Genomic DNA, 72,089 nt, shown 5'->3' with positions numbered 1-72,089 from the left:
GTGTATCAAACTGTATTCCTGTTTACTTTTCGAGATGTCTCTAAAAATCACTTGCTGGAGAAGTCAAAAAAATATCAAATTTACAAAGGGAGCTAAAGATGATCAATGTACACCCTACAATTTCACCATGTTAGACATAGCATACTGACAATTTTTCAGACTATTAACCAAGTATAAGCGTTGGTTGCGCGAAACGAAATATATCGTTGAATGTGGCAACAAGAAGTCCGTACCTTTGGTGATGACACAATCGAGGTACGAATACACGAATTAGCTCCGTGTACCTTTAATAACGTTTTAACGAATGTGTACATTTCTAACTGCCCGAGTGGGTACCCGCGTACCCGCAAATTGAAAAACTCGTAAGCAATTTTAGCAACAGCAACATAGTTTGATTTGAACAGTTGGATGTATACAATTCCTCTAATCAAGATTTAAATAAGTAAGTTAAGAAAGACCTGTCAGTAATACTAGCCCTGGGGCCCGCCACGGCTCTCGACGGCCCTGCATGGCCCCTTAGACGATAATCTCCGAAGTACTGTGCTCGCGAAAAGTGATATCAAACAATTTCCACTAAAAGAGATGCAATCATCAATTATAGCGATTTGCTCTCTTTGTAGTTTGTAAGTTAGTTTTGAGATCCATTTAGCTTCTTGTTCCTTGTTCACAAGTAAGTAATTGTAATCCTATTAAACAGTGCCCCTTCCAATAATTTACTATTGGAATGGTGGGTACAATTCATATAGTGCATTTTACTCTCACTATTGAGCCCTACAAAACACAGCTGCAATAATCACATTGAACTTGTTTTATCTGGCTAATCCGCGCTATATTAGAGTTTCATGTTGTTCCATACAAAGAGGTAAATTGTATATCAAAACAAAACAATATTGTCAATCATCTACTCGAACACATTACCCTTCACAAACCTGTTCGTTCTCTCGAAAGCCCAAAATGTTAATATTGGCCTATTATCATACAAAAGATCTTGAAAGCAAAGAAAAGAACCGACCGTTCAATCGTTACCATTTCGAATCCAATCACGTCTACGAGCGCGAACATCTATTCAACGTTTGTTTGTCGTATCCACGTGGTTCGATTCGAGTGGGCAGAGCAAAATGTTGCGCGACAACGCTTTTGACCAGAGAGGAGCTTCATCGTATCTATTCCCAGCTGTGCGGTTATACTCAAAATAAATGCTACCTTTAACAATCTACTGCCGAGGATCATCTTCTGTGGCTCTCTCTCTCTATCTGTCTTTCTCGCAGAACGATTCTCTCCGAAGCTATTCGGCACGCGGGAATCAGGTTTATACTCAGCGCAGCAGATTAAAAAGCGTGAACTTGTCACCCTTTGCCGCCGTCAAGATACGTACAGACTCACAGATAATCACATTGATGAGCGAGAAGAGTGTTACTGTCAGCCCTCCCGTTTTGCGCTATTACCGAGTTGGTCTGCGGTTGAAGATCATGATCAGCAGTGCCTTAATGAGGGGCTTTACAACCGCGGCACGCTTTGCTGACAATCGGCTGCTGGCGATTCGTTTATGGTCGACTTGATCTATGTTGAAGATAATAATTGCAGTCAGAGGCTCGTGTGGTTCAATTGTTGGGCTCCTTGATTTAATGTTTCATTACCAATATGACCAGACTAAATTTTTTTATTATTATTAGGTGATGATCCCAATATCGTCGTGTTCTTCTTAGAGCGGTACGGATTTGACCCTGTAAGTTATGACAACAACTATTGTCTCTGTCAAACGCATTTTATATTGGGGATGATCCATAAATGACGTAGCATTTTTTGAGTTATTTTTAACACCCCCCTCCCCCTCGTAGCATTTCGTCACAAACCTCTAACTACCCCCCTGGTAATTACGTTAACTCTTGACGTTAACTCTGCCCCCCCCCCTTGTCCCCGCTAATTTTTTTTTAATTCTATTCTATTCCCCTTTAAAAAAGCTGTGTCGTCACACATCATCACAAAATACAAAACTCCCCCATATAATGCTACGTCATTTATGGATGATCCCTTGGTAGAAAAAAATGGAAGCTATGCGAAATAATGCAATGTCTCAGCAGAGAGTAAGGCGGATTTAGGAACATAGGTAAAGGTGAATTCTTGAAAGAATGGAACGAACGCGGTTTCATCTACTGCGCGTAGCTGTTAATCTTAATGAAGATATTGAGTATGTTTTACTATAATTCTATCTTATTTATTTTTATAAAAGAGAGGTATTGCGCATTTATCTGATTAATGGATTGTTAATCAAATATCCCGGGGAAAAAGATTTTTAATTTATTCCGAAAGGCTTAGGTTCAGCGAAACAAAATCTGTAGGGAATATTTTTACCGGAAAAAATTTGGAGTGAGTAGTGAATGTTACAAAACTTGGAGTGGTTTTTAGTGATATCATGCTTATCGCAAACGCTATTCAAAACAAGGAATATTTCTAGAACGTCTGCAAAAACATTTGGTCGGTTCATCGAATGCATATTTCGTCTAATTTGTTTTACCGTAGGTGTAACATCTGTAAATTTTTGAATGTATGAAAAGAAATACATAACGCTGTATCTCACAGAAGAGTATTCGTATCAAAAAGCGTTAATATAATGTGTTCTACGAAAAAGATCCAGTAATGAATAGAAACAATGACTGGAACAACAATGACTGGGCAGTGCGTAAGCCTCTTGTACCTGAAGGCATAAAATAGACCCCACTTGCGGTCCTTAGCTTCCTGCCCAGTAACTCCCAGCCCCGGCCTCCTCGTGGTGTCGACTGGGATACGAGTAACCTTAGTGAAGATCGGGTAACCAACCCCGGTGGGAACTTTGGTCGTATGCTGGCAGGGAAGGGGGGGTTACCCTTCTTCCGAAGGTGTAAACCTGTCCTGGTGTCCAGGTGGAACCTTAAGCAGTCCTGGCACGACGGACCACCGGCGAGACAGGTGGTTGGCGTAGGCCCTATAAGCCGCCCCTTAAAAAACCCACATAACGAACAATACAGAAGAGAATACGACCCAGAACAATCGGCAACGACCCAGGCGACGAATAAAGGATCCCGATTGGAAACTCGGAACATGGAACTGCAGATCGCTCGGCTTCGCAGGATGTGACAGGATAATCTACGACGAGCTACACCCCTGCAACTTCGATATCGTGGCGCTGCAGGAACTTTGCTGGACGGGACAGAAGGTGTGGAAAAGCGGGCATCGAGCGGCTACCTTCTACCAGAGCTGTGGTACAACCAACGAGCTGGGAACCGGCTTCATAGTGCTGGGCAAGATGCGCCAACGTGTGATCGGGTGGCAGCCAATCAACGCAAGGATGTGCAAGTTGAGGATCAAAGGCCGTTTCTTCAACTACAGCATCATCAACGTGCACTGCCCACACGAAGGGAGACCCGACGACGAGAAAGAAGCGTTCTACATGCAGCTGGAGCAGACATACGGCGACATGAACGCACAGGTAGGAAGGGAGGCAATGTACAGACCGGTGATCGGACCTAACAGCCTGCATCCCGTATCAAATGACAACGGCCAACGATGTGTGAACTTCGCAGCCTCCCGTGGAATGGTAATCCGAAGCACCTTCTTCCCTCGCAAAGATATCCACAAAGTCACCTAGAGATCACCGGACCAAGTAACAAAAAATCAAATCGACCACGTTCTAATCGACGGTAGATTCTTCTCGGACATCACAAACGTCCGCACTTATCGCAGTGCGAATATAGATGCGGACCACCACCTGGTTGCAGTATGCTTACGGTCAAAACTTTCGACAGTGCATAGCTCTCGTCGAAGCCGAACGCCGCGGCTAAACATCGAGCGGCTACAAGATGGCAGAGTGGCTCAAGAATACGCGCAGCAGTTGGAAGTGGCACTACCAATGGAAGAGCAGCTAGGCGCAGTTGCCCTTGAAGATGGATGGAGAGATATCCGATCCGCCATAGGTAGCACCGCAGCCACTGCACTAGGTACGGTGGGCCCGGACCGAAGAAGCGACTGGTACGACGGCGAATGCGAGCAGTTAGTCGAAGAGAAGAATGCAGCATGGGCGAGAATGCTGCAACACCGCACGAGGGCGAACGAGGCGCGATATAAACAGGCACGGAACAGGCAGAACTCGGTTTTCCGGACCAAAAAGCGCCAGCAGGAAGACCGAGATCGCGAAGCGATGGAGCAGCTGTACCGCGCTAAAGACACACGGAAATTCTACGAGAAGTTGAACCGCTCGCGCAGGGGCCACGTACCACAGGCCGACATGTGCAGAGATACAAACGGGAATCTTCTCACGGACCAGTGTGAGGTGATCCAGAGGTGGCGGCAGCACTACGAAGAACACCTGAACGGCGATGCAGCAGACGACGAGGATGGCACGGTAATGCACCTGGGAGCACGCGCGGAAGACATTACACTACCGGCTCCGGATCTCCAAGAAATCCAGGAGGAGATCAGCCGGCTCAAAAATAATAAAGCCGCTGGGGTTGACCAAATACCAAGCGAGCTACTAAAACACGGTGGCGAGCCACTGGCTAAAGCGCTGCACTGGGTGATTACCAAGATTTGGGAGGAGGAGATTTACCGGAGGAGTGGATGGAAGGTGTCGTGTGTCCTATCTACAAAAAAGGCGACAAGCTGGATTGCTGTAATTACCGAGCAATCACCCTGCTGAACGCCGCCTACAAGGTACTCTCCCAAATACTATGCCGTCGACTATCACCAATTGCAAGAGAGTTCGTGGGGCAGTACCAGGCGGGTTTCATGAGCGAACGATCTACCACGGACCAAGTGTTCGCTCTTCGTCAAGTACTGCAGAAATGCCGCGAGTACAATGTGCCCACACATCATTTGTTCATCGACTTCAAAGCCGCATACGACACTATCGATCGAGATCAGCTATGGCAGATCATGCACGAGTACGGATTCCCGGACAAACTGACGCGATTAGTGAAGGCGACGATGGATCGGGTGATGTGCGTAGTACGTGTCTCAGGGACGCTCTCGAGTCCCTTCGAATCACGCAGAGGGTTACGGCAAGGTGATGGTCTCTCGTGTCTGTTATTCAACATCGCGCTGGAAGGTGTAATAAGAAGAGCAGGGATCGACACGAGTGGTACGATTTTCACAAAGTCCGTTCAGCTACTTGGCTTCGCCGATGACGTTGATATTATTGCACGAAACTTTGAGAAGATGGAGGAAGCCTACATCAGACTGAAAAGAGAAGCCAAGCGCGTCGGACTTGCCATCAACACGTCGAAGACAAAGTACATGATAGGAAGAGGTTCACGAGAAGAGAATGAGAACCGCCCGCTTCGAGTTTGCATCGGTGGCGACGAAATCTAGGTGGTTGAAGAGTTCGTGTACTTGGGCTCACTGGTGACCGCCGACAATGATACCAGCAGAGAGATTCGTAGACGCATCGTGGCAGGAAATCGTGCTTACTTTGGCCTTCGCAAGACACTTCGGTCGAACAGAGTTCGCCGTCGTACGAAGTTGACCATCTACAAGACGCTGATTAGACCGGTAGTTCTCTACGGGCACGAGACCTGGACCATGCTCGTGGAGGACCAACGCGCACTTGGTGTCTTCGAACGGAAAGTGCTGCGTACCATCTACGGTGGAGTGCAGATGGAAGACGGCACATGGAGACGGCGAATGAACCATGAGTTGCATCAGCTGTTGGGGGAGCCGCCCATCTGTCATACCGCGAAAATCGGACGACTACGGTGGGCCGGGCACGTAGCCAGAATGTCGGACAATAGCCCGGTGAAAACGGTTCTCAATTGCAATCCGACCGGTACAAGAAGACGTGGCGCGCAGCGAGCACGATGGATCGACCAGGTGGAAGACGATTTGCGGACCCTTCGCAGACTGCGTGGTTGGCGACGCGCGGCCATAGACCGAGTGGAATGGAGGAATCTTTTGTATACGGCACAGGCCACTTCGGCCTTAATCTGTTAATAAATAAATAAAATGAATAGAAACCAGTGTAATAGGATGTGCTGAGTAATTTTCATATGAAATTGCATTGCAATTATGATTGTATGCATCTTAAAGTGCGGTTCCAACTTTCTGTAACAGTGCCCGAATGATTCGAAAGCGTTGTTTCGAGCAAAGGAGACCGTTTTGCTGCGCGTGATTCGTGTTCCGTCTATTTCGTTCAAAACGTTGTATCTTTTAAAATATTTGGAATAAACCGCTTAAATTTCGCACAGATATTCAGCAGACTAATTGTTTAAAAATATTGAAAAAGCAGTCAATTCTAAAATCGCTTAGATAAATGGTAGGAAACTGAATAATACATCATATTGTAAAATGCCTATTTAACACAAAATGGCAGAAAGTGGCAGTTATTTTACTCTTGATTCACTTACTCAGATACTGATTTATCTAATGATATTAAAATTTGAGGTGAGAAATGGTGAGAACATAAATAAATATCACTTTATAATACCAAAATATTTGGGAAAAATTGCACAATAAGTTCAGCTCAATTAAAACTGTCTTATTCATTGAAATAGGTGGTTAATTTCGATTTTCGAACACGCAAACCAATAGAATTAGTAGATACTTTAGGACTAACCGATAGATAATGCTGGTTCTTAGATAAATGAAAGTAAATATCTTGACTTTTTTAACGAGAATTCATCGCTTTTATTTTATTCTAACTCTGACGGCTTATACTGGTTGTACATGAAATAAATAAATCAAACAAGGCTTCCAAATTGTGCAGTAGCTATCCAGGAAACTAGTCATGTTGAATTAGAAGCTATTACACGAGTTTGCAGAAAGGATTTTTGAAGGGATACGATCAAACAATCCAGATACTCACCCGTAACAAGAAATCGATAGTGGGCTTCGTCTATCGCTGTACAGTTCGTCCATTATCCGCTTGATTTTGATTCACACTTAATTCGAAATGATGCTGATCTTACTGTGACGGAAATGGATTCCATTCCATCACATTTTCTCATTTGATCGTAAATAACTGCGCACTACCCTGAAGCAGCTCGATCTTTACATTCACGATTACTAAAGAAGGTGCTTTGCATTAAATTGATTACATTCCATCGTAACAAAACAACGAATTCCAATTTTGGACAGCAACTCCAGCAGCTGCGTTTAGTCCTAAAATTTAGGTTATACATATAGCCAAGAAAAATCACCAAAAGAAGTTGATGTTGCGTAAACTTATTGACGAGTTATCGAATGATTGAATGATGTGTAGGCCACCAAATCGCCATTTTCTGACAACTGCTTTTAGGACAGATATACATGCAATCAAACGGGTTTGAAAACTTTTCGATTTATTCTTTTGTTTTCAAGAAAATCATTCACCTTTTTATTTTTCTTCTGTATTCCCGGATTTCCCGGGAAATTTATTATTTATTTCCCGAATCCCGGGAAGCTGAAAACCGTCGGGAAATGGAAGCTCTAGAAACAACCATAGATTGGTTTTGCTGCTAAAAACAATTTGAACGGATTTTATCGGACATCGGTACCGAGAGAAATTCCGCCACATTCTGTAGTCCTTCACTGACGGCGAACATGGACTGGAGAGTGTGCAAGAATCATCCCCACAGCGACCATTCTCAGGCGATTCCGCATTGGCCAACGGAACCCTGCTACTGCACGAAGAACGACGATCGGTAAGCTAAAGTGGAAGACGAAAGCCTTCAACAAAGGTTTTTTTCTTGAGGCGTTGCGACCTGACAGCGAGATCAAGAACGTTAATGCGGCTGATCTAACAAGAAGGACTGTGACGGCTTGTGACGTTACAATGGCGCGAAAACTGTAGTCACGCAGTAGACGGCGTACAGCTTACTGGATAAATGAGTCGCTCGGTACGCTAAACGCTGCATGTCTCAGAGCGAGAAGATGGGCTCAGAGAGCAAGATTGGAGAGTGAGAGGGGAGCGCAAGACGACGTTTCGGGAAGCTAGGGCCACTTTAAAACGGGAGATTAAACTGTGCTGAGAAGTAGACGCCAATCCCTGGGCGTACCGAGTCGTGAACGCGAAGGTGAGGGCCCGTCGATGCCAGGTGAAATGTGCCCTGGTAAGCTAAAGATAATCGTTGAGGGTCTCTTCCCGAAGCACGATCCAACTACCTGGTCACCGACACCGTACGGCTAAGCAGAAGGAGCAAACTCAGACGAATGGCAAGTGATTAACGACGAGCTCAAAGAATCGTCGATGCGACCAAAATCAAAGAAAACCGCCGGTCCGGATGGAATACCAAACGTGGTGCTGAAAGCTGCGCTCGTGGCATATTCGGACATGTTCAGGGTGGTGCTGCAGAAGTGTCAAACTGAAGACAGTTTCCCCCAAATGTAGAAGGTACAGAAGCTGGTGTTGCTGCCAAAGCCAGCGACACACTTAGAAAACTCCTGAAAACAATTATCCTTAACAGGCTGACGAAATGCACGGAGGGTGAGCGCGGACTGTCCAAGATTCGATTTGGATTCCGCAAACAAGTATCGACATTGGAGGTAATTAGGACAATGCTCGTGAGTACACATCATCACAAAATACAAAACTCCCCCTCCCCCATATAATGCTACGTCATTTATGGATGGTCCCTTACGATACATGTGAAGAATCCGTTCAACAGTGGCAGCTAGGAAGCCATCGCCGCAGCACTGATCATAACCATGCCAGATTCTGAAGAGCTAGGGTCTTGACACTGCGGCTGCCCAGGTTATCGTAGGTTCTGCGAACGACGTGTCACTAACGGTGATGGGTGTCACTAGATGGAGTGAAGGTGTCGATGACGGAGACAATAGACGCGATCGAGAACTGGATGAACGGAGTCAAGCTGCAGATATCTCACCACAAGACGGAGGTGTTGTTGGGTTGCAACTGCCAAGCAGTTCAGAGGATGCAGATCGACGTCGGAGGGCACGTGATTGCCTCCAAGCGTGCACTGAAGCAATTGATAGTGATAATTGTCGACCGGTATACCTTCACCAACCCCGTCGGCAACTTTTGCGAAAAGTCAACAGCAACGAACGCAATAGCGAGGATCATGCCAGACGTCAGCGCCCCGAACAGCAGCAGGAGACGTCTGCTATCTAGTGTTCCGTCATCGATACTGCGATATGGGGTTCCTGCCTAGAGGGCAGTGCTGAAAACCAATCGGAACCGCGAAAAGCTGAACAGGACGTTCCGGCTGACGGCCGTTCGAGTCGCGAGCGCGTACAGAACGCCATTTGCATCACCCGGCGGATTCTTGTATATTTATAGTTTCGATATATGATTAAGAGCCTTCGCTTCTTTTGTATGCGTACTTTAGGAAAGTTACAATATTGCGCAAAATATATCTATAAATCTTGGTCTGTACATGAAATGTGTTATGTTATATTGTCTAAAATTGGATTTTTTTCAACGATTCGGGTTTTTTACCACACATAATTGAAAAGTTTTTACAATTTTTAAAAGCTGATCTTGTGCTATAAAGATTTAGTTCCAGATATTAGTTCGGTCACGGTTTTCTGTCTTCTTTCTTAAGATCTTCTCAAATAAGTTTAATCGGATTCGATCACCTACTATAAATGAAATGACATGATAACCAAGAAGGTTTGGTTCAATATGTAACATTCGATATTGATTGGCTGTGCTTAAACTATACGTAAGAAATATATTTGATTTATTATTACTCTAAATGCACTAAGCAAATAAATATTTTATATTAAGTAGTATAGTCTTACGTCTGCAATTCGTGCAACATCATTGGGCTGCCTCTTGTAGTTTTTCATATTTTTTTTTAAATTGCGTCGTAATGAAAATTGACACGGTGGGACAAATCCGACCTCTAAATAGTAAGGTACATGCGACCGGGGTTTTAATTCTTTTTGCTATGTAATTATTTATTTATCAAATTAATTATTTATCTTTTATTACCATTCAATAACATAGCATTCATTGATTTATCGTGGAAAGAACATCAACTTTGGGTAGTATCTGTACTAAATGAACCAAAAACATAGGCGGTCGGGTTACCCACATTTTTGAAAACAGCAAAAATGAACTTTGTCGTAAAACGCTTGTATCTCAGAATGTTATAAGGTTTTAATAAAATTCTATGCGCAGAAGCCAAACCTTCAATTTGGTATAACGACCTAATCCGATGTAAAATGAGCATTTTACAGCCAAAACCATTTACCAGGTCGGATTTGCCCCACCTTACCCTATAAAATCCCGCTAACCTTCCGGTAGTTGCGCTAGTGCACTGAGTGCACGCTGCTCTGAAAATCTAGCGAAATCGTATTAGGGCACCATTGACTTCCGGAGAGTTAAGAAATGATCAACAGTACCGCCACTTAAAAATAGCCCTAGTTAATCCCCCCTAATCTTAAAAAAATTTAACTACTTCTCTAGTTATTCCTAGTTTTAATGTTTGTCAAATGTTCCGTTTAGTTAATAATTAATTGCCCCAATATTCTCCCTTCTAAAAATACTGAAGTGCATACGAAAAACACACAAATGACCCCTCCTAGTCTTACGAATATTATATTATCCCCTCCTGTATATGTATAAGTTAGCTGTAAAACTTGTGTAGTTTCAAAATAATGTTCAAATGTGTAACCCCCTAGTTTAGGAAATTCAAAATCGGTGGCTGATAAAATCGGGTCTTCACTATATTCATAGTCCAAAGTTTTCCTAATGCTGTAAAATGGACTCGAACCTAGTTGGTGAAATTTAATTGGAAATTCGTTTTGTGAGAGGAATATTCGAGCTCATTGCAGATCAATTGCGTATAAGCGAAGACTCCATATTAAGAAGGTTGATATCTCTTACCTTCCTCCATACAAACAAAGAGCGACAGAGGTTCCAGCGCCTCTACTGGAGGAAGGTAGGAAGCTTAATGTAAAAGTGTATATGTGTGTGTGCATCACTATGGGAAGTATCACCTTTACCCGCAAGTGGCGTTGCTGTTACTGTCTCCAGATTCTGGACAGAGTTGCCAGTCTTCTTAATATGCAGTCTTCGGTATAAGTCGGTTTAGCCAAGGGTATTTTTACAACCTATCTAAAAATTATTATAATCTTCCACCAATGATTTGAATGGTCTTGTCACATCTTCGAACATCAGGCCTGAGAATCAACAAATTCATTTTGCTTTGGAAATGAGTTCAACTTACAAAAAAACGAAAACACGACAACATGAAGTATATATCGTTTAAGCACTGGTGCAATGAACTGGTAAATGCTTACTTTTTGAGCCATAAGGCCATTACAAATATTTTTTAAAAATTATGTCCGACTCCATTTTTTTTTGAAGGGGGGGGGGCAAAATAAAAATAAATATTTTTTTTATAAAACAGCAATAAAAATTTATTTTAATTTAGTTTAAAAAAACTAATTTAAGATGCCACATTCTTCTTCGGTCGTCCTCGTGGACGTTTTTCCAGAGCGATTGCAGATGGCGCGGCTGTGGTGTTTGTCTGAGCGGAACAATTCCTGCAAAGCATTAATTTTCGTTCCGTCGAAAGGCCTTGCGTATTAAGACACTTTGCGCATAAAGCATGAAAATCAGTTAAAGAAGACCCGGCTTGATAATAGTGCAGAGAAACAGGATCATAGCATTTAAGCTTGGTGTTTTGGAAAACATTCTGAAATGGTTCCAAAGGTACTCCACAAATATAAAGTTTTTCGTCTATATATTTATCTATCTCTACTGCAACCGTTTTATCTATTGCGTATTTTGTATACAGCAGCCGTGGAAACTCACAATCTGTGCATATAACAATTTTTCGAGCCCTTGTGTATGACAATGGAAACGGTGGCTTTGGTTGCTCGGTAGTGCTTGAAGATTTGGAGTTTTGTTTGCTTGGTACATGGTCATCATTCGGTTATGTTCCATGTACATCCGCAAAATCTTTGTATTTTTCCCCATCCGGTTGCGGAGTAGGGAGCCACATCAAGGAATTAAAAATGTCATTCGATAGTCGTATAGATTTATGAAATCTGCAGGAATCGTCAGTGCACTTTTTGACTTGAAACGAGTACGTTGTGCAACGAATATGCTTGTCAAAAAACTCGCGGAAGTACCCGATGTTCAAAACTTGACTTTTGCTAACTTTGCTGCTTAGATCGATTTCCGGCCAAATACGAGAGATTTGTTGTTTTAAGCATGTAATTTCGTGATCGTTTGCTGGTTCTCCAACAAAAACTTTCTCTCCTTTGTACGTCAGACTTTCTAATCGATGTGTAAGCACATCTAACGAATCCTTCAATCCATCGCGAGCTAACTTCCGATAGTCGACCTCAGGGTGATTATCCTGTGCATTTCTCCATTGGTTTTTCGACAGCAACGAACGCACTTTTTGCTCGTAGGAACCCAAATGATTTCGCGCAAGTGAAACACCGATTAAAGCTATATTCGCGGTGCTCATGAATCGTTCTGCTGGATTAATGATTGAGAAATTTGGAGGCGTACGTACAGCACATAAGTAGTCCAAATCATGTTCCAGAAATAGCGCAATGTAACTTAGAATAGATGTCACGTTGTGATCCGGACCGCCATCTGTGCCTCTAAACACAATGGGATTTTTTCGATCTTCTTCGTCAGCATACATAACGAGTTCGGCTGCATGCCGAAAAGCAGTAGAAGTTTCGAAAATAGCATCTTTTAAGATGATTGTTGGCTTTCCTGCATACCACTCATTTGATAAAACTTTTGGAGGGGTGAGCTTAATCGAAACTGATGGAATAATATGTTGGGGCACGTTATCGTGGTCCATTCCATTCAACCCTCTCTCGTCCAGACAAGCCATAAGCACCGCACGTTGTCTTCGAGTAGCACTCACCGGAGCACCAGCGTACCCAACAGGAATGGAACACTTGTCGTCTAGGAAATACATTAAAGCATTTTCGCTAAAAAGACCTATGAAATGTAAAAAAAAAGGTTTTTTATTTTTTACGTAGACTAAATTTTATAAATTTACCAGCCATCTTCTTCAAATATTGAAATTGTTTAGCACCATAGTAGTGATCCAGATGAAACTTATGAAGCGTTCTTTCTGAATTCCAAATTTGATGTCGAAGCGTCCGTAGTAACGTTTTACCACTTGAGAAGCGGAATTTCTTGGCGTGAATTGTAGCCGGAAGTATTCATATGATGGAATAAAGTTTTTGTTCGAACCAGCAAACATTTCATCCATTTTCTTCTCACTGTTATCCATCAAGTCGCGCAAAGAAACACATAATGGCGAAATCAAGCAGGTTGATCCACGCCAAAATTTATAGATATTCATACTCACAGTCTAAGAGAAAGTGTACCTGTCGCGAATGAAACAACGTCGCTCACTGTTTCAGGGGACCAATTAGCCGTTGCGCCGAACAATTCCAGTAGCCGTCTATTCTTGTCAAGTTTGACCCGCTCGTCGATATGCTTTACAATGTCGGCAATTGTACAGTGTACACGCAGCGCCGTTTCGTCGCGTTCTGTTGAAACCCTCCAGATGAATGTAGCGTTCGGTTTAAATGAACGATACAACTGAACAGCAAAACTGAAGTTCATTCCAGAAATGTAATTATATTTTGCTCGCCGCTCCGATGGTGCAAAAAAATAACATTCACAGCAGTGTAAACCGGGCAGGATAACAGCTCTTGCTCTAAGGCTTTATAGAGAACTTTCACAAGGCTTCCTCGTTTGAAATTTTGTTCGATAGTTTGAAGAGAACGGTTATTTCGACATGCGATTGCTGATACGGAATCTTCACGAAACGATTCGGCTCTGTTGAGATGGCGAATGTAGCCTGCAATCGAAGTTTTCTGGGAGCCTATTTCGTTTAGCACCATTTCCCATCCTTCTATACGAAGAAATGATTGCGATTCAAGTTCGGTTAGCCTTTCAAAGTGCTCTACTAGCTCAGTATTTTTCATTTGCGGTATATTTTTTTCTTATGAGTGCCATAATACGTGACACGGAATGTCTCCCGGTCCTCTGGTTTGAAATGCAAAATTTCAGGAAGCACCAGGGGCTGTTGCAAATTTTTCCCACTGTCCATCTAAATACCATAAGATGGAAACGACCGTCGACATGAACATTTCCATATCCCTTTTTTGAAAAACTCGAAACCCAATTTTGCGCTGTGCCATATAATCGATCAGACTATTATATATTCCATCACGTCCACTATTTCCGTGGCGTTTTTGAGGAAGCTGAACTAAAGATGCTTGGCTCATAAGTTGTTCAAATGCGTTTTACTTCGAGTTGGACGGAACTTGAATCTCGTCACTGAGTATGCATACTATTTTAGAGCACGATCCGATGGTGGAAACGGCATCTGATATACACGCAACGAGTGAAACTTTAAACAAATCGTTCAATGCAAAAGATTTGCTGCCAATATACAGTTTGGATACTTCGTAAATTTCAGATGGGTAGCAGCTCAAGATGTCCTTGATTAGATCGACGATTTTGCATCCCATCGGTGCCGAGACGATCGATTGTTTGACCAGTTTTCCTCCACGTTCATTTTTGACAGCCACCGGATTGCTTTGATCCTGAAAATTCATGTACTATTAGATATTATACATTGTTGTAAGTATACACTTACCATTTTGGTAATACGACTCACTGAAATGTTATTTAATACAATCAATTTTACCATAAAAAACAATGACGCATTAAAAATTTTATGCGTTAGAAATTTCACGTGCTGTTGAATCTGATTTTTTTAATCGATAGTCAATCAATATAAAAAAGGTTGGGCAGAATATATGGTTCACTGATGTTGGTCACAACAGAGATGCCAGGTACTTTTTTCCAATGTCTGCAACAACAATTTTAAAAGTCTAGGAAGAATAAAAAATGTCAGGAAAGCTAGTGTAACCAAAAGCCTTTATATTCAAAAATCTGTAAATATCTGCAACCAAACTAAAAAATCTGCAAATATCTGCGTTATCGAAAAAATCTGCTGCTTAAATTAAAAGTCTGCAAATTTGCAGACTTGTCTGCAAATCTGGCATCTCTGGGTGTAAAATTGTAAAGGTGGACACATTTGTAATTTTTTAGTTTGCCAATATTTTTCTCACTCAATTGACCCATGGACCCGATAAATGACTCGAAAAAAAATACTTTTAGGATGTCTTATTTAACGTTACTTACGTATGTTCAAACACGAATAAACCAACTGAAAAATATGACGATAGTTAAAATGTGATCCAGGGCATCATCGCTAGAATCAACAATATCACGAAAGAAAATACATTCAAGACGTATAGGTGAAGTCATTTATCAATTTTTAAATGTCAATGTTTTCGGCTTGCATGGTTGGGTATGGTGATCGGGTCCGCGCAATGTAGAAACACGTTAAAAAATCTGACAAAAAATATCTTTACTTCCTGTATGCCGCACCGAAACACAAACCAAGTTGCAAAAGGTAGACTACAGATAAATCAACCGATACGAAATACTGAAATACTGCGAAGGTTGTAAATAAAATTTCAGAAATCCTAATAGAAAAATGTACCCACCCTTACATTTTGTAACGAAACCCGGTCAAAAAAATGCGGACGAACATGGTCAGGCGATTTAAACAGTTTGACGTTTGACTCAACTCACCTGTGCTAATTGCCCCTAGGAACAAATGCAATTTGCGAATGCGATTTAAAGGCAATTTTAACACTTAAATGCAGAGAACAGACGTCCATCTTCAGCATTCAACTGGTGTAAAATTTCTAACGGTTTCGAAGGTAGTTGGGATATCCAAGCCAGGTGCGCTACTGTCGTCATGTTTTTTTTGTGGCTGAGTTCGACAGAATTGACAGCGGATATTACTCTACCCAGTCAAACTAGTCCGGAACCGGTTCGGAATTCCAGCATGAATTCCAGCTCAAATGCATCAACCGATAGAGTCAGAATCGGTTGTTTTCTTTGAGCAAAATTCCATACTGAATCCATTCAGGATTTGGAACCGGTTCCGGAATGGATTTGACGGATAGTTGGGATAGGTTGGTGTAGCGACGCTAGTGTTTATCGTATATTAATTCAAATATTTACACACGCTTTTTAAATATTTTTGTTCGATCATGGAGGTCTGTTCCCTGTGACTTAGACATATTTTCTTACGGTCCAAATTGTTTTGCCTTTCTCATACAAAGAAAGGCTATGCAATCACTGTAAAAATCGACTTTTTAACCGAGGCCCGGAGGGCCGAGTGTCATACACCATTCGATTCAGTTCGTCGAGATCGACAAATGTCTGTGTGTGTATGTATGTATGTGTGTATGTGTGTGTATGTGTGTGTGTGTCATTTAAACTCACACAATTTTCTCAGAGATGGCTGAACCGATTTTCGCAAACTTAGTTTCATCTGAAAGGTATAACGCTCCGATAAGCTGCTATTGAATTTTTAGTTGATCCGACTTCCGGTTCCGGAGTTACGGGTTGAAGAGTACGGTCACCACCATGATGTTAAAATGATGTAAAACGTATTAAAATTGATGTAACATTACTCTAGTTTGCGAGTCTGGATCACTAATGATCAATTAAAGCAGCTTTGACCACATTGGCCATCTATGACGGTTCATGACGCCCCCGGGGAACCCGCCAAGTTCCTAAGCTAATATCACACCCATTCCCCAACAAATTCTTTACCGATTTTTACAAACTTGATTTCAAATGAAAGATACAGTAATACCATTGACTGCTGCTGAATTTCATTCGGTTCTGACTCTTGCTTCCGGAGTTACAGGGGTGTAAGTAAGGATACACTGGAGTTTCCCATATAAATCGGTACAATCGTAATACCTCAGAGGCTAAAAACTATTGAAATGGTCACCAAATTACTTCTAATCGCAAATCTAGATCACTGCTTGCCAATCAAACATTCTTTGAATATATTGTCCACTATCGACGATTCCGGAAGTCCGGAATTCCGGGCATATTCCACAATTAAAGTCACATCGGTTCTTCGGTGATGACTGAACCGATTTTCTCAAACAAAGTCTCAAATGGAAGGCAAAATATGCAGTTGAGCATTGCGTCGCAGCCCCTCCCCCGCCTTGCTCTTACACCTCCCTGCTTCATCACTCCCCTCTCCTTGAACCACCCTCACGCCCGCATTTCCTTCATCCACCCCGTATACCGAAATAAGATGAAGGATTTCTGACGCATCCTCCACTTCCACTCTATTATCCCCCAATTCCCTCCACTTTCAAACCCATTCCACCAACATTTCAAAATATAATCACATGAAGATAACATTGAACTCATGCTGATTAAGCTAATTAAATATTATTCTTTTGCCTTTCTCATATAGAAAGGTTATGCAATTGCTCCAAAAACCAACTTTCCAACCGAGGCCCGAAGGGCCGAGTCTCATATAACATTTGACTCAGTTCGCAGAGATCGCAAAATATCTGTGTGTATGTATGTGTGTATGTATGTATGTATGTATGTATGTATGTATGTATGTATGTATGTATGTATGTATGTATGTATGTATGTATGTATGTATGTATGTATGTATGTATGTATATATGTATGTATGTATGTATGTATGTATGTATGTATGTATGTATGTATGTATATATGTATGTATGTATGTATGTATGTATGTATGTATGTATGTATGTATGTATGTATGTATGTATGTATGCGGATTTGTTAACAAAATGTCCACATCGGTTTCTTGGAGATGGCTGAACCGATTTTTACAAACTAAGATTCAAATGAAAGGTATAATATTCCCATAGGTTGCTATTAAATTTCATTTTCAACCGACATCTTGTTCCGGATTACGAGTTGAAGAGTATGGTTACAAAACAAAATTTGTTGATTTGTCCACATCGGTTTCTCGGAATTTATTAAACCGATTTTGACAAACTTGATTTTAAATGAGAGGTCCATCAGCTGCTGTTGAATTTTGTGTGGATCCGAGTTCTAGTTCCTGAATTACAGGGTGATACGTATGATCCCGCAGCAAATCCCGATTCTAACGAATTCTGCGATGAATGTAAAAAGGTGTTTTTTTCCAAAATGTAAACACAACTGTTGAATTTGTAAATCTAGGTCACCAACAGTCATTCAAAGTCTGTTTGGCCACACTGACCACCATCGACGGATCCGGAAGCATCCAAATTCAGAATAACGGTTATATTGGTTTCTCGAAAATGGCTAGACCGATTTGATCAACTTAGTCTCAAATGAAATTTGTTGCGTCCCCGGAAACTGATATTAAATTCCATCTCCATCCGACTTCCAGCTCCGGAGTTACGGATTGTGGATGATACCGCGATGAATGCAAAAAGGTGCTCTTATATATACTTACCAAGTGTAATAAGAATGAAAGACATTTCCATAACGTTATATTGTACGAACCAGCTATTAAATCATAGTTTGGAGAAATGAGAAAGGCACAATTGCACCTCTAGGTGGATTAAAACAGGTTTTTTTTTAAACAATTGGCGTGTTTTCGCTTGTATTTTGTTTGTCTAGTGCACTTCATTTAGCCAACTAATGTGGAAAATGTGGAATCGTGTGTAAGTATAGTGGATCAAGATCTCTGACCTAGAGTCTTAATGAAAGTCAGATTGTGGTAAGTTTTGGTGTAATACCAATTTACCCCAGATATCAATCTGTATTTCTGTATCTGTATGAGGATAGGAGGAAAACTTACTTTCTGGCAAACAATGTATAATATAAATGAGTGAATGTAATTTTCAAAACTGCCATGATAGTGTTCAATATCTGAAAGGAAGATTTTATGAAAATTTAATTGTTGTTTTATTAAACGTGACCATTTTTTTCTATTTCGGTGATTAAAAAAAAAAATTATTTGCCCCCTCATATTTTTGAACGATTTTGAAGGGGGGGGGGGGGGTGACATAATTTAAAAAAAAAACTACAAGGGGCAGCCCTATGGGGTTGCACGAACTGTAGACGTAGGACTATACTACTTAATGTAAAATATTTATTTTCTTAGTACTTAGTGTGTGGGAAAAACACCCGGACCGGTGAAAAAAAATCAAATTTTAGACAATATAATCATATCTCATGTGTAGAACAAGCTTTCTAGTTGCTCTCAAACAGATCCTAAAAGTTCAAACACCCATGGATAACCCCAAGTTTGTAGATGTGTTTCGATGTCACAGGATTGTAAAATGGTTAATATTACGTCATGAAAATTCAATTCTTCCGTGACAATTTTTTTTGCCTGCAAAATGACCTGTGTGTATGCAAAGCTCATGATTTGTTGGGATATTAGCATTGATCGGAAAATGGTTTTCAACGCTGCGCATTGCATACATACAGGACATTTTGCAGGTCACCAGAAGCTGTTCATTTTAACACCGCCACATGTTCATTTTACCCACTCGCTATAAACATGTCTCATTTTTGGACATGTTTAGAAATCAAGAATCATGTTTGAAAAAATGTGTTTATGACGAAATATTTTTACCAGATATGTACAAAACATGTTTAACAAGAAACATAAGGTGATTGTAATATCTCATTCACTTATTAGTTAGAAAATAATGACTTTGCTTAACGTGTTCATTTTACCGCCAGTTCCCCTACCTACCAACACATTGACGCCAAACATTGAACCCAAGCGTACAATGCAAAATGAGTCAACGCTGATGATGATGGGTAGAACGAAAGAGACAACTAGTACCACCACTATTAGCGCATTTCACCAAAATTCTACGCGGCCTTTCCCGATTGAAAGGAACGGCCACGCTTAGCCCATCTGTCATAATATCGTGATTTTGCATAGCGAAGGGCTGAATGATAACATATAATTTTGTTCCAAAAAACAGCCCTGTGTTATGCAACACTTTGTGCAGGTTGATTATACCAGTTGCAAGTGGGGCCAAATTCGCCAAGTTCCGTAAAATTCCTTTTAAATTACAGAAAAAAAATTGCTTAGATGAGTTAAACTAATTAATCAAATCCTGTTTTAAAAACTGTCCTTGCGTTTAAACCAAAATGGGAAGCTTATTACTACTACTACATTACTTAATTTCAAGCGCAAATAGCAAATACATGTGCTAGTTAAACCAAAAATTTACTGGCAACATTACAGCGGCATTTAGGAAGCAGTTGGAGCGGTCGCCTGTTGGACGACACAGGGCAGCGTACCTCCACAGCCAGTGTAACGGACTTCCAGCTCAGCTACACTGGTTGTAAAAAACAGAGCGCAGTGATCTGCTTCGCCAGCCGTTCAACAGGGAACTGAGCGTCAGCGTTGCCAATATTTATTTTGGAAAATCCGCAAATTTGATATCACTGGCTGACGTAAAAATCCGCAAAAATCCGCAAGCAATAAAAGCCCATTTTTTCCACTATTAAGGGCTTTTTAAGCTTTTTTACAATCTATTATCGTTTTGTATGAATAACTTTTATTTTTCAATTTTCAAATGTTTGACTGAAAACTTTTTCCACACTCGCCGCTGAATGGTGGAGAAAATCCACTTTCTCAATGAACTAAAGGAGCTGCGGAAATTCGACCAGACGCATAATTAGTTCTGCGCACCAGAAATTTTCAAAAAGGAACACTTAAAAAAATCATGAATTGGAAATATAAAAATTGAAAATTAAATGATCGAAAAATCACAATTAAAACCTAAAAAATTCCAAAAATAAAAAACAATGAAGATTAAAAAATAAAAGCATCGAACAATTAAAAAAAAACCTGAACTGAAAAATGACCAAAAAGCACAACAATTTAAGGATGCGTCAATCAAATTCAAAGGGGCGGGCATAGCGTAGATAATAAATCGTTTGCCTCGTTCGCAGCACACTTGGATTCAATTATCAATCTCGCACATAGAGTTAGATAGTTTTCTAAAGAGATTTTTCTATCTTGAAAAAGGAGTCAAATGACCCTAAGGCTAAAACGTCTATAATCGAAATAAAAGTAATCTAACTCAGGAATTCACGAATTTAAAAATCAAAATGCTTCAAAATTGCAAGTTTAATGATATAAATTTTAGAAATTAAATATTTTAAAAATATAAAAACTATGAAATCAAAAAAAAGTTATTTAAAACTTCAAAAAGAAAATCATTTCAAAATTCAAAAGTTTAAAAGTTTAAAGGTATCAAAAATTGAAAATTGAAAGATATAAAATTTTTAAAAAATATTAAAATCTGAGGATTCAAAAATTTAAAAAGTTAAAATTTAAAAAATTGAAGATTTAAGAATCTAATAAACAATTAAGATATTAATTTTTTTTGAAGGTTCAACTGGAAATTTAAAAATTTACAGGCCTAAACATTTAATTTGAATTTTTTTATTTTAAAAATCGAAATGCATAAAAATTTAAAAATATAATTGTTAAAAAAATTTAAATTCGAAAGTAAATATATTTGAGAATTCCAGAAGTTAAACATTTAAAAATTTATATATTTTAAAATTTGAAGATTTGTTAATTGAAAATTTTGTGATATAAAGATTATATCAAAATTTGGGAATTAAAAAGTTTAAAAACATAAGGTTTAAAGGATTAAACAATAAAAACTTTAAAATTCAAAGATTTTAAAGTTCCATTTCTTCTCAAAATTCAAAAATCCGGGATATAAAAATTTGAGAATCCAAGAATTTTGAAATTTAATAAATTGAAAATCAATAAGAAAAATATTCATAAATTTAAAACAAAAAAATTAAATATTCAGAAATTTGATTTTAAAGCATTATACTTTCAAAATTATAGACTTTTAAATCTGTAAAGTTTTAAAACTTTAGCGTTTTTGAATTTTAATGTTTAAAAATTTAAAGTAATACTTACCGAATAGTTGAAACAACGAGAAAAGCGGAGTCGAAGAAACAATCTCAGTTTATAGTATTTTTAGTCGAACTTCACTTGTATTGTATTGTCGACGATTAAAAAAAGTTACATCGCACACTAACTTAAACCTATTTTTAATTTGAACGATTCTTTACTAATATTAAAATCAAACAAATGATAGACACTGTTGAAGAGTTGACAGCAAACATCCAAAGGATTATTCTGGCCGTACTGCGTGCAATGTGTGGGGCGCAGGAAAAAATCAATTCTTCGGAAAGATCTTCCAGGAACGTTGAGGTCAAGTTTTACTAGAAGCGCAGGAGAGTCTATGTTGTCTGTCAGAAGGTCGAAAATGAAAAGTCGTTGCAGAAAGATCCTTCTGTTTCGCAACGTAGGGAGATTGATGAGGGTACAGCGATCTTCATATGGAGGAAGATGGAAACGATTTTGCAAGAGTAACCGACGAAGTGCAAACCTGATAAAGTTCTTCTGTACTCGTTCGATACGATTAATATGTATGGTGTGATAAGGAGCCCAAACAGTAACGACATATTCTAGAATACTGCGTACCAGTGTAATGCATAGTGTTGCGTTTGATGAGTCCAACTCGTGTAAAAGTGATTGTGCTGCATTTTTGAATATTCTCACTCATTCCGTTTCTGTCACTCCAGTGAATGATCCTATCGACGTCCATTTGCAATGCACAACAGTCTATCATAGTTGTTATGACACGGTAAATTTTCAGATTATCAGCATACATGACTTTAGAAGACGATAATTCACTGCAGAGGTTGTTCACAATGAGCACAAATAGAAGAGGTCCCAGATGACTCCCTTGAGGAACGCCAGATGAAATGTGGAAAGGATCCGAGAGTATAGTTCCAAGTTGCACCGAGGCGCTACGGTTCGCAAGGTACGAGTAGATTCAATTAATCAGCCAGTCCGGCAGTCTAGTCCGCCTTAGCTTTTCCACAGCAAGCTGATGAGGAACACGGTCGAAAATAATCAACACTTAATGTATTTTTATTGAGTTCTCAATGGTTGCTGAAACTATTTCGCTGAAATTCAGCAACCAAAATTTACTTTGCCGTTTCGAAATCAATTATTTACTCGTCCGGGAATTTTCCTAGCTGAGTTAAGTGAGTAGGGGAACATGGGGGACTTGACCAAGCGCAGAATTCCATTATTGGCTATGACGAATTCTATTAGGTTCCAAAAAATTTTCTACGCTTCGTAATTTTAAAAGTTTGGAATAAAAAATCCTTTACTTATAGAAAATATCCCGTAATTAATAAATTTCTGATATTTACTACGCTGTGGTATCTACTGTTAATGTTAATCAGGTCACACAAAAATCCCACCTAAAATACCAGTCTATATATTTTAGTATTAGTAGTCAAAGTTAACAGTAATATGAATAATTTCGTAACGTGTGAATATGCAATGTAAGCAGTACAGATAATCCTTAAAAGGAAATATATTTAAAAATCGAAATTTATGAAAAATGAAGGCCAACCATTTGATTCATTCATGAAAAATCCGCAAAAAATCCGCAAATGCAGAAAATCCGCAGAAAAATCCGCCACTCCATTTCAAATTGCGGAAAATCCGCAAGATTGCGGAAAAATCCGCAACTATGGCAACGCTGCTGAGCGTGTCTGGCCAAGTCCGTTCTTTAAATAGTCGATGATGACGTCATTCATAGAAGCGTTGCGCGCTAGGTATACCAATCCGTCGTACAGGGCTTGGGAAGCGCTATCTTCTGTGAGTAAATGCGCGATATTTTGACAAGGTTGTATATTATTTAATTTTTTAATGCTATGATATCAAAAATCTTTGGGTTTATCTATTGTAATCTATTCTTAGAAGTATTTCGGGGCGATTTGTGCAAAAAAATTGAAAATTTATCGTGAGATGGCTGAATTATATGCGTTTAAAATTGGACCACTTTTCGTTACATACCATTTTTGTAGAATTTGCAGAGTGCACCCCCATATCGAAAACAAAGACGTAGTCCTACGTCAAAAATTGTAATGGCCTAATTTAAGTATCGTAGCCACGACGAAGCTAAATTGCTAAATTAAATATTCGATTTCCATCTCTATAGCGTAAATGAAGAACATATCTTACATGAACGCTTTCAAACGCATAATTATTGCAATGATTAACTAATTGCTAAGATGCTACACCACCCACGATGCTGTGACTTTCGAAAAGTTATTGAAAAACGATGTTCACGAGTGTACCACAATCTGACTAATAGAAATCCACAGGCCAATGTTGCCCAATTGATGTAATGTTCAGATGAAGCATACTATTTTTTTCTACATGGTTCTTGTATCTTGTACCTGCTTCTTGATCGTCTAATAATAGGGTATAAAATAACCTTTTGTGATAGACAATTATCATGTATGCTTTTGTTCCATACAGAGCTAAAATGAGAACAGAGTGTGCTCGATCGTAGATGCATCCTCCAGCGAATCTCGTATTGGCGTTAAATTGTGTCACTGCGGTACTCGAAACATAAATCATCCTCTGAATAATATTTTATTTCCACTGCTTCAGTAACGAAAAATAGAAATATGAAAAAATCTAAAACAAAACCTGTACATTGGTCGAGAGTCAGATTTATTTTAGATCGCGGACGTAAGAACAAAACGCACTTTCCAATCAATTCCTAAATCTTTAGCACATTTATATTTTACTGTCGCAACAAGAGTTACCACTTACACGGCGAACGAATAAAAACTATTAATAGTCCTTCTATTTCTCATGCAAAAACCATTGACGATATGTCCGTATTAGCTGACAGCTGTAAATCTCCAGTCTACAAAGTCTTTAGTCTACCTACAATCAAATGAAGTCAGAACCTAAACCACCTGGTGGTGTATTCAATCGAATTGCAAACATACCAGCAATCATTTGCACCCGCGCGCGTAGTTTCCCTGCTGTTTGTTTTGTGTTGCTTCTCATTTGATGCACGAATCAATATTATTGAAATCCTCCACCCCCATCTGGCGCCTCCAACCCATCGCCGACCTACAACTTCATAATGAAGCCATCAACAGATTACTAACAAGATTCAATCATTTTCGCTGTTGGATCTTTGAACTTCGCACTTTAATAGCACAGTTTATGGCAACGCCTTTACGTTCAAACAGTTTTCAACAGCTTGTCGTAAAAGCACTTCCGCACAGGCCAAGCTGTGATGAATCGGCTATGAAATAAGGTGAACTTCAAATTTTTCTCAAAGTGTCAATTCGTCAGTAGGAGGCACCCCCCGTTAAATAAGGGGCAGCGGGACAACCAATCGAAGAACCCCGTATGTGCACTAACCTTGGTGACCTTGGAACAAACGAAGTAGCATCTTAATCTCCGTGACCGGTTATTGCGGGCTCTGTCGAAGTGTCGGTGAAAGGAATTATTTCACATTCCCAACTGACTGGCGCAACCTGTTGCTCTTCATCGTCAGTCACCGGCTGGATGGTGGGCTCAATACTTGATCATTTATCTCGCGAAGCCCTGGGTAGACAAGCTCCAGCTCATCAATGTCGCCTACATAAACAGCTTGACCTATGCGTGGTGTCGGCCCTCTATTTAGGTAGGGTCGTTACGTTCAATATTGTTTCTAGGCTACGCTTCAGCTGCCATTATGAACACGAATTCGAGATTACGGGGTTGAGTGTTTGTTCCGTTTTCGTTTTGTTCAAAAGATATCTTCAAAAGTATTGAAATACTTTTTTTTTAATTTCTGTAATTTGTAAAATATAGAATTTTTTAAATGCATGATTTGTCGGGAAATTATAATTTTTCAATGATAATCGTTAAGCCTCTACTGGTTATGAACTTTTCTAATTCGAGCTATTTTTGTAATTCTCGAGTACTTTTTCAAATGGACGTAAGTCGCAAAATGTAAACAAAGCGGATTTTTATTACAGGTAAACATTGTATTAAACCTACTAATTTCATTTAATTGTGGTAATCGATAATTTAAAGTTCTGAATTATTTTTACAAAACGACGAAACTTCCTTGTTAATAATTATAGCGGTTAAACCCTTTTGATTTTGAACTGCCGTATCTCTCAAATTGACTGGCAACGCGGATGGCGCAGATACGCACACAATAAAACGACGCAAGTAGCAAAAAAAACATGTTTGCATAAAATCAACTTCCGCCATTGTGAACGCGAGTGAAAAATTTTCATTTCTGATAAAACTGCGGAAAAAATGATTGCTTTTCAGCTGTTGCTGGGTAAGTAGAATTAATAATATGCAAGTAAACGATCATACAGTATTTTTTTCGTAGATGCTGCTACACAACTCGAGAGGGAGGATAATAATTGTCCAGATCCGGAACATGACCACCAGTATGCGCTTCCGATAACTGGCCGCGCTGAAACATTTGTGGAAATGGCAGAAACAAATTCCAACATGACCACTTTCGGAGCATCAAACACAATTACTGCTTTCTCAAACAATTCCGAGCAATCAGGCAGGTTTTCAATTGCCGTCGACGGAAATAGATCGATCAAGCGTCGTGCATTTTCCGATATTTCAAGTATGTAACTCCCTTTCGTTCTTAGTTTGTTGAAAATTATTGATATTATTTATTTATTCACGATTTGATATTACTAATGTATCATCTACCTTATCTCTGACGAATTCCAAACCGCGCAGCACGCAGCGAAGATCAGGTAAATATAACCACATTATATTTTACAGATTCAACTCTGGAAACGATGAATTTAAGAGGCATTCGTAAAATTTATAGTGTAATTATTTTTATGATTCAATTTCCGTCAGTAATCTTTAAAAACAACATTGTGCAGAAAAAATTGACCAAATTTCAAACATTTTTTTCGTTGATTTTTACGGGGTTTTTCATGGAAAAACCCTGGGGCAGTAGATTGCACTGGTGTTGCATTTTCTAGTAGAAGAGCAGGCCATTCCCACTTCTACTAGAAAGTGCAAAACTAGTGCAATCCACTGCCCCGGTGTTTTTCAGTGAAAAACGACAGGAATCCTAAAAATATACACAATTGGGATTTTCCATTGATGTGCATCGGTGTAGTGGAGTGCACTGGTGTTACACATTTTAGCACAAGTGTCAATGGAAAATACCCAGTTTTCTGCACTTCTGCTAGAAAGTGCAAAAACGGTGCAGTTCTAGTGCACTCCACTACACCAGTGTCAATCAATCGAAAATCTCAAATGTATCGCTTTGGAAAAAAACAACTAGCATTGTTTACTTTCGAATATGCGATTGCTCTCGCATTTGAAAGACAACACTAAAGGGTCTGTTTAAAGCCTGTTTTACTAGTTTTTTCTGTACTAGATTGATAAAACAATACATTTTTCGGTGAGTTTGTGAAACAATGAAATAGTATTCGATTTCGTTCATTGATAGGTCTCATCAGTAGAGCAGGACGTTCAGTTCCAGATAATCCACGAAACTCCTGGGCCGCTTCGGAATTGCATCTACCATCTCCTGTTAATCAGTGTATGTCACGTATCTCTCCATATCTCACATCTGTGCAATTTAACGGAAAAACAAGTAGATTCTCTGACCATTGTCATGCACAGTCCAGTCGTCGTCAGTGGTTGATTAGTTCTGTTTCGGAACGTTATGTTCCTGAGCGCAGTTTCACGTTTTCTGATGTTCCCGGTGAGTATGACAAAAGTTTTGTTAGTATTTTAATACAAAAGGTAATTTTAACCTAAGCTAAATTATAAACAATATATTTATTCTGAAGAAACATGTGATTGTATGTGGATGTGCAAAGTTGAACTTTCTTTTTATCCATCTTCTAGGACAGCGTAACGTTTCAAGAGCTCGCTATCATGATAATGATATGTCTTCTTCGTCGTTCTATAAATCTTTCTTGCGAGCCACACTTCGACACCGTTGACACGTCATGAGCAATCATACCATGAAACAAAACCGTTAGAACTATGTGCTAATGAATCACCTCTGGATTTGTCAGTTTCAAGAAGGTGTGTTGAATCAGTCATGCCTGTTGATCTTGCGTTTTCCCAAAATCAAAACGCAATGAATTCGTCTTATCAGCCTATGGATTTGCGTATCGCCAAACATTCGGATAACATTAGTAATGCCTATGACGACATTGAAAATCAATACGAGGATGATGTTTCCGAGGAGGAAGAAGATGCCGAAGGAGATCCTACATTACTGAATGATTTTTCGATCTTCGAATGCTTCGAGAAATACCGGAATATGATCACGGATGATGAAGAGTTTTCTAACTCGGAGGATGAGTATGATTTTCAACGGGATCGCCGGAGCGAGAAACTGAAGTCCAAAATTACCGCAGTAGATGGTAAAATCTTCTTCGAATGAATATAAAAATGTGTAGTAATGTTTTTTTTTCTTTTCCAAATTACAGATGAACATTCCATCTTGCACCTAGATGAAAAAAAGAACGGGTGCAATAATACAACCCACCATATTTTAGAAAAGGAGCTACATGAACCGAAGAAGAAGGAAATGACGCTGAGGAAGAGGAACAAACTGTTGAGGATGAAGGGAATGTCATACACTAGATCAGATGGTACCGTGGTCCCCGCACGTTCTACTAAAGAAGGATGCCATTGCAGACTAGAATGCGCCAAAAAATACTCCGAGGCTGTCCGAAAACAACTACTTCAGAATGTCTTGGATCTCAACTTGTCCGGACAAAACCAGTTTATTGCTAACCATATGGTGGTTACCAAAACAGCTCGTCCAAAGGTAATATCTGAGTATTTTTATTACTACATATTACATTCAGATAAAAATCTTGATGAAAATAAGATTTTTGCTTTTATTTAATCAAGATGACTAATCAACATTAAACTATTATCACCGATAACGTACATTTAGAGTTTGCATATTTGTAGATAATGAAAGTGTCTTCGGCAACGTGTTTTTCGAATCCATTTTGGAGCAGCACGAGTTCATAGAACACCTTTATGTATCACGAATTGGTTACGTATTGCTAAGACACGTTACTTACAAATCGGTCCAAGACCACGATATCATTTACTGTTGGTATTGCAGCTGTTGCAATCCTTTGTTCATTCGCTGCATCCACATTTCATGTTTAATCTGCATTAGGGTTACCAATATTTTCCAAGAACAATCTGGCCATTTCGAATGTCTGTCGAAATCTGGCACTAAACAATTTTTTAAACTAGAACTTACTCTTCCCAGCAGCAGGTTGAGCAGGTTTTTAGTATAAAATTCCAGCCACGTCAAGTCCCTCTCCTATCAGAATATATTGGCTCAAATCGCACGTTCCCCGTACATAGTCGGGGATTTGTGCCTTTGCCCTCTCCTAGGTTGACGGGTTTGACGGTACTGCAAACATCTTCAAGCATATTTGAGCAGACAACTACTTTAAGATGGTTATTGCATTTTGCCTCGATAGTGGTGCATCGAGGAGACCGAGAAGGCTTATGGGTCTCTTTTATGTTTTATGTTATTTCATAGTCTGCACCAGCCCAAACTAACAGTCAGCTAAGGGGCCATGCATAAATGACGTAGCATTTTGGGGGGTGGGGAGGGTATACTAAATTTGTGACGAAGTGTGACGAGGGGGAGGGTAGGGTCAAAAGTTGTGCGACGTAGCATTAAATTTAAAACCCATTGTTTAAAGAAAACAATTTAATGATCCTCCATTCCCAAGAGAAATGAATTTAAATTCAAATAAGATACTTTTGGTGCGGTTTTTCATGAGGTAAATTTTACGATTCGCGGAATTACAAGTTCACAAAAATACGAAATAATTTTGTATGCGGATTTAACTTGCTACATTAGTTAGTTAATGTTGCTAACTAGTAGACTTAGTTTGGCAGCTGAATTAAATTTTCACTTCGGATTCAACCAAACAAAATTTAGTAATTAAGATGAACGTATGCTTCTTAGAATCATTGGCAGCTGCAGGATTGTGAACTGAGAGAACTTCTCTTTATGCTCCCCTTGTTTTTTGGTTCAGTGTATTCCTACCGATTAGTTGTTTACATAAATCGGCTCAACTATTTTTACTTTTTGACGAGATTTGTGAAGTTTTTATCGTTGTTTGTCGTGTTAATCGACTCAGTATTTTGTTTTTAACATTGTTATTGTGCAGTGTGAAAGTGTCTCCTGTTTGCTTTTGTGTTGCGAAAAAATCAGCGAAGAACGTAACTGAGTGAACTTCTGTGACTTAACCACCAAAACTTTCCACCGAACGCAGCGCCATCTATATTTCATTGTTCGCATTCTCAGATCGGCACGCATTATGGCAAGTGCATGCGATCACTGCGCGAAAGCCGTCAAATCGGATGACGACTTTATCGAATGTATGGGTTTTTGCAAAAATGTGGTACATATGCAATGTGGGAAACAACTTAACAAGCCGTTTTTGAAAAAACTTGCGGAAAACCCAAACTTATTTTGGATGTGCAATGAATGTGTCAAGCTGATGAAGTTTGCTTGCTTTCGCGACACCGTTTCTTCACTTGGATGTGTTATCGCGGCTATCGCTGGGAAAATGGATGACGTCTGTGCTGAACTAAAGGCCGAGTTATCCAAAAATAACCAGCAAATTTCGCGCCTGGCTAGAAAGGTTTCAACAGCTACTCCAGTCCGGCCAAACTCCGGTACCTCTCGACCACCTCAGAAACGTCGTCGCGAGGATGGCCCTGATCCGAGCAATATTCTTGTTGGTGGTCGAAAGCTAGTCGATAATAGCAACATTGTTGCGGTTCCACCTCCCGCGCCGTTGCTCTGGATGTATCTTTCCCGCTTTCATCCTAGCGTTAGCAAAGAGACTGTCGAAAAAATGTCAAAAGAAGGACTAAATTGTAACGAGGAGATAAAGGTTATTCCGCTTGTTAAAAAAGGCATAGACGTCAGTACTTTGAACTTCATATCCTTCAAAGTTGGAGTTCACCCAAAGTACCGTGATGCAGCTCTTAATCCTGACTCATGGCCGCAAGGCATACTGTTCAGGGAATTCGAAGACAGCCGTACCCAGAACATTTGGAGCCCGCCGACTGATTTTCCACCGCCTCCAGAAGAAGCATGTACCTCTCTAATGCAACCCGGCCCATCAATGGTCCTGCAGAGGACTCCGCAACGATTGGCCATGCCACTATACCAAGCCACACCGCCCTTGTGAAGGAGTATCGATGCCGATCGCATACTGGGATGCAACGCAGCTGGTACTATGGAAGCCCTCGATCCCCCTGCTACAGTCGAGCCCTTGCCGCCAGCGTTCATCAGTCGTCCCGGTCCTGTATGTGTGGGTGGGGAAAGGGTCTTCCAAGCCGCCTTTCTCGGCAAGTATTATAAAAATTGTAACGATACAACGGTTGAACCGATTCACGCTTCTAGCTCATCGTACGACTCTCGCCGCAAGCTGCTACCACCCCGTTCCTGCTCTCCGCATTCCGCCATCGGGTTCCAACGCATACTGGGACGCACCGCAGTTGGCACTATGGAAGCCCTCGATCCCCCCGCCACAGTCGAGCACTTGCAGCCAGCGATCATCAGTCGTCCCGGTCCTGTGTGTGGGATGGGTGAAAGGGTCTTCCAACCTGCCGCAAATGGCAAGTATACATCTGTTCCGAACACTTCAAGCGCTGATGTATTCTTCGCTTCCAGTTTTTTGCCTTTTGCTCCGACATCTTGTTATCAGATGCCAACCATTTCTCTCGACGACGACGATAGTCGTATTTTGGGGCGCGACGCAGTTGATTCGGGATGCCTCGAATCCCTCACCACAGTCGACCAGGCGACCGTGAACCGTTCCGATACTGTTCGTGGGATTGACGAAAGGATCTTCCTACATGGCAACATGGCTTCGCTCTTTGCTGTACCTGATCCGTCCTCCAACAACATCGAGGTTTACTACCAGAATGTTGGTGGCTTAAATTCATCAACGGACAGCTATTTGCTCGCGACCACGGGTTGCTGTTACGACATTATCGCCTTGACCGAGACGTGGCTCGACAACCGTACTCTGTCTCGCCAGGTCTTTGGTTCAACATTCGATGTCTACCGCTGTGACCGCAATGCCCTCAACAGCCACAAGACATCAGGCGGTGGTGTTCTTATCGCCGTTCGCCGTGGTATAAAAGCCCGAGTGATCAACGATGACCGGTGGGCGAGCTCCGAGCAAGTGTGGATATCAGTGAAACTTGCCGATCGAAATCTGTTCCTGTGTGTTGTGTATTTTCCACCTGACAGAATTCGTGATTCCAGCCTGATCGATGTACATCTTTCCTCCGTTTCTTTTATCGCCTCGATCGCCGCCCCGTCTGATGATATCGTTATACTGGGCGACTTCAACTTACCTGGCTTGACGTGGTGCCAAGCAAGTAATGGTTTTCTACGATTGGATATCGACAAATCTGCGCTTATTAACAATGCCAGTTGTATTTTGGACAACTACAGTAGCGCAACTCTTCGGCAAATTAATAATGTCACCAACGAGAATGGACGTACATTGGACCTCTGCTTTGTATGTGCCCGGGACTGCGCTCCGTACTGCTGCACTGCACCGACTCCTTTAGTCAAGCAGGTGCGTCATCATCCCCCACTACACCTTATATTCGCTGGTAACCTAGGAGTGAATTTTGAAGACGTCTCAAGCTCTATCGTCTACGATTTTAAAAACGCTGACTACGACAGCATCGTTAACACGCTGTTGGATATAAACTGGGACGAAAATATTAACAATGACGACGCGAACGAAGCAGCGATGACGTTTTCTAGTATTCTTAACTACCTTATCGACCGCCATGTGCCAAAACGAACAATTTGTACCGATCAACACCCTCCCTGGCAATCAACCGTCCTTAGACAATTAAAATCTGCCAAAGGAGCTGCATTTAAAAAATTCTCGAAGCATCAGACACTTGCATTACGAAATCACTACTTTCCACTCAACCACGAATACAAACAACAAAGCAGACGCGCCTTTTTTAGACACCAGCGAAACGTCGAGCGTCAACTGAAATCCAAGCCCAAGTCGTTCTGGAAGTATGTTAACGAGCAGCGAAAAGAATCCGGTTTGCCATCTTGTATGTCGTTTAATGGAGTTTTAGGCACCGACACTAAGGAAATTTGCCAACTGTTCTCCGACAAATTTTCAAGCGTTTTTTCCAACGAGCGCTTGCCACCACAACAAGTCGCTGCCGCCGCTAATTTAACTCCTTCTCTAGGACGAACCATCAACCGAATTTGTGTCGATAATGCTGCCATTCTTGCAGCAAATGCCAAACTGAAAGCATCTTGTTCCCCGGGTCCAGATGGTGTTCCCTCGATTTTTGTCAAAAAGTGCATCAGCGGGCTTCTTGAACCACTTCGGCGAGTCTTCGAGCTATCACTCACTACTGGTACATTCCCTTCCTGCTGGAAACCAGCGCACATGTTTCCAGTTCATAAAAAAGGAAACAAATCGAACATTGACAATTATCGGGGAATCTCGTGCTTAAGTGCTGTATCAAAACTGTTCGAGTTGGTTGTGTTAGATCCTATTTTCTTTCACTGCAAACACTACATTGCAGATGACCAACACGGTTTCATGCCTAAACGATCGACAACGACAAACCTGCTCTCGTTCACAACATATGTAATGGATGGATTCGCTGACGGATTGCAAACCGATGCTATTTATATGGATCTATCTGCGGCCTTCGACAAAATCAACCATGATATCGCAATAGCGAAGTTGGACAAACTCGGCATTCATGGACAACTTCTGCGCTGGTTTCGTTCCTACCTCGATGGAAGGCAACTCCAAATCAGCATTAAGGACTGTCTATCTGCACCATTCTTCGCTACATCCGGCATCCCACAAGGAAGCCATCTCGGTCCAGTAATATTCCTCCTCTACTTTAATGACGTCAATTTCACATTACAAGGACCCCGCCTTTCTTTCGCCGACGACATGAAAATTTTTCAACAAATACGGGATAAAACCGATGCCGAGCTTCTTCAGAGGGAACTGAACAGATTTAGTACGTGGTGTGATCTAAACAGAATGGTTTTAAACCCGAGTAAATGCTCAATCGTTACGTTCACGCGGAAACGCCAACCGACTCAGTTTAACTACCATTTCTTCGGCTCGAGCATTCCAAGACACTCTCACATCAAAGATCTCGGAGTCATCATGGATTCGGCATTAACATTCAAACCACATACGTCATACATCGTGGATAAGGCATCACGACAGCTTGGGTTCATCTTCCGAATAGCGAAAAACTTTAGGGACGTATATTGTCTTAAATCGCTTTACTGCGCGTTGGTCCGCTCAACGTTAGAATATTGTTCAGCTGTTTGGAATCAGTACTACCAGAACGGGATTGACAGAATCGAGGCTGTCCAACGCAGGTTCATACGCTTCGCCCTTCGTCATCTCCCATGGCGAAACAGATTTCAGCTGCCGAGCTATGAAAACCGTTGCCAGCTAATACACCTCGATAAACTCAGCATTCGGAGGGACTGCTCTCGAGCCCTGTTCGTCTCGGACTTACTCTCTGCCAGAGTGGATTGCCCTACAATCCTCGGACGTCTGGATCTTCAAACCCGCGTTCGAGCTCTACGCAATAACTCCCTTATGCGAGTTCCGTTCAGGAGAACCAACTATGGTTGCCAGAGCGCTGTTACCGGACTCCAACGAATTTTTAACAGTGTGGCGACGGCCTTTGACTTCAACAGGACGCGGAATGCGATAAAAGTGAAAATGTTGTCAATACTAAAAAGTAATTAGTTTAAGCAACCACCATTGGGGCCAAGGGGCCTGTTGGTGAAGGTAATAAACAACATATAAAATTCAAAACAAAACTATCAACACAATATTTGTGATGAAATGGGCTTATTTTGCACGCAATTTGCTGTTATAATGAAAATGTTGATAAAAGTCGTCAAACATTTTGAAAGGACATGTATTTAAAATAATTGAAAAACATGTAATTTTTTTTCATCACCCGGGCGCTTTGCATGGGACGAGGGGGAGGGGGTAGATAAATGCTACGTTATTTACGAGGGGGAGGTTAGAATTTTGTGACCAAATGCTACGAGGGGGGAGGGAGGGGTCAAAAAGTCTGCGAAAAAAAGCTACGTCATTTGTGTACGGCCCCTAAGAGCCTGTGCACACAGGCGTGGCCGATTCGCGGGTCGCCGTGGATTGACTTTTTCTGTGGGTTGTGCAGACATTGTTCAACAGCTTAACGGCTCGCAGTGGGAGTCATTTGGGATTTTCGATTGATTGACACCGGTGTAGTGGATTGCACCGTTCTTGCACTTTCTAGCAGAAGTGCAGAAAACTGGGTATGTTCCATTGACACTTCTGCTAGAAAGTGCAAAACCAGTGCAATCCACTACACCGGTGTCAATCAATCGAAAATCCCAATTGTGTGTCGATTTATCGGTCGACCTCGTCAACGTGCACAGGCGCATTAAAAAAATAACAGTGGAACCCTATTAGTTGTGTTGTGTTGTAATAATTGTAGTTTTTAGTACTATTGTAAAATTGTTATGTGCTAGTCATATGTCGATCTGTGTATGTGTTCGTCTGAGTATTTGTGACATATGGGTCAGGGAATGGATGCAGAACTGGCTTATATGATAGAATAGTGGGTAATCCTTCTTGGGATCACTTTTTACCGGTGTTCAATTTGTGCATTCGATTCGATTCATTCGGATTGGATAAATGAAGGTACGATTAATTTACCGACGCACGTTAATCATCCATTCCCGGCCAGCATAGCATGAGAAAGTTCTAACGGAATGCAAGAATCAAGTCAAATGTTCAAAATGTGCCTAGTAATTTTGAAGAACCATCATCCACGCGAACCAAACCGTCAAATAAAGTGGCTATGTTCCCAAATATAAGCAACTTAGAATACGTCCCTCCCGTTATTTTCTTCTACTTCATTTGTCTGATTTTGTTTTACTTCTATTAGTTTGCTTTTCCACTACTCATGTAAACCAAAATATCAGTCAATTTATACGCTTCTACCTAATGTCTTCATTTTTTTCTTTTAATTCGGCATGTTCTTTTTCGTTTTATCACTATATCTTAATTTAGATTCATTACAACACTCACTAACACAATCAATTGCATATGCTCCCATATACACTCATAATATCTCATTCAAAACGTACAAACGCCGCTAGCCTTCGCGATAACACAAACCGGGTCTCAAACGCGAACATGCAATTGTAATCATCCACATATACTCGCGATCTCGCCAACAACCCACCGTTCGCGGATTATGAGTCGGTCACGTTTGGATGTCCCTGCCCTCGTTCTTAACAGCCTAGATGCATGTCTTCAGTTGGACCAATAAAAAAATGAGGCTCATATTCATTAGATAACACATTCCATGGAAACGTGATCGGGAACTCTAGTGTTATGGGGGAATTATCTTCTAGTACCTGAACCGTACACTAAAAACCAAGCAACAAACTCACGTTCAGCGCGATCATTCAAGAACACACACGCGAGCTCCAACGCGAGTTACAAAATCGAATTTATACACGCAAAATCACATACGTTCTAGCGTACGCGACAAACAAGTGAACATACAATCGCTTGAGCTTTTCGCGATCTTCTACGCACATCTACGGTTGCCGTCTCTCAAACTTGATAAAACCACGGGATAAAATGAATTTTTTAACACTTATAAATTGGCATCACTTAATAACAAAATACATACATTAGCTATCAAACCTTATGGAGAAACATATTGTATTTATTTCTGAACAGCCAACAGTAGTACTGTTCAATGCACCTTTTCACCACATTCTGCAGCGCAATTATTCGTCAAGTATACATCAATCCATTAACCCTACCCCAACTCACACCCTGTTCCTCTCCCATAGCGTTTTGGTGGTTCGCATAGATTATTCTGCCATTACCCCTCCTATCATCGGCCTTGGACTGATTTGCGCTCTCATTGCCCCGCCAAACGCTGCAAAATGAAAATGAAATGAAAATGAAAATTCAAGCCTTACTCAAAATTACTTTCCCAGTGTGAGTATCCGTTCTTATCTGTACTTATCCAGTGTGTCTGCTCTGCTCTATATATTTGAAAACACAGTTCTAAACGTATTTTAAATAACGCAAATTTTAAAACAAAATTGTTCGAAATTGTAAAACAAAATGCTGTACTACGAATGTAACAGTTTCGCTTCTAGTTCCACATAAAAACACCTTTGTAAAATATTACGCCGCAGACAACTAACGCACTAACTTCATCGTTTAAGTTTCAAAATTAGTTTAATTCTAAAATTCCATTTTTCTAAGTTAATGGGTTTGACGGTTTTGCAAACATATTTTGTAAATCAGTAATTCAATTGATGGTTATTGCATTACGCCTCGATACTGGTGCATCGAGGAGACCAAGAGGGCTTATGGGCCATTTTTGTTTTGTGTTTTGCCATACTCTGCATCAGTCCAAGCTAACAATCATAAGCCTGTGCGCGCCGGCGTGGCCAACTGGCGAGTCGACGTTGATTGACTTGCTGTGGGCCGTGTTTGCAGACATTGTTCCTTTGTGTTTGTATGTGAAGGGGCTAGGGTTTAGTGGCTTGAGAATGGAGGATGTCTCAGAAACCCTTCTTTTTCGGTATACGGGGTGGATGAAGGGAATACAGGTGTGAAGGTGGTCCAGGGGGGAGCGTGATGAAGGGGGAAGGTGTAAGGGTAAGGGGACAATGCTACATCCAACTGCATATTATATCTTCCATTTGAGACTTGGTTTGGGAAAATCGGTGCAGTCATCACCTAAGAATCGATGTGACTTTAATTGTGGAATACGCCTGGAATCCGGAACTTCCGGAATTGTCGATAGAGGACAATATATTTAAAGAATATTTAAGTGGCTATCTGTGATCTAGACTTGCGAGTCAAAGTAATTTTGCGACCATTTCAATAGATTTTTGGCCTATGAGGTATTATGATTGTAACGGGTTATATGGAAAATTCCATTCCGACCTTACTAACCAACCTGTAACTCCGGAACCAATAGTCAGAACCAAATGAATTTCAGCAGCAATGAAGGGTATTACTGTATCTTTCATTTGAAATCAAGTTTGTAAAAATCGGTAGAGAACTCGCTGGGAAATATGCGTGATATTATCATAGGAGCTAGGTGAGTTCTCCGGGGGCATCAAGAACCGGCATAGGTGGCCAATGAGGTCAAAGCTACTTTGATTGGTCATAAGTGATTTAGACTTGCAAATCCAAGTAATGTTGCACTTATTTTAATATTTTAATATGTATAAACTCACAATATTTTTCATTCAAACCGTATAAACGTTCGTGACCTTCGCGATAACATAAACCTGTTCACAAACGCGAACATGCAATTGCAATCATCCACACATAGTTCGCGATCACGCCAACATTAAAACATCCCGGTAATTAAGTGAACATTTTTGCACCTATAAATTTACAAACCCACCGATAGTGATATGGGGACTCTCTCTTTCTCTCTCTCTCTCTCTCTCTCTCTCTCTCTTCTAGCATTCACGTTAACATAACAACGCTTAAGACCTTCGTGATCATCCTTTGCCCGCGGTCTTGCCCATGAAAACACAGTACATACCTTAGCACTAACAAAATTATAAACGCGGTCTCAAGCGGAAACCTACAAACGCCCATGTTCGCACGATAATGCATCGGAAATCTCTTCCTTCGGTCTTAGCAGCCTAGGTCACGTTCCATAGGGACAGTCCGGGGATTTGGGGAAACTTACTCTCTTCTAGCATCCGAACCATATACTAAAAATTAAGCTTGAGCTTGAGCTTGTGCGATCACCTCTGGCTGCTACTCCGTTCTCAATCGGGACTAGCTGAAGTTGCACAGGGAATCAGTAGATAATTATGCTTGGGAGTAGCGAAACATCTTTCAATGTGCAACTCCTGGTAATCCTAATGTGTTTTTGATCAATACCGGCGCCGGCCAGGCCCGAATGTAGAGCGCGGAAGGAAAGGGAAGGAATGGTTAGTCCGATACTTGCTTTTGCTAGAGGCCGTATATACTACTGCGCACTTGCACAAGTATCACGGGAGGAGGATATTTTTGTTAGTAAGAGTATAGAAGTTGGATCACTTCTTCTTTACCAACGTCAGAGAGGCGACTCCAACTACCTGGACTAGATATCGATCCACCAATTTCATGGACCGGGGACCAACAGCTTTACTTCTCTTCCGAAGGAAGACGTGACCATAGATTTTTTCACCTCAAAAAAATCTCAACGACCTCGACTGGAATTGAACCCAGGCCAACTGGAATGAGTGGCGGTCACGCTTACCACTCAATCACCGGCGTCGTCCATATACTAAAAATTAAGTATCAGATTTACGGCCTGCGCGCAATCATTCAAGAATACGCGCAAATATGCGAATCATCACACGGTTATAAAATCGAATTCTTACACGCGAAGTTACATACACGCTAGCACACGCAACAACAAAAGCCCATGAGATCGAAACCGTTAACGTACAAACACTAATTTTCATCGCGATGAAACACGCGATCGCGGAGTCCCTACACCAGCACATATCTGAATCGTACAATGGATATCACATTCAGAATTGCGGCCCGTTGTAATTGGCCTTAACTAAAGAGACTAGAATAACAAAGAATTCCGACTCATTTTATGGCTCGACTTACTGGGTCTGTTATCATTACTATTTACTGTTGTATATAATTTTATTTTCATTTATCCCAACCAATCAGAATTGGTATTATTGGACATAATATTTGCTGTTTTTCTTTTCAGGTTGTAAACTCTAGTGCCTTTACATTTTACTTTTAACTAGTTATTATACGTTAATATTCTCAAATATTGCGATAAACTAAATGACGTAACTGTTTTCCGAAATTGTTAACAGTCTGATCTGACATGACGTATGACACAACATAAATTTCAAAACATCGAATATTTGAGCGTAAAATATAGTTGCGAAATCAAAAGGGTGTATCATGGTTTTTTCTTAGTTTCAGTATGAAAAACCCAACAAACGCGCAAAAAGGACTACGTCACTTAGAGGTATGTAGAAAATAGATACTAATGTGAAATTGATCTTAGAATTACACCAGTATATTTTAAATAGGATTTAAATATTTCCACAGAAAACTTCAAACACGTTTATCTCGCTTCCTACCAAAAGTCACTTACGTCCATTTGAAAAAGTACTCGAGAATTTTTGAAATGCTGCTGCATAACAAAGATAAAAAACTACAAATGGCAGCCCTATGAATTGCAGACGTAGGACTATACTACTTAATATAAAATATTTATTTGCTTAATGCATTTAGAGCAATAATAAATCAAATATATTTCTTACGTATAGTTTAAGCACAGCCAATCAATATCGAATGTTACATATTGAACCAAACCTTCTTGGTTATCATGTCATTTCATTTATAGTAGGTGATCGAATCCGATTAAACTTATTTGAGAAGATCTTAAGAAAGAAGACAGAAAACCGTGACCGAACTAATATCTGGAACTAAATCTTTATAGCACAAGATCAGCTTTTAAAAATTGTAAAAACTTTTCAATTATGTGTGGTAAAAAATCCGAATCGTTGAAAAAATCCAATTTTAGACAATATAACATAACACATTTAGGCCCGATGAGAGGGGGAGGCAGCCAGGGCAATTGCCATGGGGCCCGGGTCGTATTTGGGGGCCCGCGTTTTTACCCGGAAGATGAACGAACACGTCCGGTATTCACAGAAGAGCAATAAAAATAGCAATAGTAATTTCTTTGTAATCATTCGCTTTATTAAATTGTTATACGATAAAAGTATAAAAACTGCCAACTTTATTTGATAGTTGACATTTGTTAAAACAAACGTTCTTAAGGGAGTTGCTTACTTTGTATACAAGGTAAAAAACGAGTTTTTTGCTTGAATCGACGGAGTACACTACAAAATATTGAGAAGCCAATTCAAAGTATTTGCGAAGAAAGCAATAGAGCGTCAAACAAAAATACGAGGGCACGGACAAACGCATCCTTCTTCTTCTACGTTCGCTTCTTTACTGGTGGTGCCGGTTGTTGGCTTGGAGGGTGATTGTTTTTGAGTGAATATTTATTCCTGTCAGATCCGTAGATATTGGTTTTGTAGCTGTTTGTGGTTTGGCATAAGATAACGGTATGCTGTTCACGGTTATAGTTAGTGGGCTGTTCTTAGCTGCTTTTGCACAAAGTTTTCCGTGGTGCAGTGTCTCTTTGTAGAATTCCCGCATAGGAATCTACCATGGTTGCCTAACCAGTATTGTCTGATGAAACATCCCATTTTCAGTTGTTCCGCATAAAATGGTGCTGCACGTTGTTCCGAGAAACAAACGACTGTGCTCCTTAATATTTTATATGGTGCATTTGCAGGGCGTTAACTTCTCCCGGACTGAGCACAATCTGCACATTTAGTAATTGTTTCACTTTCCGAGTAGCTGGTCTTACAGGACATTTCCAAAAATCAACAGCAACACAATTCGTCTGCAGTCGTTTTTTGCCATGTATCTATGGCGGAATGATTTTTAGTTTCTACTCTGGGCAAGATGAGAAGGTAGACTGACCTTAATTAATCGGTGATTAAAATGAATAATTTTTGTATTTTTATAACACGTTCAAGGAATTTTTCTTCTAAAAGTGCATTGTATTGAGACGGTTGTACGGTGATTTTGTGCCTCGCCCAAGTAACCACGAAGCATTATTTAGTAGCTTTAGATATGTCCTATATTTGCATACAAAACATATGCTTTACAGCTTCATAGTTCTATAGAGATCATTAAAGCACACTTAGTGTGCCAGAATAGAGCTAATTCAAAAGCACCTTAATGGCTGTCAGTAATGTTAATATAGAGCAGCTTAAAAATAAATTTTCCTTCTTTATCGATACAGCAAAAGAAAAAATAAACGTTCGATAACACACTCACCCTTCCGCTCTTTTTCAGTTTGACGTGCCGACTGTTGAAATTGACGATTTATGGCCTATAGAAATGTGGTTCAATCCAGTCAAAAAGCTCGTCTCAATGTGGTATACCCGTTCGATCACTGATCTGTGAGAAGATTTGCTTATATATTCGGTTTATTCCAAACTCTACCTAGGAGATTAGTTGATTTTTTTTTCGAGGAATCATACAGAATTTGCATTTTGATTTTACTTTTATTGCACCATCATTTATTACAGGAAGGCATAAGAGTTTAGGTGATTATTGGAATGCATAGGTATATCTGTTATTGTCTGGTGTCTCAAAGCACTATAGAAGATTATATATTTGCACTTAGAGTTTTCTATAAAAGCTTCATAGCGTTTATCTTCAAAAGCTTTTTAGTAGGGGAGCCTGGGGCTAGTTGGCGGTTGGGGTAAGTTGGCGGAATCCCCTTTTCTCCATTTCTATTAGTCAAAAAGCGCTGTCTCTCGTTGTGAACCTGAAGTAATATGAAACACATTATCCAATGTGTTTTTGTTGCAAAACATTTTGTTTTATAGAAGATGTGGGCGATATTGTGTTTTTGAGCATACTTTGTAAATTTTCTCAATTTTAAACATTTTGTGTTATTTAAGGTGGTTTTCAATCTATTCCCCGAATGAATATATTTTTCGATAGTGCGTGAAAAGAGCTTTCAGTATCCGTATAGATATAACACCTATTCATACACAAAAGTAATTTTTTAGATCCTTTTTTATAAAATGTACTGATGCGGTAAGTTGGTGGTGACGTACACGGGGCAAGTTGGCGGTACTATTTACAGTGCAAAAATAGTCATCAAATTTCTGGAATTCACTCCAAAGCAAAAGAAACTTTTTCTTGTGTCTCACGTTAATGCAGGGGAAAATTATTTCGGCCAATCGCCTGAAGAATATCGAAAATTTGCTTTTGAATATGGAGTACACGTCGAAGTCACGTCCTACGTCAAAAACAGTTTTTGTTTTTTATTCACTCAGGTGCCCAAAACCGCCTCTAGGTGGCTTTCTTATTTTAAGGCTTTAAAGAAAAATCCATTACTTACAAGAATTATCAACATTACAGGTAATCTTCGATACAACGTACCCTCGATATAATGTACCCTCGATATAGCGTCACTCGATATAACGTACATTTTTCCTCGATATAACGTACATATTTTTTAATTTATTTTTCAGGTCCAAATTTCTCTTCAATTACGCATGTATTCCATATTTTAGGAATTCAATCTTAAAACGTACTAATTGGGCTTCTAATGAGCATTTTAGGAATTGGTTACTTCATTGAAGGTTGCGAGAGCGATTTTTTCAATTTCATTTGCGTATGACCAAAACCAATAATTTATCTCAATAAATTATCCAAGATCAGTAAGTTCTAACTGAAAACTAAAATTGATAATATTTGTGTGACCATTGTTGGTTAGTTTCGGGACTGCGGAATCTTATTCTCTGGGCCGAATGGCAATATTTAAGTTCCACGGCATACTGTACCACAAAAAGAGTGAGAGATCTTATTTGTAGTTACACGGCAGCTGTGCACGCTTTACGATTGGTTTGGGGTATTTAGGAAACCGATTAGCGGACTGAAATATCTTCAGAAATTCTTGAATCGTGGATACAAGTGGATCTTTATACTCTATTCTAATGATTAAAATTCATAAATTGCTTTTATTTTATGAGGCGCAGACGGTGGGAATATTAAATAAAACACTTTAGAAGCTCAGACAGAATAATAATGACTAATGACTTAATAATTAGGAAAGGAGTCAGAATAAGAATATTTTCGGGGGTTGAGATAGCGTAGTTGGTAAATCGATTGCCTTGTACGCAGCTCACCTGGGTTCAATTCCCAACCCTGTACATTGTGTTAGAGATTTTTCAAAAGAGATTTCTCTAATCCGATAAAGAGGCGAATGACCCTAAGGTAATCAAAATAAAGAAAAGAATATTTTCACTAAATTTAATTCATATAAGCAAAAAAAATGATTGTGGCATCTTTTTTCCTGGAACCACTATAATTTTTTTATTAGAAAAGTTGTTTCGCACTGCTAGGTAAGTTAGATTTTCAAAATTAGTTACGCGTTATCAAAATTCTACACAATAAAGTGCCATGAACAACAATTCTTTGAACATTTTGCATGCTTCGATATAACGTACAATTTTTAAACCGAGATGTACGTTATATCGAAGTTTACCTGTATTTCCTTTTTTCTTGTTACAAAGCTCACCTGCAAAAGTTTTTTCAAGCCAACAAAGATGGGTGATAATTGCATAACCTAAGGCGATTTAAAGTTACACTTTTGTAAAATCCCGACAAAATACAAAATTACGTGTTTGTCCAACGAGCTTTCTGTCCCGTTGTTGTAGTGATTTATGCCCCCTTGATGTGGTGAAGTTTACCCCCACAAAAGTGCGTTTTGCCCTGCCCATTTTTCCAAGTTCCCCATGTTTTCATAAATAATAATTTGCTTCAAATTTGGTGCAAGTACTCCTAGTGGGACTAGGAATCGACTCAGACCTGGCAGATTTACTTTTTAAAAATTCATTATTTTTCTGGGCAGTCTATTGTACGTCTAACACAGGCAAAAGTAGACTGAGTATTTTAAATTATTTGATTGCTACAAAAGTTGCCAAATGTACTGCTGAAGATTATAACGGTACTGTAGTTTTTGAGGTACTGAATTATTGAAACAGCGACTTTGTCATCCCCAAAATTCAAAAAATTACATCAAAGCTGCGAAAAATGTAACTTATCTCTTAACTTCACACTTCTATAATCAGATGTTCCATGTTGATGTGTAAGATAGATACTATAACATTGACGTTTAATTCGCGTTTGGCCTTCTAGATTAAATCTAAATGTATTTGATACTATGTATAACGACGAGTTTTACATATTCCATGCTGCAAAAGATTTAAGTTGTTTTATAAACATCAATCCAATTTCTACTGCGGAAATGCATGTCGAAAATAACTTTAACAGATAAACGTCTGCACAAATCCTACGAATCGACAAAACAAATTATTTATTCGACACATGTTTCCGAAGGATAATCACGAGTCGGTCGAATAAAACGTTATCGCGTTGATTTCTAGTTTGTGGATAGCCCGCACTGATAAAAATGTAAACGTTGTGTCTAATAATTTTACACATAGATTTTTACAATTAGCTGTGGCATATAGACCCTATTTTCTGACACATAAACTGAATGTATTTACAAGAAATATTATTCTTATATTCACATTTCATACCTATAAGGCACAAAAACCCGATTCTATAACAATACGAACATATATATATATATATATATATATATATATATATATATATATATATATATATATATATATATATATATATATATATATATATATATATATATATATATATATATATATATATATATATATATATATATATATATATATATATATATATATATATATATATATATATATATATATATATATATATATATATATATATATATATATATATATATATATATATATATATATATATATATATATATATATATATATATATATATATATATATATATATATATATATATATATATATATATATATATATTAGGTGTGTTCATACATAGTTTATACAGTTGACACATAGAAAGTATGGGTGCGAGTGGTAAAATTAGCATTTCTTTTTCATATGGATTTTGAGTGGTTTGAAGCAAATAGAATTTACTTTTGGATTTTTATCAGTGTGCCTATCCACAATTTGCATATGCAAGCTAAACACTTCGTGTACGACAAATAATGGGAAAAGACAATAGCATCAATATATCGGACGGTATGTTAGTTAAGCGACTTGCAGTATGCAACAGATTTTAAGCGATGATCAAAATTAAAGCCTTGGTTCCATATCCTGTTGCGAAGCTTGGAGCTTCTATTGTCGACAGTATGCGCAATAAATAAGAGGAGCAGGATGCAGGAGTTGCATTCAGAAAAAAAATACGTCTAGCTTCATTTTACGAACAAGATATGATTGATTCAATATAAACTCGACAGCTTTGTGATTGATACGTTAACATTATATTTAATATAGCTATATTTTCGATTGATATATTACTTTCAGTTTAAGGTGTTGAATTGTACTTTAATAAGAAGAATTAAAGATCTTTTGGAATTTTTTCTTGGCGCAGTAATGGAGAAAAATATTTCTTCAAGTGTCACAAGCCGGCTGTGTAGCCGCCAGAACCGAAAAACCAAGGTTTTTTCAATTCTATATAATAACAGTGGGGTTTTTTTTTTTTTTTTTCAAATTTTGGGTTTTTGGCGAATTCGAATGAAAAATAGGTCGAGACTTTAAATAAAATCAATACAAAGTGTTAAAAAATATAAGGATTATTTCCGCCTACGTAATGGATAGTAGGATTTTTTAAACGATCGCATATGATTTGTTCGTATTACATTTCCGGCCAGCGCGAAAGTGGTTTTAGATATCTTCGGTGTATATCTAATCGACGCTGCGGCAGAATTGGGTCATTTACTCATATTGTGTTTTAGTCTTTCCCGATCTAACTGACGTTAAAGATACGTAGTCTAACTTTTTTCCGCTTTTCGATACATATGATCAAAATAAATTATTTTATAAAAGTGAATTAATATGGCCCCACTTTATATTATACCATCTTGACCTTTATCATTTACATTTTCGTAGAAAATCATTTCTAAATCGTTCTGACGGAAGAAACCCGATCAGAACATCATAACAGAAAGCTATCAAATTTATATCTCATGTTGATATAAATTACTCTCTGTGTTATCTTTATGATATACCGATCAGGAATGCAAGAAAGCTTATATCAAGATTATATTTTCTGGTGCTATCATTGGATTAATAATATGATATTAATGTACGCATACAACGATGATGTTACAGTAAGTTATATATTCTTTCACAATTATCTTTGAACGCTAACCGTTACACAAATGACAGTATATTTGCTTATACACTGAGGTCTCTTTTTATGCGTCGTAATTTAACTTTTTAAAGCGAATTTTCTAAGTTTTTGATTTTTTTGATTTGGATTTTCAAAATTTCGCGTTTTGAGTATGGACAAGTTATAGATGCAATTGGTCGGAGAACTTGTCAGTGAGGTGTTTGATTGACTTACTTGGTTACAGTTGGATTAAGAGATGACATTGCCTATTTTCTGAGACACTCGTCTGACACATAACTTCGAGTAGGAGGCGTATGATTTAAATGTTTAAGCCATTATCATAACAAGCTTTGGAATCGTGAAGTTATCAAAGAACTTTTCTAGAGATTATAATTTTCCTGTAAAACTTATTTCGAAGAATTTGCAGGAAGTATCAAGCAGTCCAGATGAAATAAAGAAACGCGAATTGAAAGCAAAAAGCATTTTAAAACTAGTTTTCATGGCTTAGTCTAATGAGTATATAATTAATTTTCCTCTAATCTATGCTGCATATTGCGAAAACGAATTTTCGGGTCACAAAAAACTATCTGATATATTATACTGATCTCCAAAATTTTTGTAGTGTATTTTGAGGATCTTGGTAAGATTTTCAGTGCGATTTCTCCAATTTATGCAGGTTTTTATGAATACTTAAACCTTATCCAGTTTGTGGCTTTCTAGTTTGTGCGTTTTTTTAATTTCTAAACTATCGCGACTTTTTTATTTTATCCTCCGCATAAAAAGTGTTTGAGTTTACTTGAGTATATGTAATGGTTGAACTGACAAGTGATTTGAATGCGTTTTAGATAATCCTTGAAATATCTAAAAACAATAATGCAAAAATATTGTTAATTTCCTCCTTAAATTTTAATCAAATTTGGAAAAAATGTGTAACAGAAAAAAACATGAAATATTCAAGAATCCGTCCCATCGAACAAACATCAACAATTTCTCGAATTTTCTCATAAATCTGTTATATTCGCAGTTGATAGATATAACTTCTGTGAAAGATTTGCATTTCTAGCAATTTATTGGGTGCAAGATAATTGTACTGGTTTGTTTAGTCTTCCCCATATCAAAAAGGCCAATAACAAATCCCCAAAAGAGACTTATTTTGAAACCTCAAAACACATTTGTTGCTTTGAATCTATGCGGAATCCTAAATAAGATTTCTTGTATTCTCCGTAAAATAATGTACGTAAAATATCTGCTCAATGTTACCATGTCGCATCGACATTATTTCTAAAAACCACGTAAAACACGTTAACGTACAAGAGAAGCGCCAAAGCGCACTATTTAGAATCTAAAAATAGCCCCTCTTTCCTAATCTGAAAAGATATTATAAAGCTATTCAGTCTATCGTCATGTAGACAGCTGTATTGGTGAGTAAAACTTAATAAAAACAAAGCGTATGACACCAGGAAAACAAAGAGCACTTAGGCTTGGGCAAAGTTCAATGTGTGCGTTCTGGAAACGTCTTCTGCATCTATAATCGTTTTGCCCTTGACGGAAGCGTGGAATATTATGCTAACTTTAAACATCAGTCGAAAACAACGTCGTTGGTTCATGCAGGAAACTTCCCCATCAAACTCAGAATACCCAGGTTCCAAAGCGGCAATATCGACAAATAATAATCTGCATGTCATATATTCACAAAAACAATCAGCCAGCAGGTATGCAAATCATTTGGCAATGCTATAAAAGCTTTTGATGCATGAAGCTTTTTGCTCCCAAAGCAAAAAGCGCCTTAATGCATGCTTTATTTTTCTCGTATTCTATTTTTAGACGTGCACGCTAAAATCGTTGATATTATACAATAAGTAATACAAGCTAGTTTGGGGTCAATTATGCTATCTCATGTTGTTATGATTGTGTTATATTACTATCAACGTTTGTTATAAATGTGATATTCGTAGAGAATTTTTTGTTAGAATTTTTGTTATTTTAACAGCTAACGGTTTCTGCTTTATAACAAAATTTGATAGGAAATTTTTCGTAACAAAATATCAGCATGAGTTATAATTGTGTTATTTCCTCCTGGTCGGGAAACGACCTAATTCTGGTCTTAAAATTATCTATTAGAAAAAAGACGAAAGCTGGAAAATCCATGGCTTCATGTTCATTGGGGCAAAGTCCATAAAAAAATTATATTTAGATACGAGAAGACAGCGAAAAAAATGTTCAACTAATGCAATATATTAACTCATTGAAATCTTACTGATTTGCTAACGATTTTTGTGTTTCTAAGTTTGATGCTAAGCCATTTACTAAGGCTGCTAACGAGGAAACCGACCAAAAAATAAATAGCGTATAGTGGTATAGCGGAAATTAAATCCCCCGAATACGGTTTTCCACTCTACTGGCTGAGATTCGAACGACCCCTAGTGACCATGCTGCAGTACAGCTGAGAATACAGAACCGTTACTGCGCATGAGTAGTGCTGGTGTTGTAATCTCTGATAGCCGTAAGCTCGAAGGCGTACTAACTGTTTTTAAACCAGCTTAACAAAAGTTCAAGTTAAACAAAATGAGTAAATTTGAGTAAATTTTTTGAAGTAGAATACTTCTGAATATCTGCCATTGTACTGAATGGCAAAATAAGATTATTACGCTATCGGATTGGAAATATGTACAACAATTTTGTATCCAATTCGGTAGTATGTACAATTACTAAAAATAGCGGAAATAATGGATTTTATGAAAGTAGTAATTATCTGATCCATGATTGGTCGGTACAATTCACTCAAAAATTAAGCGCTGCTGGGCCTGCCTCTTTTTCATCGAATGAACTGCGACGCGTATAAAAAGGGAACACAAGAAAAATTCGTTAGTTTGTGTTCTGACGTTGTAAACGTAGCAGCTGCTGAGTTTCATGTCAGCTCACATTCTTTGATGGTAGGTAATAGATACCATGACTGCCGCCAGGCGCTGATAGCATTTCATTCTAATCATGAAGTGATGAGCCAGTTTCAAGTATACACGGAAGATACAATGATGACACACCACAGAGAAAGCAGAAAGCTCTTTTTTTCAGAGCTGAATAAATGGATTGGCGATGGGGTGGTTTAGTGCGAAAACCACGCTCTCTTGTTCTTTAAATTATATGTGGCGTCAGGTGCGTGTACAGATAAATTCACCACGGCGCGGGTTCCAGGGTGCACCGTGGTGAATTTATCTGTGTGTTTCCTCTGGCAAGCCGTAGGGCGTACTGGTTGTTTCGTTGTGTAAAGGAGAGGGTGTTGGCTTATTCGATGCTGATATTATGATTTTTTGTTGATGATTTGATACGAGTTACTTCAGAAAGTTTTTTTTACGAGTGTATAGAGCATTTTTAGACTACCAGGGGAAACTTAAAATATTCGGTCCTCGGAGCAAACGGAGAAAAAGTTTTAAACACATTTTCCATAAAACAGATTAATTGTATCCACATTAAGCCCGGCTTATTTTATGTGCGGCTAAATGACGCAATGTGCATTTTACTTATTTTGTTTGCGAATATCGCGGCTACACAAGTGAAAAGCTTCATTATTGTGAAAACTCCACTCTAAGATACTTTCTTGGTTAAGGTTCGAACATATTATTATTTATGAAAACATGGGGTAAAATGCGCCTCCTAAGGAAATATGATCATAGTTTAGCTATAGAACAATAATTGGGAGATTTTAATAAATATCATTCAACCAACATTTCCGCTTGTAATCGCAATCATAACGCAATGGAAAATGTTCATAATTTTAATAATTCACAACAACAACAACGGGACAAAAAATTCGTTGGACTAACACGTAATTTTGTTTTTTGTCGAGATCTCAAAAAAGTGTAGCTTTAAACCGTCTTAAGTTATGCAATTAAATAAAAACTTTTAAAGTCACGTAAATAAAAATAAAGTAAAAGTTATGCAATTAATAGGTTTTCAAAACAATTGTTCTTTTTTAGATTAGAAAGATGGGTGGGTAATGTCAACGACATTACCGAAATGAAGTAGCATACATTTAAAGTTGTTAATACGGATGCTGCAAATTTTACTAATTTCTGAAAGGTTTTATTAAAGAAAGTTATTTCGGTATTTCTAATGGAAATAGTGAAATAACGGTACACGTACATACGATTCTCTACTGTTGCCAAATGAATTGTTTCACTCTCATTAAATGCTATTTTCAGGGTTACCATATGATGATTCCAACATATTCGGAATATTTTAGGTTTCGATGTACGTGTACCGGTATTTCGGTATTTCCATTAGAAATAACGAAATACAGGTATACCTCGATTAACCATACTCACGATTTAACATACCCTCGATTTAACGTACTTCGATTTAACATAATTTTTACCTCGATTTAACATACAAGTTAAATTTTATCAATTTTTTTTCATTATCCATGTTACTATAGTGAAATGGTAAGAATCATTACTAATTTTATTGTATGATCCGCTTCAGTGAGGGAATATGTGCATCGTTTCTAATGCTCAAAGCAACATCATTTATCTTCGTTTTTAAGCTAGATTATGCTCAAGACCCAAAAACTTTCTTATGTTTATCCATTGTGCGTACCAAAACAAGGTGAATAAACGAAAAAATTCGTGGTGCAAGGTTATTCCTGATAAAAAATTTATAAGTTTTTACGTATAAGCTAAAAATAGATAACTGGAAATATATGACTAATCGAAGAAATAGGGCAGTGACTAGACATTGACGCTCGGTGAGTCCCACTAATAGGTATTGAGACCAGAGTCGGACAATGTTTTTTTCATTTGCCAAAATCAGGCGAAACTGACGAAAGAACGAATTTCCATACCACTAGCACTTTGCGAATTCGAAAATGAGACAACGGGCTAGGACAAAGCAAGCATGTAGCAGAGCGTTTTCATTATTCTCTCCGCACGCTCGTTTTCGCTTTGAGGTTCAGAATGATATTGGTAACTTCGATATTGAACTTACTGCTGGGGAAACGAAAATACACTAGCAATGATATTTATTTGTCGATGCTCGATTCTGTAGATTTGCGAGCTAATGATGGTATTGTAAGACGGAAGACTGATCGGTGTGCATATTTCTCATTTTAACTATGTTCTAGTTGCATTATTAGATGCACATTGCATTAATTTCATTTAATGAATGAGAATCGCAAATTACTGAGCATGCATCAAAACGAAATTGCAACTTCGGATTGTCATAGGAAAACGAAAATCGAGACATCGCCTTTATTGTCTTATTTTTTCATGCATTTAGCGACGAAAGAGGCAGGGAAAGGACGAAGATGAATTCTCTGAATTTCGTCGTTCATTGAATGGGTATGAGAATTTTAGGCTCTGATTGAGACCATAGCGGTGATTACGAAACTATTGGGAATTTGTAATAAGATCATGATAGTTTCTCGATGGTGGAGTGGTGAACGCAACCAACTCTAGCTTTGAAGAAAAGAAAATTCGTTGTGGATCGACACCTCCTGCAATTTCATAGAAAATCAATAGACGATAACGATGAAAGACACAAGTCATCCTTCAATGTACGACTCCTGGTAAGTTCACGGTGTTTATTTATCAGTATTGTTAAACAAACATTGCGAACTTACCAGGAGCCGGTCATGACTTAATGTAGATAGAGGAAGGACATAGAAGCGATGTTAGTCCGATTTGATTCTGTATATATTACGGCGTACTGAACAAATGTAGGAGATATAGCGGTTCAAACAAATTGTACTGGCATTTGCGTACGTTTCAAGATGTTTAAAGACTCTGGGTATTAGGCCCTAGGAGTTATATTATTCACCATAATTAATCTTTATGTTTAAATAGAAATACAGATAATTCGTCCAAAAAATGTAAAGAAGACTGCCGCTTTGGCCACCGGGGGGTGGTGGATCAATTTTTAGCTTCAGCCATCAAATGCAACGAGGTCTCTAGAGCGGTGTTGTCAGCAAATTTGCAAACTGATATTTCAGAAAAAATAACATCTGTTTACAGATTTTCAGCGAAATATTTTCCGAGTCTCAGCTATCAAATGCCACTTTCACTAAGATTTCAGCAAAAAAAATGTTGGCTGAGATATCAGCTGCTGAGATTTCGGCGAAAGTGCACAAAAGGTGAGATTCTGGATAAAAAATTAAGTGTGTAACAATTATATCAACATTCTATTGAATTCATCCTCGTTGTGTACTTCCCTTATGGTGTGTGTCAAACAAATTTTTTAAATAGTTCGTTAAATTGTAACGAAAATGCCTTATTGATTCTGACGAGTTGACGTAAATTCTTCGACTTCTAAACTGAGGTATTGTGTTCTTTGGGCACAAAATGTTTTAATCATACTTTTGCTTAAGGTGAAATATAGCGCTGCCATTGTTCGATATCGTTGTTTTTCAGAAGTGCGAGATTGCATTCGTGACTAGTCGTTTGTTCGTGAACTCAAATAGTTTTTCCTTTTGAATCAAGTTTGTCTGCCGTGATACAGGTGAGACGAAATCGAAATACAAATTCCCTAACTTACTAAAACTAGGCATTCTTCACGCACAAAATGGTTTGTTGATGTTAGAAAGGAACTGATGATAATATTTTTCTACAAATACTGTACTGCTATTAACACTATTAATTCCTATAAATCATCCTGAATTCTAAGAAAATTTTAAATAATAACGATACACTTTTGGAAACGAATATTTGTTAGAATTAGCGTATGTTTGTGAGGGTTAAGATAAATATTTTTTTTGTTTGGAAGAGAAATTTATTTGTTTAGTTTTGAATATATGGGTTCTATGTCACTGTTAGGTAGATTCATCCTCGCAAATATTTCGAGAGATGAATAAAATAATAATTCTGTGGGACGATCCATAAATGACGTAGCATTTTTTGAGTGATTTTTAACACCCCCTCCCCCATCGTAGCATTTCGTCACAAACCTCTTAATACCTCCCCTGGTAATTACGTAGCTTGACGGTAATTCTCCCCCCCCCCCCCTTGACCCGCAAAATTAAAAAAAATATAAAAAACGATGTTAGTTATTCCCCTTTAAAAAAGATACGTAGCATGACATGACCCCCTACCCCCCTGTCGTCACACATCATCACAAAATACAATACTCCCCCCCATATAATGCTACGTCATTTATGGATCATCCCTGTTCGAAAACATAAATTTCTTTTATGTTTCGATTTAACATAAAATTCGATTTTACCTACATGTTTTGAACGGAAAATGTATGTTAAATCGAGTTATACCTGTAACTGGTTCTAGTATAACCTATCAGAAGATAGTCAAAATTGTAGCATTCGCATTAACTTCATAAAGCGTTTCCACTAATGCGGCAAAAACACAATTGATTGTGTTTCCGCATAAACCAAGAGCTTCTTCCAAATAATAACCATATTATTAAATTTAATGGTTTGAATTTAACGTGGACAGATCAAGTTAAATACTTGGGTTTGATTTACGATTAAAAACTCACTTTTAAGGATCACATTGAAGGAATCCAAACAAAATGCAACAAATATATAAAATGTTTGTACCCTCTTATAGATAGGAATTCTAGGCTCTTCCAAAAGAACAAACTATTAATTTATAAACAAATATTTAGACCGGCAATGCTATATGCAGTGCCAATCTGGGCAAGTTGTTGTGCTACTAGGAAGAAAACGCTTCAAAGGATTCAGAATAAAATTCTGAAAATGATTTTGAAGCGTCCTCCCTGGTTTAGCACAAATGAGTTGCACAGACTTGCAAACATAGAAACATTATAAATTATGACGAACAGTATTATAAGCAACTTCCGACAAAAAGCGTTGCAATCTTCAATTGTAACGATTAGCTCTCTTTATAGTTAATAAGTTAGTTTATAAGATTTGTTTAGCTCCTTATTCAGAAGACAAGTAGGTTTAAAACATCCTACTGAAAAAAAATATACTTAACTGCGAAAGCATATTATAACTTAATAATAATTAACTGAATCATGTAAACAATAGGGATGAAAAGTCACCACTTGTGGCTGAACACCCAATATACTAAATTAGAAATGTAATGCAAACAAATCAAATAGAAAATAATAAATATAAAAAAAAATAAAAAAATGTATTCTACTTCACTTCGGTTATGTCTCTGACATTACCCACCGATTTTTTTCATTTCAATTTCCACCCCATTTCGTGGTATTTTCCAAACTCCGATTTTTATACATTCACTCTTCCAAATAATTCAATTTTTTCAAAAATATCGAAATTCCATTTTATACCGTTTTTAGACCATTCTTTCAACTTTAAGAATCATTTGATTTTTTTTTCAAATCAGTTGAAAATTCGCAAATTTATAGTATTTTTTGTAAAAAAAAGTCAAAACCTCGATTTTTTTCACTTTTTTTGTTCAAACCAATTTAGTAGATCAAGTAGATGAAGAAAATGTATACTTGAACCTTTTTGAAACCTAACATAGAGACTTCCGTTTGAGCAAACTTATTGATATGGATAACCCCAACAATATAGATATTTTTGGAACGAGCTTGACAATAAGATAATGGAAATGGATGTTTGGAATCTTTTTGCAACTAAAGATGGCGAGTTCCGGTTGAGCAATTCTCTAGATAACCCAAACAATATTGGTACTTTTATAATTGGTTCGACAAGTAGATGATAAAAATGGACAATTGAAACCTGTTTGAAATCCAGGATGGCGATTTCCGGGTGAGGTATTGAGAAGTAATCGAAACCGGAAGTATCTTCGATCTAGATTTTTTTTGAACATCGATTTTGCAATGGCTTCATACACCGATTTTCATCATATACCCGTCAGTTCGATTCCGAAAATAACCACCTTGTTGAGATTATAGAAACAATATCTAATATCGCCAACTTGGATTTTAACATGGCTTCGATTCCCGTCGTGAACTTGTCAACCAAATTCCGAAAAACTCATGTTTTTATTACTAAAAGTTTGCTAAAAATATATTAAATTGTAAACAACTTCATACCGTACTGTACTCAAACTTTTTATACGAAGTTGCTTCGTAAAAAAAAGTTCGTTATTTCGAATTGAGTTCGTAAGAAAGTTACGTAAATCGAATATAACGTTAAAAAAGAGTTCGTAAGAGGAGGTTTCAGTGTATTCTATTAGTACAGACTAATGATACAACTAACTCTAGATTACAGTTATATGCCATTTTTAACTGTCAATTTAAATATATGTGGAGGAAGTTTCTAAAAAACTTCGTCTGCGCTACTAGTACCACGAGAGCTATAATGTTTATTTTTCTCGTATTACCTAGCATAACGTAAATTTCAAGCAAGGCATAGTTAATTGGCTCGAACAATGTTTGGACCCCCACTGTCTTTGCTTTTTATTTAGTTGAATCACAGACAAGTAGATGTAGGAAAGAGCATATAAACTTCCGCGGTGCAATTGGGTCATTAAGCTATATATAGTTTTCCGTTCCATTCGATAAATTTTAGGTCCAATATACATAATATAAAATTATTTAAAAAAAAATTTCGTTGTAATACGTAAAAACGTTTTTTTTTTTTGGTTTTTTGAAATAAATCTTATGTAAACTTGGCAACCATACATAGGAAAACTGCGGTTGTTTATATCTGGCCTATCAGGACAACACCCAAAATGAAAAAAAAAACTATATGCAATAGCAGGTGTTCATGTCAAATAAAAATAACCCTGCGGGAAATCCGAGAAAACATGCCTTAATTTTTTCTGACAGGGCATCATTTGTCGTGAAATCCGATATGTCAAATCCTTCCTATAGTGTCAAATCCAGACTGTCAACATATTTCTTTATTTTAAATTTTAATATTATTTTCACGTTTCCTGAGCTGGAAAAAAAACATTGTTGCAATCACGAAAATCAGCTTTATCGATGTAAGTAATAGAAAACGACTTTTTTTTCTCATTTAATGACCCGATTTCGTTGTAACGGTGTTTACCGACTTGATGTCGTTGCTGTGCAGTAAGTAGTCAGATGCACCTAGGTCGAGTATCTGTTGCAGTCACTTATTACCAGAATTGAGGAAAATAATGAAACTGTAATGTTTCATTAGCAAGCAAAATACTAGATTAGGTTCATCCGTGATGAAGATGATTCTCATAATAAAACAGTTTGGGAAGATTATTCAAAATTAGTCACAGCCGAAACGTGATTGTGATACAAAGTTACTAAACCGAATTCTATTGCTTTATATCAGTTAATACACGAGCGCTGCACAAAAATTCCGTTCCTAGCTCATACCTTGATTAGTATTCATAAATGGTTTCAATCTTCCGCGAGCGAGGTACCACGATGCGACAAAGATGATTGGGCTTACGTAACCAGTCCACTGACGATAACAAGAATATCCATCGAATTTCATTGCAGATTTCGATTTCAACCAGTTTAAATTAGCACCCAAATTAGCTTTCGATTTCAAACACTGCCAACAGTCCTCGAAACAGGTTAGTATCTTCTCACTGACTACACCATCTCGAGGTAATCCAGATTCCATTCCGGCTTCGGACTGGTTTCTGCTGTCAAAACAAACTACACACTAGTTGAATAAATTTTCCGAAAATTTGTGTATTTGATATAGTTTGGCTTTGGGCTGTTGCGATTGACCAAGGGTTCATCGGTTACAAACGTCGCAACTTGGCCGAGAGGTATTGATACTTGTAGGTAAGCAGTGCTACTGCTGTGGTCTGCCTGCAAGAGACAAAATGCCATTATTTGGAGTTTCGCTCTATCGTCAGCTGCGCATTTCAATCGATATGAATTACTAATGATTATGCTCGTGTATCATCTCTGCATCGCGACCTTGGCTGTGATTGGTTTTCTCCCTTGATTAGTTGATGGCTACCGGCACCTTGGATGGTAAAAATAGTTATTGATTGAATGAATGCAGTTTATGATTACATTTTAGACTCAGTGAAACAGCTAACTTAAATTATTTATTCCTGCACATATTTACAACGCCACAATAAAAGTTTTATTATCCCTCAAAATTCTTTTATTTTGGGACAATTACGTTGTTATGAATGTAAATAAACGCGTCACCACCATTGACAACAGGCTAATTTAAAACCTGTACAATATCAAAAACGCGTTCATCACCTTCTTTGTGCCTAAGCCGATAGAGCCGGATAACATCCTACAAAGTCGAACATTGAAATCACGATTTAACCCTCCTCCTGGGCAGGCAGGCTGGCAGTCACACCGGACTGGGTGAAAACAAACGCTAGATGAGTTGAATTAGTTTATCACGTTCATTTGTTTCTCAGCTTGCTTCTCTCCTTCGGATTGCCATGAGACTAGTCTATAGTGAGACAAATTTCCCAGGGTCATCCGCGTGCCAATGGACAAACTGTCGTGATATTGACCTAGGAAACCCGATGGACAATGGTTGATCGTAAGTCCTCGACCAACATAGGGTTGAGGTGGTTTCAATTAGAGCCTGTCAATAAATTGAATAAGATTGAGCCGTGCTCGAGGCGCACATCTGAAGTGCCATCAATAAACGAAACATTTTCACGAATATCAATCGTTAAAAAACCATCCGCTTCTTTTTACTGTTTTGGATTAGGTCAGTGACTTCCAACGCTAGCGAGCTGTCCAACAACGACTTCCGCTACATCTCACTAATGGACAGTTCGATTAAATGAAAGGTCCCACCTCCTCACACCCAAACAATCAAACCCTTACCTACCCGTGAGTGGTCCCACCATGGGACATGGAGTAAAGAGTAACTCCGATTAAATGACACTTCAGAGTCCTGCCGTGACCTCTTATGCAGGCAGCCGAGAGCGCGTGGACAAGCGAAGTCTAATCTGTACAAGGAGATCGTTCGGTCTGCACGCCGCCGGACATATTCAACTGGACAAAAACGTTGTCATCTGCTTCGACCTCTCCTCAGCATTGGCATCTTCTAGTCGCTGTCGACATGACAAACCGCTCGGTGCCACTTAAGGTGCGACGATGAACCGTGATAATTCGTTACAAATGAATTTGGCGGCAAGCGGCCTGTTGAAATAGATTTTTTGTTATTGTTGAACATCATTGGTTGTTTCGGACAAACCTAATATGGCGTTAGGCTTTTTGATGAATTGGACACTAATGAAATTAAATCGGTAGTTTTCAATCAATCAACTAACGTAGATTGTTGATAAGCGAATAAGTTAGTACCAATCCCAGCAGAATTCAAACATTCTGAAAACTTTTGTAGAGATTCAGTAACATAGCATATCTAATCAAAATGGCGTTTGTCATAAGATAGCACAACAGCGATGATATAGACTCGGTACTAATACTATCATAGAAATCGTCCGAATTAACCTACATCCGAACAGAGCCGAGGTTGACACATACTGAAAAAGTGTTTGATTGTGTGATGCGCATACATGAACAGCAACCGAAATTCGTCATTCCACCGTTTACTACCTTTGCGGGAATATGAGTTTAATACCTCAATGCGCAATTGCGTGGTCTGTTACTGAAAAGACAATAGAATCTTACCCAAAAGTAATAGAAACATACCCGTCGGATTTTGGGTGCATTTATTGTTATAAAAGATATTTGTAAAACTATAATAACGACCCTAATCAAACTAGCAATCTAGTTGAAAATTGGCTTATGATCAGATGTGATTTCGTTTCTTTTGTAAGGCAGTGCTTATCTCTACGTTCTACTCATTTGACACTTTATAAACTGATATCATTTTATTGTCAAACATGTTATCGCAATATTTTCAACTTCTTCTAGCGAGGGTAGATTCATAAACTGTTTTTCATCATCAATCCTTTTTGTGTGCTTTCATTCTCCATTTGATTGCCCATTCTATGACAACCGCTGGCTGTTGTCTTTGTTTAATTTGATAACAGATTTCTCATCCTGATCCTATCTGATCCCGCAAAAATATTCTTTTTTTTGCAAATCTTTCCAGCAAAAGCTTACCTCGTACTTCGAAAAAAATTTCTCGAGGTACCCCTTCTTACATCGATAAAATTTTATACCGGCTCTCACTTGAATGTGTAAGTTGCCTGTATAGCCGCTGCAAGCATTCGACTCACAGTCTGGATTTTCTCGTTTGTCGCTATTGGTCATTCAACGTTGATCCAGCCGTTCCTCAGATGCCCTTTTGTGTTTCCTAACACTTTGTGACTGTAGTAGACCGCCTCGTGAACCTGATACCTTGCTGTGTTTAGTTTATCTCTTATTAGTAGCTCAATTATTCGTTCGTTGAGCTTTTCAACATATTCATTAGCAGCATCCCGATTCAACAGTCACTGTTTGACCAAGCATGTAAATAGTTCTCTCCCAGCACATTTGTCAAAACCTGGTTGTTTTGAAAACACGTTTCACCATTTGGATGTCTACAAATGCGTTTCCGAATATTTTGTTGTACTAAGTAAGTATTACACATACTTTCATAAAACTTTCGGACAGGAAATTCAGATTCAAGGACCTTTTTGATGGATTCTGCTGACTTGAAGAGTTTTCTTTGGGAGTCACAAAGGGAGCAAGGTGATTTGAGTACTATCTATTTGGTAGAGGCTTAGATAAACTGCCCAGAAAGTTGCTGCGTCAGGAAATACTATGACATTGCAATCTATACTAAGCCTTTAGTTTTCTGGACATGATATCTTGGCTAATAATGAATTAATTAATTTTGTATTCATTCTAAAATATTTTCTATGCTCTATTTTAGGTATTGAAGTGATTTGAATGCCGTCAGCGCCGTATATACGGTGAAAAAAACGTTACATGCAGTAAGTAAATATCCACAGTTTATTATGAAGTGGTCCGTTAAGGAGAAAATTTACGTTTAAAGTGGGTAAAGGGTAATCATAAGTGCAATAATAAGGTGTTAGACGGGAATGTGTAGCACACACTCAAAAAGACAGAAGGGTGTGAACGCACCCCACCCACGATGAGTTATCAGTCGCGGGATGACGGCAGCATTGGAGCTGTCAAGGAAAAAGCCGCATGGGTCATAAGTCGTGTGAGCCGGTGATGTGCAGACGTACCCATTGTTTGCTAAATACAAGTGCGAAGTCAAACGCTGAACGTTTAGGAAGTGACAGACAATTATCGTTTGGGAAGTGGCAGATGCTTATGTGTTCGGACCGAACACTAGAGCCCAGGAAAGGAACACAAGGAAGTCACGACGGTTGAGCGGCAAGTCTGCACAAATTTCTCCCTTTCCTCATGCATTTTACTTCGTTTTTCGTATTTGGGTCAGCCAGCCTTTCTTCCAATATTACAAACTGTTTAATTGTTTCGTTTAACCTCATCACATTCTAATTTGCATTATATCACACAAAATGAATTTATATCAGCATATCGAAATCAATGATAACGTTCTGATTAATTTTAACGATATTTTATGGAGAGAAACCGGGAATTTTCAGTAGAATAATTCGACAATACCGAGAAGAGCACAAAAACTGCAACTAAATTAATTATGGAATTTGCGTTTCGACTTCGTCTCATCAGAATCCGACAATGCTGGATTGAGCTAGCGCCGGATTAATGTTAGCTCCAAAAAAACCGGGGACACAATTTGTGTTCCTGGGCAAACCCTTAGTCAAACATGTTGTCCCGCAAGAAAAGTAGGTAATTTTAAGCTGATGGGAACTAATGAAATCGTAACATTTGGTTTGACTTGGCAAGCCAATGCACTAACCAAACCAACCGGAATCCTGGCGGACCTCTGACCAAATTCAGGCTGGAATCTGCCCCAATATTGGCAGAAACCAGCCAGAATTACGGATTTTTTAATCGGTAGGTTGGATAGTGGAACAAAAAGTTTAGGCGGTTTCCGAATCCGGCCTAGCTACCAGATCCGAACCAGTCCCCAAATCCGGACCTCCCGGATCCAGACCAGTGCCCAGATCCGAACCAGTTCCCGGACCAGTACCCGGATCTAGCCCATCCACTTTTCCCCCTACCAAGTCCGGACCTGAACTAGACCCAGACCTGGTGCTTAGATCCAGACAAGTGTCTGGATCCGGACCCTCGGTTCGGATACGTGGATCTAAACCATAGGTCTTGCTTCCCGTACATGACGGAAAGAACTGTCCATGTTTTGTGCAGTCACTACCTTGCTGTTAACGTCCGTGATAGAAAAGAAATTTAAATTTAACATCAGCCGAAATACCCCACCACTATTCCGAGTCGTTTTTTTCTGACTGTGCTTTGAAGCTAGCCGAATGTGAGCAGATCTTCAAATACGAAATGTGTCGTGTAGAGAAAATCGAATATCGTCTTTGTCCACATAGTGTTCGCTTCATTTGATGCGCAATACAATGACAAGCGAAGTGCTATACACTTCAAGGCAATCCGACGCGATAATATTTATTAAATAAGAATTGATGAAACATGAGTGCGACACAGAGAAGATTTGAATGTGTTGGTATTGCCGTTTGAGGAATTTTTTGTTGTGACCAATTTAGCATGAAACGTCTTGCTATTAGAGCAATTTTTTCTTATTACCGCAAAGGTATTACGGCCGAGTTTTGGGTGTAGAAATTGCGGTTTCGGAAATGAAAATTATTAAAAAGTCTGCTGTTAAAATCGTGTTGTTATCCAATGATCATATTTTTTTTAACATATATTATTCAATACATAAGAAATTTAGAAAAACTATAAAATATCAATATTTTAAATATAACTTTTTGAGGTTTTGGACGGCCTCCAGCCACTGTGCGACGCGAATATTAATGATTTTCTCCGGAAATGTAGGACCTAAAACATTGTTTCATGAGCCAAAGTGTTTGTAAATTTATGCAAAAATATAATCTAATGCACAATTTGGCGATTTTCAAAAATCAATTACTTTTATATACGTCAATAACAAGACGGAATATTTACCTTGACAGAAATGTGGTTGGCAGCACAGGGCCAAAAAGGATTAAATTGCAATTTTTCAAAAATTCTTACAATAAAACTATTGCAAATTTTTACATCCTCTTCTCGCCAAAATGACGGCATCAGCTTAGAGTCTAAAAAAAATAAAATTTTCAAGCATTGGCGTTTATACGACAACCCTTCTAATGTTATCGTTATATCGTTTTTTACAGTCGTCATTTGTGGCTATATAGTAAGCATCCAATATATTGATTTAGAAATGCAGCAAGATAAGCAAAAAGTGAGTAATAAATTAAATTATCATGTAAAGGACTGAATGCGTTATAAAAAGACATTCATAGAACAGGGAAGCAAATTGTTAACGGTTTCACGCCTTAAGTTACATACCATCAAAAAGAGATAAAGATAAGTTTTGTTCGCAGCCATCACTATTTAAGGATATCGACAGTTCTTGACTTTACAATATAATCGACGTGGGAATCCTCTTAAATTCAGACGATTCATGAAACTGTGCAAAATATCTGTTCACCAGCGTAAATGGTCAACCTTCCATCTAGAGACAAGTGATGATGATAAAAATTGGAAATTTATGATTCAGGATTCTCCCCTTCGGCAGCAGCGGACCTTGAACCATCGCGATGATCGCTCTCTAAAGACGATCACCTCTCACGACTACCGCGAAGAACTGTAGCGCATCATCGGTGCCCGTAAAAAGCATATCAAAACCGGTGAATTTGTCATCCTGCTGTCCTTGTCCTTGGTTAAAATCAATCTGAGTGTTCCTCGCTTCAAAAGATTTGCTTGCTCGATTTAAGTGAGACGGGTGCAGGTTACGAATAAAAGCCATTTAACTGGATACTTTGTACCAAGAGGGAACAAGCGGTAATTTTTATTCGACAGTAGATAAATCACGCTACTAGCCAGTGAAGATAGGCCGTTGTTCTATGTCAGATTATCCATTTTCTTCTGTACCGGAAACGAGTAATCTTACACAGACTAACAATTCAAATGCTGTTCTCACAAGCTCGTCGCACAGTGGCTGGAGGCTGGCCAAAACCTCAAAAATTTATTTTTGAAATATTGATACTTTATATTTTTCCTAAATTTTTCATGTATTGAATGATGTATATTCAAAATCTTATGATCATTGGATAAGAACACAATTTTTAACATGAGTTTAAACGTAGCAAAGTCCGGACTTTTTAATGATTTTCATTTCCGAAACCACCATTGCTCTGGTCACTTCAAATGCATGTTGCTCTTTTGATTTTGGTCCGATTTTAGCACAATTAGTTTCATTGTGTACAGGAGTAAAAGAACTTGGTTAGTGAATGAAATAAATTTGGTAAATTTGCTTGGAACTATGACTTTTTTGTTTAAATATGTTTGAGGTGGTCAGGTTAAAAATACTTTTTTCACTAATGTATTCTGTACAAATTTTGGAATCATTTCGGAACGGTCACATTGTATACATTCTATGGGAAATAACCTCTACTTTTCGAATATCATGGTCTCGTTCTGCGCCTAGGTGCGCAAAAAGGTTTAAGGAGATTTTGAAGCTTTGTTGCTGATATGGAAGCGCATGATGCTTTGTGTAAAATAGTTAGACAATCTACAGTAAACCAACACGTTATACAAAGGATTTAAAGTAGTGTTCTTCTTTTTTTATGATATTGCTGACATTGGTGAACAGGAACGGAAAATCTATCATGAAAACGGGATCATAATTATAAGAAAGGTTCAATGACACTGTATAGAAAAATGCATTCAATATTTTACGACTTTTGACATCAAAAATGAGCTCAGCACATGAAAATTAGCTTAAATTGTGATTTTCAGTCAAATTAGGTAACATTTGAGGTTTTGTCCGAGTTTTGTTTGAAGACCCGCTACTGTCGTCGTATGCTCGAACCCCAATCTGGAATGGTCATCAGTGTCAAAAGAATCGTTGGGCGATAATGGAACTATAGTTTTAAGGTGCTGATTATAAGAATACTGAGTTTTTTCAGACTTTTCCATTCCGGTTCAGCTCCGTGCACGAATATCGGTAATCACTCATTATTCGAAGTCGGTGCAACTCATTCCAATTTGAGTTTAATCAGTCTAGCTCTTTTCTCGTACTACACCGGTGTAGCACCATATAAAATCATCAGTTCACCGTTAGTGTGTACCATTTAAGTTCTTCGGTATTAACCTTTTTTTGTAGGTTATTATGATGTAAGTTTATTACAGTTTACCGTATTATTTACTTTGGTACGTTAGGGATTTTGAAGCTATTCAATTTAAGCTTAAAAAAAGTTTTGTATGCACGTGTTAGCAACCAGGGGATAGTATCACCAAATCTAAATACTTCTCTAGGCGAATCGGTAGTAACGCGCTAATCGCTTCTGAAGAGTAAATCGATTAATCATGTGAGGTTTGGTTTTGAAAATTAAGATGTCTTAATTCCAAATGCAGTTTTAAAATTCTGTTTTGGCTGATTGATTTGTTCACTCTTCGCGCCGAAAAAAAGCGAGAAACGACATCAGCGGGCAAAAGTTCAATGCCACTTTTGCATAGGTCCTGAAGACATGAATGCATCGAGAAAATCGTCACTATGGCTTTGTGGCATTAGGGCGTTAGAAATTGAGGAATATCTATTTTAGTAAGTGCGAAAGGAGCGTTGGTCAAAGTGAAATAAGTAGTCGAAAAGAGCACAGTACACGAACAAAAAGATCCTAATTCCTAAAACAAATTTATATGTTACCGTTAGACATCGTGATACACAGTAGAGATCTATCCCGATATACCTGGCCTTACCTGATTACTAATATTCTAGCAAACGCTATTTTTATTATGAAACTCCGAATTCGTGTTAAAATTAGCGTTAGCTCAAAAAACATCGCTTCAGATGATATTTCTTCTAAGCGATCGCAGCGCATCATCATCAAACGACAGAAAAAAATCAACTCAGGAAGAATTAGCCATGAAGCAAAATACGCTGTGTTACACAGCGGTAATTTCTGAGCTCCTTGTCGACCTACTGCGCTCTTCGTTTACTTGGCTGATACTGACAACTGTGTTTTGTAAACAATCTGTGAATAGATTGTCAGTAGCAACAGTAAACAAAGAGCACAACAAATGTCATTCCGGTCGATCAGAAGCTCGGAAAGTACCGCGCAGCACTATGTAACATTGCGTATTTTGCTGCATTAGTAGTTATGTCGTTGCTGCTTGACCCCGCAACTAAGTCAGGTTGCAACCCCAACCGCCATCAGTTAATACATTTTAACAGCAGGTGGGGTTAGAAGCTGACTCAGTTTCATTTTAAGCAAACATGACATTCTAAAATAAACGCCTGAACGTAGACAGGGTAACGCAAACGGCGGACTTTGGACATGAGTAATGAAATATAAATTAGATGTCTAAAATGCCTTTACTCGGTTTTGTGGAGTTGCGGCTAGGTGTAAAACTAAAATTTTAATTAAATACGTGTCATTCAAATGTGACAAAATTTTAAATGACTTTAGCACTGTTAATTATTGATGGTTTTGCGTCATTTAATCACCAATCGATTCAAAAGTCAAACTTGAGGGGGTCGTCTTATATATTTGTGCAAAAAGTAACTAATGTTTAATAATTTTTTTTGAAGAAGTAAAATGACTTATACATGTACGCTATTCTGGAAAATGTTTATTGAAGTTTCATCTATAAAATCAAAATTTTCGAGCGTAAGGTGTCAAAAATGGCAGCTCCAGCAAAAGGTGTGTTGACCTCATCTGCGAACACGATACAGATCGCAATTCGTCGTCTACAAGCAGAAAACCAAAACGATTATGAAAATTGCATTCCATCGAGGCGCCCCAACCTAAAAATCAATAAAAATATAGAAAAATAATAGAAATTATAGAAACAAAATGGCGGCCTCTTGAAAATAAAGATAGGTTTTTTGTCCACTTAATGGCGTTAATGATCAAAATATGGCGATTTTATAGGTTGCAACGCCGGAGAATGTTGTCTTCTTTTAGGCGACAAAACGAGAATGCCCGCAGATTCGAAGAATCTTGTTCGGAGAAAACGCGTGTCAACGTTTGAAAACAGTTTTCCGTGTACAATTTGAGCTACTTTATCTATTTGTCTAAGAATAATTGAATTAATAGATTTCTAAGGTCACTACACACGAATTCGAGGTTAGATTTGGAAAATCCAAAATGGCGGATACAATATGGCGAGCTAAAAAAATTAAAAATGTTGCTCAATTTTATGAAACTTTGTATATATGAGTTTTTGTGAATTAATGTGGACTACCACAGTTACCTTAGGTCGATATAGCAACTTGTTTTAGAGCGCTGTAGTTCCGTCAACGCTCAGGACATAGGTACGTTCAAAGCCGTGTTGCGAAGGAACTAATTTACGGACCAAAAACCTATTTTAATCCACCTAGCGGTGCAATTGTGCCTTTCTCATCACGAATGTGTGCGTTGTTTATATTCATTAAAAACTTTTAAATGCATATATTACATTTTATTATTATACATCACATGACAACTATATACAGTAAAATAAATCATTATTCGAGTTCTAAAATTTTGAAAAAGAAAAAACAGCCACGGTAATATTGAACTGAAAAAAAGGTGCGAAATCGGCAGTCCCAAAAAGTCGATTTTTATAAAAAAAAAATTTTTCGAGATAACATAAAATCTCGACGTTTCATGCATTTTAAAGATGTTTGGCATCAAAAATACGAATTCGATTTCTGAAATTTCATGGGGTCCCCCCTTTGAAAAAAATGGACTTTTGGACTTCCGACTTATATGGGAATTTCATATGTGACCGGACGATTTAGTTTATATTTCCGGACCCATATAAGCGATCCGTATAGACATCTGTGGGGATATTATAGCTATCATTTGGAACTAAGTTTGTGAAAATCGGCCCAACCATTTCCGGGAAACTGATGTGAGTTCGTAAATTTTGAAAGATGGCCGCTTTTCCCGGGCACTTCCGGAACCGTGTATGGTGGTCAATGTAGTCAATGAAAGTTTGGTTGGCCGTCGGTGACCTAGAACAGCAAATTTAAGTTGTTTGAGAGACATTTTAGCGGAATTTTTACTTTTTTTGCTTTCATCGGAGTATCGGTTTGAATCAAAATTTGCTATGTGATCGCACGCCACAACCCGTAACTCCGGAACCGGAAGTCGGATCGAGATGAAATTTAATAGCCATTTACGGGGACGCAACATCTTTCATTTGAGGCCAAGTTTAGTCGAATCGGTCTAGCCATCTCTGAGAAACCGATGTGACTGTTAGTCTGAATTTGGATACTTCCGCCGGGGCTTCCGAAACCGATGATGGTGGCCAACGTGACCAAAGAGACTTTGAATGGCTGTTAATGACCTAGTACTACAAATCGAAGCAGTTGTGGTCACATTTTGGAAAAATTTTCACCATTATATATTCATTGCAGAATTTCTTAAAATCGACATTTTCTGCGTGATCGTACTCATCACCCTGTAATTCCGGAACCGGAAGTCGGATCCATTAGAAATTCAATAGCAGCCTATGGGAACGTTGCACCTTTCATTTGGGACTAAGTTTGTCAAAATCGGTTCATCCATCTCTGAGAAAAGTGAGTGAGATTGTGTTCGCGTACACACACACAGGCGCACATACACACACACATACATACACACAGACATTTGCCGAACTCGACGAACTGAATCGAATGGTATATGTCACTCGGCCCTCCGGGCCTCCGTTAAAAAGTCGGTTTTCAGGGCAATTGCAATACCTTTCTATTGAGAAAGGCAAAAACATTCTACCAACATATTCCAGACACTTTCAGCCTTCGATTTATAAAAAGCTCCAAACCGAATGTCTGGTGTCACCACTTTATGGCGCAATTCCTTTTACATTTTACAGGCGGTGGTCAGCTATTTTCGTCCGCGTCCCTTATCACCAATTTTTAAAAAGTGATTCATCAGCAGTACTATCTTTGAAAATGAACCACCTTGGTTATGCAACTAATTTTTTCCGATCTTTTTTTAAATGCAAATAAAAGCAATTCATTTCGTTATATTCTGAATTGCACATATTTTGTCGTATGTAATTTTAAATGTACTTTCATTTCATGGCATTGTAAGGGAACACATATCCGCCGATTGATGCCAATCGAGCTGGCATTTCTTTAGACTGAGCAAACTAATTCATTTGTTTGTTTAGTGTTTATTTGCCCAATTAGGAAACGAATCCACTGGGTCTTTAATACGTGTGGGAAATACGCATGGTCTTGCCTGAGTGAATGACGTTTGAATTATGTATGGATAGAGAATTGACAATTCGCAAGATCAATTCAAATCCAATTACCAATTTGCGGCAATCATTTCAGCACGAGGAACAAATGTTTTATGGTCATATTTTAATGCTTTACTTTTAGTCCATTAACTCATCAGTCAATTATACTGATCTAAGAATATGTACGTACTATTTGGAAACGGGGGGTGTTTGATTCGTGCATAATGTTAATATCGTTTAGGAACGCAACATTTATATTTTTTCTGTTTCGCGTCTTCATTGTAATATCGCAACGTTTACTCGAACGAGGTGGAAAACTTCAAGTTACGAGATCTCAATATACTTGTGATTGTACCAATAAGGACCATTTCTAAATTCTGCACGCTATTAGGAGGAAGAGAGATGACTAATTGTGACATAAATGGGAGGGGAGCACATCATGTGCTTTGACGCAATCGGCCGTTTTACGCACGATTTCGCCATGTATATAGGAAATTCCATAGAACATGAACACTTTTGCGAGTAGCGGCAATAATGTGCTACTACAAAATGAAGGATAAACTAAAATCATTTGATTCGTATTAGACCAAGGGAAAAAATAACGTGGTAATATGGCAGAGGGTTAGTTAGCGTTGGGTAATCTTTGCGTGACATAATTTATGAACGTTCCACAATACCGCTTTTAAACTAATTGTTTGCGGTCCATTTTACATTGTCGACAACACTCCCGACAGCCGGCTGTCCGGAGTTTAAGTTGTTTTCGATGAAACAATCTTGATAAACGATTATCCAGAATTTAAACGCCTAGGACATTTACGTATCCTACTGTCAATAAACTATTCGAATATCTTATGCACAAAAGTATATTCTCAGTCGCATCGCTTGCTTGAAGCGAATCCTACCTAATCCGTGGTACTTATGGGAGTGCCACTGAGTCGGGGCCTTCCGTTAAGTAAGTACCCCATCAACACTTCCTTTCTCATCCCAAGTTACGGTAAAGGTGGTCGTGGCCCGCAATATTGGCTCTCAGGCGAAATTCTCGCTTGGGCTGGATCAATTGTTATTCCCAAACAATGCTCCTCAAGTAGTCTGGCTGGAAATGAGAGTCATTAGTCTGCAATCTACGAAGTATAGCGTGCTTACGCAACGCAACGCAATTCCTTTTACATTTTACAGTTATAATTTTAGATTAAAGATTTTAAATAAGACCCACCCTGTGTCACCGGTACCGTGCCAATGCGCCTAACTGTATGTGACAGATACACTCCCGCATAAAATCAATTAAAAGACACTGATAGATACGTTACCCAAACAACATTTAGTAACGAAACAGCTCATGCACTTGAACCATGACTGCAGTCTACTAACGATGTGGTTCGTTTTTCGTTAGAATAGGTACTAGTCGAATCAGTTGGAATAAAGCTCAGAATTTCGGTTGAAATGCAACAACAAATTCCGACTTCGAATCGATTGCTGAACTTAAGCCGGTGTTCCGACGGAAGCCTGCCAGAACTCCGATGCGAATTCCGAATGGGAAAAATGGTACACAAGCCCTTATTCATCTCATTAGTCAGGATGTCACACTATTTCGTTGATAACTCGGTCAACTGTCATTGGATTACGCTTAAATAGGTTTTAACATCTTTGCTTCGTTCCTAAGAAGCAATGCAATGAAAAATCTCGCCTGGAAAATGTAAAATATTTGCCTTTGAGTGAAGTGAAAAGTCGAGTTCAACGCACCCCTATTCATCCTACCATTCAAGCTAATGCGTTGATCAGAGATTGCAGACACTGCTCTAAGTAATGTTTCAAATGGGTGGAATTAATGAAGGTGCTGAGATGAATTAGGGAGCTGATACCCAACGTAAAGTTTTTGACCGACCTCATCATATATAAACCCTTAACGAAATAGTCCGAAATCTAATAATAGGTTCATTACCCTACATGTAAATAAGCAAATCAATTGTAAAAAAAATCCTGAAAGTGCCAGGATACAACATGTGGCTTAATTGGATCAAAACATAGTGTGCCTTGTCTGTTTTTCAAAAAGCGTGATATAATCGAGGGTGATATAAACGAGTATTGATATAAACGCATAGTGATATAATCGAAACATTACTGTACTTAATTCATTGGAGTCAAAATGGAGCGTTTGAAGATCCCAGTCGTCCCCATGAGCATCATCAAATTTCTGAAGAAGCTGTACGACAATCCAGGATGTTGCATGCGGGTGAAAAATTTTTCGCGAACAGTTTTCTGATTTTCTTTCATCTCGATCAGAATCTCACTGAAAATTCTACAACTGAGCGTATACAGGGTGTTTGGTTCATGAGTAAGAATCTCTCGAGGAGTGATTTACTGTCATATTTGGTGCAAAAAATCGTTATACACTTACCATCGAATCTCAACCGTTACAGAGTTATTTAACTTTTTGTGTAAAAAAAACCTGTTTATCTTAAAACACCTCTAACTCAAAAAGTATACCTCGTATTTCAAATCTTTTAAAACCATTAGAAAGGTGAGAAAATTTTCTATTGAATAATGTTCTCATATCTTGCAGATAATTAGCTTTAATTCCCTTTTAGTTGTAAAGTAATTAAAAGTTAGTGTTTTTGATGAGGTTTTTGTTAATTTTCTCAAAATAATGAATTATGATTATAGCAATATCTATTATCCAAAAGTTGGGTTTGAGGACGATTCATAATTTGTTCTTCCACATAATATTCCTATCTCTTCTCGTTTCCTTGTAATTTGACTTCTAAACTTTTCATGTAATTCACTTGCAAGTTCTTAAATGACTCTAATCTAAAAAATGTGCTTTATATCGCTATTATCATAGCTTCATTGGAAAGCTGAGAAAATTTCTTTTCGATGTATGTACAGATATCTTTTAGTTAAGTGTACTACATGACTTTTTACTAGTAAAATAACTCAAAATTTGCGTTTTTTGGTGATTTTTTTAATTATTCTAATTATTATTTAACTAAATTTATCGTCACTATTGTTCATTGGGCGCCCCTTAATATTATCTACAACTTGTTATTTTACACTTTATCCCTATCGCTTTTCATTTCGCTGCAATTTAATAGTTAACACAGCATGGCCTTATCACAAATGCAATGGGTTCGAAATCGTTGTTTTTGCATATGCAACGAGAAGATAAAAATGATTTTGCTTCGAAACTAAAAGAGATAATTGAATGGAGTCAAAGAAAGAATGGTAGAACTTGCTGAGATGCATTAATTCCATGATAAAAATGGCGAAGTTTATTATTTACTATTTTAAGAAATAATGAAAATGCTAATAATAACACTGACTTTAACT

At 38.4% G+C, this 72,089-nt stretch overlaps 1 protein-coding gene across 1 annotated transcript; it reads left to right on the top strand.

Annotated features, from left to right (window-relative positions):
• The first annotated feature begins 27,792 nt into the window (after positions 1-27,792).
• LOC131688024 (uncharacterized) lies at positions 27,793-61,593 on the top strand. The gene is made up of 3 exons (XM_058972150.1): positions 27,793-28,081; positions 28,148-28,491; positions 61,459-61,593. Exons 1-3 carry the CDS (start codon positions 27,793-27,795, stop codon positions 61,591-61,593), a joined length of 768 nt encoding a protein of 255 aa, XP_058828133.1.
• The last annotated feature ends 10,496 nt before the right edge of the window (positions 61,594-72,089 follow it).

This window comes from Topomyia yanbarensis, chromosome 3 (assembly GCF_030247195.1).
Source record: "Topomyia yanbarensis strain Yona2022 chromosome 3, ASM3024719v1, whole genome shotgun sequence".
Taxonomy (NCBI): domain Eukaryota; kingdom Metazoa; phylum Arthropoda; class Insecta; order Diptera; family Culicidae; genus Topomyia; species Topomyia yanbarensis.
This window is presented reverse-complemented; position numbering and strand designations above follow the sequence as displayed.

Coding starts and splice junctions, on each gene's coding strand:
- LOC131688024 (XM_058972150.1), top strand. CDS start 27,793: ATGAATTCGTCTTATCAGCCTATGGATTTGCGTATCGCCAAACATTCG. Junction 28,082..28,147: donor CAAAATTACCGCAGTAGATG/GTAAAATCTTCT, acceptor TCCAAATTACAG/ATGAACATTCCATCTTGCAC. Junction 28,492..61,458: donor CCAAAACAGCTCGTCCAAAG/GTAATATCTGAG, acceptor AATCCGGCCTAG/CTACCAGATCCGAACCAGTC.